General features: G+C 35.9%; 3 protein-coding genes and 1 long non-coding RNA gene across 10 annotated transcripts; 3 read left to right on the plus strand and 1 right to left on the minus strand.

Annotated features, from left to right (window-relative positions):
* Positions 1 to 11611: 11611 nt before the first annotated feature.
* LOC109000441 (ABC transporter F family member 4) lies at positions 11612 to 15666 on the minus strand. 4 transcript variants are annotated; one of them, XM_018977306.2, is made up of 2 exons: positions 15496 to 15666; positions 11612 to 14124 (listed from the first exon to the last, which is right to left on the minus strand). In XM_018977306.2, exon 2 carries the CDS (start codon positions 14109 to 14111, stop codon positions 11904 to 11906), a length of 2208 nt encoding a protein of 735 aa, XP_018832851.1. In that variant the 5' UTR covers positions 14112 to 14124; positions 15496 to 15666; the 3' UTR covers positions 11612 to 11903. The 4 variants fall into 4 exon arrangements, with proteins under 4 accessions (XP_018832851.1, XP_035543194.1, XP_018832857.1 ...); XM_035687301.1 differs by having other exon boundaries at positions 15492 to 15649; XM_018977312.2 differs by having other exon boundaries at positions 11612 to 14119; positions 15496 to 15644.
* Positions 15667 to 15903: 237 nt separating this feature from the next.
* On the plus strand, positions 15904 to 23974 carry LOC109000430. Of its 2 annotated transcripts, none has more exons than XM_018977301.2 (7): positions 15904 to 16191; positions 16685 to 17069; positions 17242 to 17398; positions 17848 to 17892; positions 20893 to 21058; positions 21242 to 21609; positions 22544 to 23974. In XM_018977301.2, the coding sequence occupies exons 1-7, from the start codon at positions 15994 to 15996 to the stop codon at positions 22860 to 22862; spliced, it is 1638 nt and encodes a 545-aa protein (XP_018832846.1). In that variant the 5' UTR covers positions 15904 to 15993; the 3' UTR covers positions 22863 to 23974. The 2 variants fall into 2 exon arrangements, with proteins under 2 accessions (XP_018832846.1, XP_018832842.1); XM_018977297.2 differs by having other exon boundaries at positions 15919 to 16219; positions 16677 to 17069.
* Positions 23975 to 25142: 1168 nt separating this feature from the next.
* On the plus strand, positions 25143 to 32444 carry LOC109000419 (protein BONZAI 1-like). 3 transcript variants are annotated; one of them, XM_035687469.1, is made up of 17 exons: positions 25150 to 25463; positions 26164 to 26211; positions 26846 to 26994; positions 27083 to 27131; positions 28484 to 28540; positions 28839 to 29027; positions 29123 to 29257; positions 29696 to 29757; positions 29838 to 29940; positions 30056 to 30170; positions 30822 to 30898; positions 30979 to 31116; positions 31214 to 31378; positions 31646 to 31759; positions 31870 to 31966; positions 32064 to 32162; positions 32268 to 32444. In XM_035687469.1, the coding sequence occupies exons 1-16, from the start codon at positions 25314 to 25316 to the stop codon at positions 32156 to 32158; spliced, it is 1743 nt and encodes a 580-aa protein (XP_035543362.1). In that variant the 5' UTR covers positions 25150 to 25313; the 3' UTR covers positions 32159 to 32162; positions 32268 to 32444. The 3 variants fall into 3 exon arrangements, 2 of the variants coding, with proteins under 2 accessions (XP_018832832.1, XP_035543362.1); XM_018977287.2 differs by having other exon boundaries at positions 25143 to 25463; positions 32064 to 32333; XR_001997715.2 differs by lacking the exons at positions 32064 to 32162; positions 32268 to 32444 and having other exon boundaries at positions 25148 to 25463; positions 31662 to 31759.
* Positions 32445 to 41088: 8644 nt separating this feature from the next.
* LOC108991902 lies at positions 41089 to 42485 on the plus strand. Its single transcript, XR_004800888.1, has 3 exons — positions 41089 to 41160; positions 41595 to 41818; positions 42175 to 42485. It is a non-coding gene; the product is annotated as an uncharacterized LOC108991902 (long non-coding RNA).
* The last annotated feature ends 29604 nt before the right edge of the window (positions 42486 to 72089 follow it).

Genomic DNA, 72089 nt, shown 5'->3' on the forward strand with positions numbered 1-72089 from the left:
AAAATATTGATAAAAGATAATTTAAAAAATAAATAATAATTTTCTATATTTAAAGAATTACTATTCATCTCCTAAAACTTTTTACTAAAATAAATATTCGAATGTAGGAAGAATTCAAAACTATAAAATGAGCTTCAAATTAAAAAAAAAAAAAAAAAATAGTATTATGGGAAATGATCGACTGCGAATGCTCATAGGCACAATACAAAACCCACCTCAACGAAGAAACATAAAGATGGTCCCGATACAGACCCACCTCATCAATATTGGAATTTGGGTAGCCCATGTGATACCCAAATTGTAATAGGATACCCAAATTCAATGTTGCCATGTTGGTGTGGGCAAGCCAGCAAAAGATATCAAAAATGGATCGATAGAAAAATGATATTTATATTTATAAAATGTGCAAGTATGGTGCATTAGTTTTTTTAAAAAAAGTAAGTAAATATAAAATCCACATAAAAAAATTTTAATTTTTTAATAGTGGACCGCACTTCTTTTAGAGTTGAGCAAAAATCTAAAAATCTAACTCTGCTCCGACTCTAACAAAAAGGAGTCGGAGTAAAAAAAAAAAAATTCAACTTTTCAATCAGAATCGGAGGTTTCACTAGACCGACTCCGACTATGCCCTCCAACTCCGATATTATACATATGTTATAAAAATTTGTATTTATATATTTATCATATATACTAGTATGAGTTAGTTATTATAAAATAATATACTTATACTACAATATAAATAAACTAATGATAGTTTAGTATATGTAAACATAATAATATTACTAACATACATAATCAAGTATATATTCAGGATGTAGAAATTAAAATGGATTCTATACTAGTAATTAATTGGCTGCAAGTTAAGAGATGTGGGCTATGGTATCTAGAGGATTATTAGGATGAAATTGTGCAATTACTTGACGGACTCAGATTCTCTACGAATCATGCTTATAGAGAGATCAATGTGGCGGCGGATGGGTTGGCTCGTTGTGGCGCCAAAGGTTGCAATGGAGTGTGATTTTCATTTTCACATTTACCTTTGGATATTAAAGGTATTATTAGATTGGAGAAGATATGATGTCCTTATATGAGGAGTGTTCAACTATACATATAGTCTTTTTTTTTTAGTGTTATTTTTCTGATTTTTGGAAATGCATTGGGTTTGTGGGATGTTATATTTTCAATTTGTAAAGTTGATTCCACGGTATTCCTTCGTCATAAGTGAAGGTTTATTTTAATAAAATTGGGACAGGGCCACTCATGGACATGTGGTCTTGACTTTTCTTTAAAAAAAAAATACAAAAATAAGTTAAACATTAGTATTTAAATAAGTCTAGTATAATAAGTTAATAACATATATGCTAATTTATTAAAATAAAATAACATGCAATTAGACACTAGAAAGTCTAGTATATAATTAAGTTAGAAATAAGTTAGGCATGTTTTATTTCCATAAAAAAAGTTAGACATTAGTATAATAACATGTAATTATGATGTATAATAACATGTAATTAGACACTGTAGTATAAGTCTTGTATAGAAATAAATTAGACACTAGTATAAATAACCAATAAATCTAGTGTAGAAATAAGTTATAAATAAGTTAGACACTAGTATAATATAATAACATGTAATACTATAGTATAATAACATGTAATTCGACACTAAAAATAATATGTAATGGTATAGTATGATAACATGTAATTAGATACTATAGTATAAGTCTAGTACAAAAATAAGTTAAATATTAGTATAAAAGTAAATTAGCAATGACTAATTTAGTTTTAGTTTTTAATTTTTTGGAAAATTTTAGATTTGAAAGCCCACAAATTTTTATTTTATTTTATTTTATTTTTTTTAAGGAGCTAAATGTGAAGCTAAAAAAAAGTCTAAAGAAACCCGAAATCCGAATCCTCTCTGACAGGAGTTGGAGTCAGATTGGAACTTATAAAAGTCAGAGTCAGAGTTGGAATCAGAGTCAGAATTTAGATTTGAACTAAGTCGGTGCTTGCTAGAAGGCCTAAAGTTTTGCATCATCATTTGCATTTGGAATTGCATCTCTCTCCTGAACTCCTCTTATTGTTGTTCTTGTTGTTTCTATCACATCTTCATGTATGCTTGTTATGCCAGTTGAGCCTTTAACTCATGTTGTCTATTTTTCCATTGCTCGATCTCGAACATTACTTCCTCTAAACCTCTAGAAGTGTTGGAGACATTATTGGATTATGAGGACAAACTAGAAAGCTTGACGCAACAATCAAAACTCCTCAAATATCCTAAATGTGGACTCAGAACTTTTGTAAAAATGTCAACATCACTTGTTGAGAAACTTTGATCAAATGCAAATTCAACACGCAGCGCAACCATATTTTTCTACACATAAGAGAAATCGTTAATAGTACCATACATATGCAAATATGTTTAATTAAAATAATATTTATATTTACAATAAAAAACAAATAATTGTATGCCTACGTAATTTTCACATGTGTCAGAATGAGTTCACTCTCCATTATTATTAGTATGTGATACAACATATAATTTTCTCAGTTCTTAATTAGTATTTGATTCTTACTACAAGATACATATATTATAGATATAAACTTATTAGAATACGACAAACAGCAAACTTGAGCAATCTATTATATAAAATAATATTACCAATTTTTTAGAGAGACGATTGAAAAGATTTTGAGCCTGCATGATGATGAATCTTTAAATTCAATCTATTTGCTTTATTCATAGAACTTTGCTCCTGCAATTAATTAGTAAATATTAGCAAAAGAAGATTATAAAATATAACACGTAAAATAAGTCGTTTACCATGTATGCAGGATCTTCAAACATGTTAGAAAGTTTTTTCTACTCTCAAGGTCAGACATCCTGAAAATGATGTTGGCATGCCTCGTCCTTGTTTTCAAACTTATTGTAATGCTCATGACATCTCGCTTTATATTTACAGGATGCATTGCACATAAGCTCATCAATAGTCTTACACTCATCTCTAGCCAAAATTTAGCTCGAAGTAATCTTTCAAAAACTTATTATATGAACAAGTCATTTGCATTCTATATTTTGCCTACTACACATTAAATAATTTGAGAAATAAATTATATATTACCAAACAACACTTATTGATAAGGTATTTGACATCTTGGAGGATTTTATGCCATAAACGTATAGTAAAAGGAGCATAAGTTTATGTAAAAACATCCACATGCGAAGCAAGCCAAGCCACTGGTTCTCCTTCACCTCCAGTGTGATCATCAGGAATGTTAACTTTAATCTTATCCACTTTACAATATTTTTCCAATGTGATACCTCTAGTAGTGTCTCAATCTTGACGAGATTGTATTGTTACCTCTAAAGAACATCATATTTATGGGTAGGAACAAATGAAATGATAAACTATAATACATTTAGGGTTAGTTACACTTTGCCCCCTCGAACTTTCACTCAATTCATAATTTCCTCCAAAACTAATAACTGCATCAAAGTGGATCCTCGAACTTTCAAAACTTCCCATTTCCCGCATTCCGTCTACCAGCATGTTAAATCTAACAGAAATTTACTGCATGTACTACTCATGTGCATAACATTTATTGCAAACATTTAATTTTATCTAATTTATTATTATTAACCGTATAAAATATAAATAATATATGCTATCAATTAATAATAAATCATAAATCATTAAATGATTTTTTTTATTAATTTATATATGGTTAATGAATATCAAAGAATTTTATTGTGTACATAAATTATTCATACTTGCTTGTAACTTAGGTATAAAATAATTTTATATATGGTTAATGATTAATGATTTATTATTAATTAATAGCATATATTATTTTATATTTTATATAGTCAATGATAATAAATTAGATGAAAATTACTTTTTTGCAGTGAATTTCCGTTATATTTGATGTTGCTAGTAGACGGAAGAGAGGGATTGAGAAGTTTTGAAAATTCGAAGGTCCACTTTGATGCAATTATTAGTTTCAGAGGCACATTGTGAATTGAGTGAAAGTTCGAAAGAGTAAAGTATAATTAACTCATATATTTAATATGTATAATTTATCCTAATTGAGACATAATTTTTATCAATATTTTACCTCGTTCTGGGGAGTTAATATCATTTCGTGAGTCAATCAAAGAGCTAGGAATGGGTGGTTGTGAACAACCGCTCATTTTTCTCCCGATTGGTTATGAGCCTCGTCTTTGCGTTTTAAATCTCAAATATGTGTTTTAAATTTAGCAGATGATTTTTAAAGCAAACCGAGTATTTTAAAATCCTTGAAATATTCTAAATGTTCAAAACTATTTTAGATGGGATACTTTTAGTGTTATTGGACCAAACCTAATTTTAAGTAAGCCTCTTTATATTTTGGATCCCCAAAAATAATATAGTTTTAGAAAATCATTTTATTTAAATGATTTTATTTCTTTAAGAATATTATTTAATATTTATTATTTTATTTTATGTTAAAAACTCAATTTATTTAGATGCCTTTATTTCTTTTCGAAATATTTATGAAAACTCATCATTTTATTTTATGATACAAAATATTATTCCGGGATTAATAAATTAAAGTTTGATGTTAATTTAGTCTCATTTCATTTTTATTTTCATCTTCCTATTATGTAGTTAGTTTATTTCTTTGTGTTTAATATCCACCATGGGATATAAGTTAAGGACCCTTAGATGTAGGGCTAAGATTAAATCCCTAGAAACCCTAGAACCTCTCTCTCTCTCTCTCTCTCTCTCTCTCTCTCTCTCTCTCTCTCTCTCTCCAGCCGTTACCCCCTCCCTCGTGACTCTCTCTTCTCCCTCACCTCATTGCGTGCCACCTCACGTCGCCAGTGCCACCGCCAACCATGCCTCATGCCGGTGACCTTCCACATTTGATCCTCCTTCTCCCTTTTCCCCTACGTTGTTGCCCCCTCCCTCCTCGATCTCATCCCCCCATCTCACCCCCATAGCTCTCTCTCTTTGTAACCGCCACGCGCCACCGTGAGTAGCCCACGGGCATGCCATTGAGCCTCGTCGGCCAACCAACCCTTCCTCTCTCGGCCTCTCCCTCAACCCCGTAGCTCGCTCGCTCTCTCTCTCTCTCTCTCTCCACTATGCAAGCCACTACTGCCGCCGTGAATGGCAGCAATGGAGCCACACCACAAGGAGCCACCATACCCCACCACTGTGACCACCCCCTCTTCCCTCTCAGGGCCCAGTAGCCAGTGCCCTAGCCCCAATGACACTCCCCCTGTTTCTCTCTGTTTCGCCCCTCCCTACCGACGTGCACCAGTGTATTTCCTCGAGCCGCAGTCGTGTAGCCGCCCCTAAAAGCCAAGCCTCGTCGCACCACACATGCCCAACTCTCCTCTTGCCCGAATCTCACTCCCTCTCAGTTTCGCTCAACCCATGACCACACGGCCTTGCTGCCACCACCAACGACAACACCACCACTAGACAAACCCCCAGCCCCTGCCACCACCTAGCCCTCCACACATGGCTCACTACCCAGCCACCAAACAACTATTGTTTTAAGGTCACGACAGTGACCGCCAAGCCCCAACCTAGCTCCTCCTTGCACGTACGTAGCTGCCACCGCATGACCACCAGACAACAAGCAACACAACAATTCCAACCTCGAAATTATGGTATGATTTCTATTCATTTCCCTCAATGATTTATTATGTTGTGAAGCTGAAATTGAAATGGTATTATGAATATGTTGTGTTGTGAATGGTGCACTGTTGTTGGTATTTGTGATTTGTGAACTGTGGACTGTGGACAGTGGTTGGAGTAGTTGTAATGTGGCTATGTAGTTTGAAGTGATGACCATTTTATGCAATTGGTGTTATGGTTGTATGTTGTACGAAGGGATGGGATTATTACGTAGCTCTGTTGTGGCTATGTGTAATGTGAAGTGATAGGGTTATTGTGCAATTGTGATGTAGTTGGTGAGATGGAAGCATGTTATGAAGTGTTAGGATTAAATGCGAAGTTGTGATGTGAAGTTGGTGTTGTGGTTATGTGTCGGGTGAAGTGATGGGCTGAATTATGGATCACTGTGCAGTTTGAAAAGTGGTTGTCAATGGTATGAAGTGATGAGATGTTGTGTAGTTGGCAATATGGTTGTACGTTGTGTATTTCATGTGAAGTGTCGAGATAAGCTATGTAGTTGGACGTATGAAATGTTATATTGGTTGGGTTTGAGTTGGATGTTGGTGTTAGTGTGTATGAAGCTTGTTTAAACAAGCGGATGTTTTAATGAGCTATAGTTTGATCTTCGGTGATAAAAAGGGTAGGATACACGTGTAAATTGGTTGGACACATATGCTAGACAGATTTTCAATGTCTAATGGATAATCAGTCATAAGCTTGAGTATTCGATGTTTAACCTTAAAGTTGGTTTAAAATTGTGTATTATACTTGGTTTGGATTATGATAAAGTGTTGATTAGATTATGCATGGATGGAGGAAGAGATGTCTGTATTGGAGATGTATAACTTGGTTGGTTCAAGTTATACATCGGAATTGATGGCTTGGAAGAAAGAGTGTGATGAAAGTAATAATGTGTCTTGACCTTTAAAGTGAATTAAGGAGGTTCCCTTGACTCACTTTAAATGATAAGAACTTAAAGTAGAATGCTATGTGTTGGAAATGTGACCTCAAGTGGGTCACAAGCTACAACCTTGAGATTAAAGAAAAGTGATAAAGAAAATCATAGAAGATGGACTTGAATGATAGAGTATGTCTAAGTGAATGAAGTTTAAGTAAATAGTACTATTATGTAAGTTCTAAGTTTAAGTTACATATGCACTTGAAAAGGAAATAATGTAAGGTTATGTATGTATTTAGGTTGCCATCTGACGCACACATGAATGGACTGTACGAAATGAAAACAGCATGGAGTCCAGGTAAGTATTATGTTCATACTCTTATAGAATTTTCTAAATGATATGAAAGTGAAAGTGAAAAGCTTTTAAGGAAAATATTCTTTTATGCAATGAAGGAAATGAAATGATGTTTTATGAAAAGTATGCTAAGTATTAATGTTCAAATGTATAAGTATATAAATGTCTTCTTTGACTGCCTTTATTTATGCACCCAAAGTAGTAGTTGTATGCATGTGAATGGATGCTATACGATGTAGCTATTGTCTTTATTTTCCATGAAATGAAATGTTGAGTTTTACGCTTGATACTTTTAAATGATGCGATGAAAGTGTATCTAAATGAAGTTATGAAAAGATATTTAAATGAGGCAATCTCCAAATCATGTGATTTTACATTTGCATATAGAGACACCAATGCCAATGCTTTACTGAATTTGTCCAATAAGGGAAAAAGAGACAGATTTTTCACTGTCTTTGCAATTTTTTACATCTCTTCTTCTGTCGAGTGAATTTTTTGCTTCTAGCCTTCGATTCTTTTATCAATCCTTGGATAATTTAAGAGAGAGGTAAATTCAATTTTTCTTAATTGTCAAGGATCTTTTGAATAGCTTGGTTTTGGGCTTTGCCATTTTTCGCTTGCTAGTTTAATGCTCCTGTTGCAGAAGCCTGTGTGTTGTGCCATCATTATTTGTTCCAACAAGGTCTACTAGGAAACAAGTTGTTGGAGATGGTGGGTCATGGATTTGTGATGAAGTTGTTTGTAAAGATGTGCATTAGACCTCCGAAATTAAAACAGGTTCTTCGGGGTAGTCTGGCATCAGAGGTTTGCAAGGGAAGGGGTGTTAGGGACCTTGGTCTTCTCCCTAACACTAAATACCACGAGCTTGCCTTGGTGAAGATGATGACCGAGTAACCTTGCCAACTTGCTTGGCCTTCCACAAAGAGTTGGTGTTTGGGTGATGGAATGATGAAGATGCTGATGAACATGGGTACACTAAGTGTTTAGGGAGGGCAAATCAATGTGGGCTTGGGACTTGTCCTTGAGTGTGGCGCCAAGATGATGGGCTAGGGTTGGATGAGTGAGGTGAGGTTAGGGTTTTGGATGATCTAAGTGATGATTATGAGTGTTTGAGACAATGTGGACGGCTTGAAGGGTGTCCTTTGATGTTTGGGCCACTTGGATGGTAGTTAGGGTTGGTATAGTGAAGTGTAGCTAGGGTTTTGTGGGGTGGCTAGGGTTGATTTCGAGATTGGGAAGAGTTGGCTTAGGGTTGGAGTTTAGGATGATGCTAGGGTTTGGGAATGAGGTGGAAGAGTGGGAAATTAGGGTTTTGGGTGTAAGGCAACTAGGGTTGCCAAAATGGGTATGGTAGGATTAGGGTTGACTTGGTCTTTGGAAGGTTGGCTAGATTTGGATGATTTGGAAATGGATATGGAAGGTTTTCAAGATGGCGGGAATCTTGAGGGAAGAGGGGAATTCGAATTTGAACTAGGATGACAAGTCAATAGTTTACTAGAGAGATTTTAGAAAGAGTGATTTAAGGGATTGAATGTGATTGTCAATTCTTTAAATTAAAGGATTTGAAATGAGATTTGAAATTGAATGTGAGGAAGTCAATACTTCTAAAAGGAATGAGTTACCTTATTGGGCTTGAGGTGGGTGGCTAGATTTTGAGGGAAGATAGACTTATGGTGGCCGAATATGGTACGTGAAGGAATGGAAAAATGGGAGGCAATTAGGGTTTAGGTTAAGTCAATGTTTGTGAAGGATGAAGGGCAATTATGGAAATGGTTCACTTATGGAAAGTCGGGCAATACTAGTGGTCGAGAATGATAAGTGGGAATTATGGCTAGGGTTTTATGGATATGGAAGCAAATGTTTCTGCTAGGGCAAGTTGGATGATGGGAAGAATTTATGGAAAGTTGCAAATACTTTAATAGTCGAGAATGAGGGTATGGAAGGATCAAATGAGCAATGAAAGAATGAACACCAAGAACAAAATGATGAACACTCAAGAACAAAGTAAAATACTTAAGAACTTGAATGAACAAAAGGTAACAGACCAACTAATGATTCACGGATTGCACAATAGTTGAAATAAAGCTTATGAATTGATAACTTGATAAAAACAAGGATAACAACAACTTGGATTCACGAATTGCACCAAGTTGCAAGAACAAGATAAATGAATTACACATATTCACGAATTGCACCTAAAAAGCCCAAGTGCATAACACTGATTATTGATCTCCTAAACAAATAATCCTCCTCTAGGAAATTTACCAAAAGATTCAAATGCAAAGACTAAGAATCTTATTTATAAGAATTACAACTTGGAAACCCCCAATAGGTCCATTGGAAAATAAATAATTAAATTAAAATAAATAATAAACAATAATATAGTTGACATGGACCAAGTTGACTCATGGCATGCATGAGCCCATGCGTGGGCTAGGCTGGCCCATGGGCATGCCTGACATTGCTGGCAAGGCTCCTGGCATGTGGCTGACATGACTAGTGGCTTGGCCATAGGCTACAAAACATGGAGTCCTACCAAGGGGGGAACACTCTTTTTCTTTGTCCTTAGATACAGAACATAATAATCAAACTTCCCCATGGGTTCTCCTAAGAGATCAACTTCAGTGTCACCCACTTTATACCTTTCTTTGAGCTTTTGCCGTGCTGGTTTTTTTTTTTTTTTTTGTGGTCCTCTTGGGCATAAGCGCCTTTGCATTCTTCACATTCATAAATATCCCACTAGATATGGCCTGATGGAGATATTCCTTCTTATTGGCTACTGTATGTGATGTAGGGATGTTAAACAGTTAGAAGAACTCAATTAATTTAGCAATAATAAAAAAAATAAAAAAAAGTATAGTGTGCAATGTATGCAGCTAGATAGCAAAGCCCATAGAAGAATTGCACAAGAATTTGAACACATTTTAAACTAGAGGTTGTAATTGACTCAACTCAAATTATAATGAGATGAATAATTCTTCTTATCAGCCACTATTCACTATCCAAACCCTATGGAAAAAAAACATTGTCAGGTGTGGAGTGTGGGGGTGAATAGTGGCTGATGTAATAGCAAAACCCTAATGAGATACCTCCTAATTTGCTAAAGAATAAAAAGAAAGACACTCTAATTTTAGCCTGTCTAAACATGTAGACATGAAATCATTTGTTAGGAAATAATATAATTTTTCAATTATTTAGCTAATATTTTCATAAAATTTCTACTTATCATCAACTACATCACACACTAACATGCAATTTGTTATTTTTAGTCATTCTATTTAAACTCTTACATATTGATATGTTGTTTGTTTAAATACAATGACAAAAATAATAAATCTTATTTGGATATGTGGTATGGGGATGATGACATTGATGAGTAGCATTTCTCATATTTTAATCATATGATTTTAGTATTTGATAATTGCAAAAAAAGTTTTACGTAGTACTGAAAAAATACCTTCCTTTACCAAATTTGTTTTTGCGTGTAAGAGCGAAGGACCACAACTGCTTAGGGTAGTGGCAATGATAAACGATGGGTGTTGCTGTTTTAATAATATTTTATTTAATTTTTAATTTTTATCTTAATTTATTTCATTTGATCGGTAAAAACAAAAGTTAAAGATATGTGACCATTTAACAGGACATTCAATTCAATGTTGTACTTTTTTTTTTTTTGTTCGAAGTTTATCAAGGTTTCAAATAGTCGGTTTGCTTCAAAAAACTAATGTTAGCTATAAATTCTAAATAGATAACTTCTATATAAGTTGTATATAAGTTCTTTTAAGAATAATTTTCCTTTTTTTACATCTTTAAAATGTGGTCTTTTTTTACAAAAACTTTCTTAAATTTTCTCGCTTCAAAATACAATGCGCGTACGCAGGCAGCACCAAGTGTCAACCTTTGCAACCACATCAAAATATGTGAACCAATTAATTTTGGAAGATACTGAAAATCATCTAGAAGTTAGTCAAAAACTTTTTCCAAATCTCACGAGCATGCAGTTTTGTTGCCCCCAAATTGAAAACTGCGTGTAAATGTCAATGAAATTCAACTGAGCACCGTCTAGTTCCCTGCTGATCTGACATCCAATTGCTTTTACATTCGAAGGGGAAGAAAAATAGAAGAGGATCCCAGATTCAAGGGTACTAAAAAATAACTCCCAATGGTGTTAAAACATGTCAGAACTAGGCTGACTTCACTTCAAAGATTCACACTCGGGTACCCAAATTTCTAGAATTGATTGCTTGCGTTTCAAAGATTCACACACCAAGGGACCCAAGTTTTGACAATTAAAAAAATATCAGACCTTGATGCATTAAAATATTATTGCGATTACAATATAAGTTGAGTTTTAAATTCTATATTTAATTCATCAACTCCTAAACCACTTTAAGTTTCATTGTATCAATGAAGTTGGGCCGATTACATTATGTGGCCAAATAAACGAAACCTTAGGAAAGACAGATGAATTATTTAAATTTTATCATTCCCAACGAGAGATTTAGCACTTGTTCTCCAAAGACCAAAAGAAACAATCTCAATTGTTACCAAGACTGCAGATACATTTCACCTGTAGGTGTTCTGGCAATCAAAACAGAGACAGATTATTATAATTTATAAATTCCGAGTTCATCATAGGACTCATTTATGGAAATCAATGCAGTAATGGGGTTGTGAAAACTCTGTGATGTAAGATGGAAAGGGAAAAATAGTATAAATGTATAATCAGAGCAACGTTATTACAACACAAGTGGAGTAATTTGCATGAGATCAAAAGTATACAGGTAAAAAGATCGGGATAAACATCTATCTTATTAATCAGTTTTGTAATTTCTTCACATCCGCAGTACAGGAAATGCAATCAAAAAGAGTTATAAAACAAAGATGCATCTGTTTTATTGCACTTTTAAAATTGAATAACACAGAGTAGGGAAAGCGCCTTATATGATTTGCAATATCGATACTTATGCCATAGCTCAAAATCAATCGTCGACCTCTGCTTTGATCTCCCTTTGCAACTCCTCCTTGTACTCCTCAAATGTTCCAGGGAAAGTTCTCACAGTTCCGTTTTCCACGACCCATATTTCACTCTTCTCTTCATCCTCACAAACACGTGCTATGAGCCTAGAGTCATGACTGACCAGGACAACTCCACCCGTAAACTCGTCCAGTGCATCGGCCAGCGCATCAATGCTCTGCATGTCTAAATGATTTGTGGGCTCATCCAACAACAATATATGTGGCTTTGACATAGAAATTGAAGTGAATACAACCCGTGATTTTTGCCCTCCAGATAATTTTGCAATTGGAGTGAGGTGATTATGGCTGGGAAGCCCAAATTTTCCAAGCTTGGCACGAACAGCCTCCTGCTTACTGAGTCCCTCTTGATCTGGATGAAGACGAAGAAGATACTGAACTGGAGTTTCCTCCATTGTCAGTAGGTCCACAAAGTGCTGTGAATACCTCCCAATTCTCAACTTCTGACTCCTCCGCACTTCACCCTCAGTTGGAACCAAATCACCAGCGAGAAGATTCAGTAGAGTAGATTTTCCTGCTCCATTAGGGCCAACAATAGCAACACGTGTTCCCATATCAATACCCACATCAACATTTGAGAGCCGGAAATCCACTCGATTCGGGTAACTGAAGCTGACTTCAATTAGCTGCATGAGTGGGGGTGTAAGCTCAGTGGGTTCAGGGAAGTGGAACTCCACGCTGTAATCTCTCCACTTCTTTGGGGCCTCCGGAAGAGGCTCATCCTCGTCAACCTTTCCCTTCGCCTTGTTCTTTGATGCTTCTTTTGCAGCATTGAGCTTAGCACGGTCCTTCACCTTCTCCTGCTGAGCACGACTCCCTGACCTCTTGGCTGCTTTAATTTGCTTCTCGTAAGTTTCATACCGCTTGTTCATCTCTTTGCGACGCTGCTCGTACCCGCTTTCAAACTCATCAAAGTTTCCACGGTATGAGTGAAGCTTAAGATCATGGAGATGAATGATTTCATTGCAGACAGTGTTAAGGAAATCCCGGTCATGTGAGACAACAACAAGAGTTTTCTTCCACCGACACAAGTACTCCTCTAACCAGAGAACAGCCCTGAGGTCGAGATGATTTGTGGGTTCATCCAATAACAGAAGTGTTGGTTGCACGAAAAGAGCCCTAGCCAGTGATATTCTCATCCTCCAGCCACCACTGAATGAACGAGTTGGACGAACCTGCATTTCTTTGGTGAAACCCAACCCAGCAAGAATCTTTGATGCCTGGGCCTCAGCTGCATCTGAACCCAAGATCTGCAACTTCTCATACAACTCAGCGAGCTTCTCTCCTGCATCATCACCATTGCCACCGTCATCATCATTCTCACCCTCAACAACAGAAGATGAATTCTGCAACAATGCAACCTCATTTCGGAGCTTGACCAGCTCTTCATTAGCTGAAACAACTGCTTCAAGAGCACTTCTATCATCACCAACCACCTCTTGTTCAACCAAAAGAACATCAATATTCTTAGGAACAGGGATCTTCCTCCAAGCAAGGAGCTTTAATAATGTAGACTTGCCCATTCCATTGGGCCCAACCAAACCATACCTTTTTCCATGAGATATCTTTACAGATGTATTCTTTAGGAGTTCTTTTCCCCGAGCAGATACAGAGAAATTATCTATAGTTACATCTTTGACATTGGCATCAGCTTCATCACCCCCATCAAGAACTGAACTTCGGCTACCGATAACAACAGTAAAAGCATCATGATCATCCTTAAGGGCCTCCTGTTTTGCCTGCTCTGCTGCATGGGCAGCAAACACGTCCTTCTTTTCTCTTTTTTTCATTTCTTTCTCACTTATGGATATTTCAAGAAACTTTGATTCACTCCTCTGCTGTCGATTGGATAGCTTCTGGCCATCAGTCTGCTCTTCTTGAGAGGCATAATCATCATCCTCATCATCGGAGGGAGGGAGATCAATGTCATCAGTGTAAGATGAAACTTTTGGTGCGACTTTTGTTTTAGGTTTACTTGTAGTAGAAGTTAAGGAAGAGGAAGAACCCTTTTTAGGCTTATCAGGTTTCTGGTCCATACTGGCAAGCATCGCTGAGACAGAAAGCTTTTCTTTCTTCCCATCTTTTGGAATGTCTTTGCTACCCACCTTAGTTTTGGTGGTTGCACCATGCTCCTCTGGCTTCTTCTTTCCCATTGCAGCAACTGATCTGAGAATAAGAAATAATTAAAAGGAGTGGAATCATATCTAATAGTCATTTTAATTAATCACGAATATAAAGTACTGATATGTGCCGTCAATTTTTAACGAAACTATCAAGATAAAATCCAGTAAAGAAAGAGTGCACTAATAGCTCACAGAAACATGCTCGAAAATTAAATGCTTCTGTAAAGTAGGAAACGGCAGAATGAAACCAGAAAAGCATTGATTGAAAAGTGAAATATTATAGAATAACTTGTTCACCATCAAGCAGACAACACAAAATGAAGTACCAAACATTGTGTACAAATTTTGAGAATGGAGAAATGCAATGGTTTTAAAATTTAAACCTTAATATAATATATCTATTCTATTCTAAATTATTTCAAATGTGGCTTAAATATTTCAAATGTGGCTTAAATATTAAAAGAAGAAGAAAGCCTGGTTGTTCTTTTTAAAAAAGAAGAAGAATTACTAATCTGTTGCTGGATATGTGGATAGTAATAGATAGAGAATTGTCAAAGATTTACATTCAAAGAATTGTCAAAGAATTATCTAGCCACCAACATTTTCAGACCCATTCAGGCATATAGTTTCGACTTCCCATTAGATGAGGTCTTGACACTTCTTGTCAAGCAAAACCTCCTAAATACTTTCCTCCATGCCTCTGTGATATCTTTCCCACCTTCCCAATTAAATGGTTTTCTCAACCAAACATCTTGTCTAGCTTTGTTACTCCAAGAAGCACTGCCTACACCTCTAATTACAATGTTCCAGCATGTCAACCACCCACAACTATCAGTGGATTGAAAGAATCATAAGGGGCATTTCTATTCAGAGCATTATCATCAGCAGTCATACTAGTTACTTTACAGCAGCAAATTTGACAATCAAACATGCCATGCATCACAAGTGGATTTTTCTCCTACCCTTGTCCTAAAACTTAATTACAATATCTGATCCAAAAACCCCAAAAAATTTCAAGTTCAGATGACTGACTTTATAATGATGTGTATAAATTTTCTATTAAAACGTGACTTTACTAAACAAGCGAGAAAAGCCCTTTCTAGCATATTGGTAAAGCAACAAGCAAGGGACTGAGCTTCAGGAAGCCGCTCATATTAACCACTGTAGGTATGAACAGCCCCAGTCATTGATAACAAATGCCTGAGCCGCTCCTAAGGCAATAGAAAATGAACCGTGTACAGGAAAAAGTTAAAGAAACTCAGACAGAATACAAGACAAAAAATAAGAATGACTACACATAAAACTAAAAAAACTTCATTATACACAGAGAAATCCAAACCCAGAAATCCAATGGAGAGAGAGAGAGGGAGATAGAGATAGAGAGAGAGAGAGAGTGAGAGAGAGACAGACTCACGGGGTCACGGCGACGGAGATGCGGCGACGAAGATGCGGCGGCGGCAATGGGGTCGCGGCGAGGAGGCACGGATTTAGGGTTTCTCCTTTCGCAAGCGGCAAGCGTAACGAGAGAGAGAGAGAGATAGCGAGAGAGACAGACTCGGGCGTAACGAGTCGGGGGGGGGGGGGGCGTGATGGTTTTCGTTTTGACCCGGGTACCCGGATTTGTAACCCGTATCCGGGCCTGATAGATCCGGGTTTTTCAACCCGGATTTCGACCCGGATTTAATCCGGGTCGAAACCCGGAACCGGATCCCGGTTTTCCGGGTTCCAGGCCGGGCCGGGAAAAAACCCGGCCCAGTTGAACAGTCCTAACAATAACCAATTATTCAACCCTAAAAACAATTTAATGAATGCTTTTTATGATATTCTAATGACATTTGGTCTCCAATGCTCACATTCGCACGGTCCTGTCCTTCCTGTGCGAGAGAGAGCGAGAGGAAGAAGGGAATAAAAAATGAGCGCGCTTCCTTTGAAGAAGCCCAAGGTGGAGACGAATGATGGGGATGAAGTAGAACTTCAATCTAAAACCACCACAAATAACATGGACAACAACAGCATTGAAGAGCAAGAAGAGGCATTGGTGGCCCTGATCGAGCACCGTACACACGAAGTCAAACATCTTAGGCACCGCATCTCCTATTACAAATCTCAGGTTGCCTCATACATGCGCGCACACACATGTATATTAGTTATATTCACGTTCTTTTTCGTTCTATCCATTATATCGTTTGTTCATTCTCTCGGACTCAAATTTTGATCTTTCCTAAATCATATTTGGGGCTTACGTGATTGTTTGCTTATTGATGTGCCCTATAAAGTTTTGATATAACTATATGCGGAGTTTTCATGAACTGCGTTTTGCTTCTGGAACTTCCTGTCAAAGCTATTTGAACTGATATCATATCATTACGAGCGATCTTTGGCTACTCAATTTCCGTACTTGAGCTTTTAAGAATACTTCTGGTAAACTAGAAAAACTGTGCCGATGTTGGGTTTTGTAGATTATGTTGATTAAATTCACGATTGTGATTGCCAATGGATGGGTGCGATGCTTTTTTTTTTTGGGTTTAGTGACATGTTCCTTGTATCGAAACCTTCTCCGGAGGAAACAATCCACTAATAATTTCTTTGAAAAAGGTTTGCAGCTTGAGGAAGCAGAGAGAAGGTTGCATGATTCACAATCTAAATTGGCTCGACTTCGAAGCCAAAGTAATGTTGTGCCAATAAAAGGTTCTCTGGATAATGCATCGAAGAACGTGAAGGTGGAGCGCAGATCAACTAGTCCCATACATATAAATGGAGGTTCTTCTAGGAACCAGCCTCAGTCAAAACCAGAACTTTTAATCCCTGCTGCGAATCCAAAACTTTCCCAGCCTATAAAATCTTCAAATATTTCTAAGACTCAAGCCAATCCACCAGTTTCCACTCAATATAATAGTGCTACAAAAGCGAAAGGGGGCAGACCTTACAGAGTTTCTTCTGAGCCAGAGGTTGTTGAAATTCAGGATAAAGGAACAAAGAGAAAACTTGGTGAGATTCTCTTGTTGAATAGCCTTGCATTATTAGTTTCTCATTTTGTGATTGTGCATATCTAGAATTACAAGTTTGTGGCTTTCTTTGTGTGACATATTATTTGCTCGGTTCAGTTCCTCCAGTCCAAGATACCCTTCATGATTCTTTAAATCTTTCTTTTGGATTTCAGATGAGAAAGAACACAAGGAACTGATTCCGTTGATTCGTAGAAGTTCTTCACCATGCATAATCCACTGCCATAGAAGCAATCATATCTCTAGTCAGCACAAGAGAAAGTTGAGAAGTCTGTCCTTGTGTCCAGTGAACGATCAGCTTTTTGTGACTAGGTAATTTGATGTCTCATTGGTATCTATGAAAAGAAATACTTTGCTTAGACATAAAATTGAATTTTCATGGCATAATTGAAAGAGTAATGCTACTTATCATCCCTTTTACCATTATCCTCTGATCATTTCATGATGTGGTATTAAATGACTGGGGACTATTTATTATGTTTCACTTGTGGGCCTATCATTTAATGCCACATCAAGGGATGCTCAGAGGATGATAATAAAAAGGGTGATGAATAGATTTTTCCTAATTGAAATTTCACATTTTTTGGATAGTTAGATAGAAATTTCTCCATATTTTTAAGTATGTCATGGTATATTTTTTTAACTGCCCTTTATTCTCTAATTACATACTGTACTATAAAGTTTCAGTATTAATGAACTGTTATTTCTCTCATGAGCTTCTACAGAATCTAATTCTTGGGAGTGTTTTGAAATATATACAGTGCTTTGGATGGATTGGTCAATTTGTGGCAAGTTCAATCGGGGGGGTAAGTCTTAAAATTTTTTCCAAATGCACTTATCTTCGCTGGTATCATTCTGTGAGTTGTTGATAGCTTTGCAAAGTGACTATTATAATCATAATGTTATATAGTAAAGTTTGTATTTAACCGTAATACAACCTGGCGGACTTTGAACATTTTCTTAGGATAAGCAAAATCTTGTAGATTGGGAAAGTATCTTAGATAGTCCATTCATGACCATATAGTGACATTATCTAAGATATAGTTTATAGGTAGCTGCAGATGTGATTAATAGCACATAGTAATAGCATAAACGCTTATAGTGATTAATAGCTTTTAGTGATTATAGGTAAGCATATAGGGATTAATAGCAGCGAGAGTCTACTAGTGGAGAGGATATGTTCTATGCTTCCTGAAAGGCTGTTGGGAAATCATAGAGCTTGTTTTTCTTCAGCTTTAGGTTTTCTATTGAGAGGGGGAGTTGCTGGAGTTCTGGAAAGGTATGTGGCATGTAGAGAAACACTTTTCTCAAATATTCCTTAGTATGCATTTGGTGCTGGTTAGTAGGAAAAAGTAGTTTATCTTGAGGAGTTCTTAAAAAGTGTAGTATAGATGTCCAAAATATGTGTAACTTGGGATTAAGGGTTGGATTTGGTTGATCTCTTGCTTAAATTGGTTTTTTTGCTTATTCTATCGAGAGCAAATCAGGAAGTGTACAACCCCTCCATTTCCATGCTATGGCTGTTCTTCACTGCTGTTTCTGGTATAAGCTAGGACAGTTAATTGGTTAAGGTGGTGTAAAGGGTGGTAATGCCGTTTTGAATTTGTTGCATCATATTTGAGATTATATGTGAGTAAGAAGCCTTTCTGTAGTGAATTTGTCCATTCAACACTTGTCACCTTACCTTTGTAATGGAACTAGGGGTGGCAATATTTGACACAACCCATAAACCCAACATGAACACAACACTAAATTAGCGGGTTTGGGTCAAAATGGATCAACCTGATAAGACATGATTAATTACCGGATCAATAATGGGTCAACCCCACAATCAACCCTTATAACCTGTTTAAATTTTATTTGAAGATTACAATTACAATATGCTTATGTTTGTTATTGTTGGGGTTGCAATATTGACATTCTTAAAGGTTAATATCTCAAAAATATTGCATTTTTTGTTGGTATGTAGTCTTATTTTTTTGGAGATATTAATTATACTGTGGGTACTAAAACTTCTAGATATTATTCTCATATGAAATTATGTTAATAATGTCAAACGGGTTATATGGGTTAGTTGAACCCATTTACTTCAAATGGGTTGAAACAAGTCAAAATGGGTCATGTCATGTTAACTCAATTCTAATGGATTATTAAACAGGTTTTGCGGGTCATGTCATGTCACCCGTTATTTATATGGGTTGTCTTAGGATTTTAAGGTCTTACGCATTTAATTAAATGGGGTGTTTGGGTTGACCTATATAGTTAGATCTTCATGACTTGATACGACACAAATATGACCCGTGAATACAAATTGCCACCTCAATATGGAACTAGGTTTGCTTAGATGTGGGTCAAAGCATGATGACAAAGTATATTAAGATTTAAGATTCAACTAATTTATTGGAAATAAAAATAATGTTAATTTAATGTCAACGAAATATAAACAAAAAAGTCCATTAATAAACAAATATTAATAGGAATTCTAAATTTTTTAAGGAAACTTGACTTTTTGAAGCAAACATATCAAACTTATTTTGGGCCTTACAGTAAAACACTCATCTAGATTCATAGAGCTCTGGGAAAGAAAAAATTTCTTGAGGAAAATAAAACCCTTAAGATATCCATCAAGGAGTGAAGAAAGAACATAAAAGAGAAAAAAAAACTGGTACACATCCAAGCATAAATAAAATAACTCCACCATCTTTTCATACTTAATTTTTTGATAAGTAAGATAGATGTTTTATTGAAATAAGTAAAGGGCATAGGCCAAGTACAAATGGAAGTATACCTTTTGTAACACCCCAAGGGAGGCCTAAGCCACATCTAGGCCCTACTCCACCACCCTCCTCGGCATCGCCCATGCAATTCTAATGCTGTTAAGAATCTCATCCCATAAAACCCTTGCCACCTCACAATGAAGTGATAAATAATCCACATATTCACCACATTTTTTAGACATATAGTATCAATCCATAACAATGAGCTTGTGCTTTCTCAGATTGCTACCCTGTCAATTATTTAAATAGGCTGTGGGTTATGTAAGCAAATGGACTTGATTTAAATTTTATGGGCCAAGCCTAGGATAGCACCAAGCTTAATTTTGAGGCAAGTATATGTGATATTATTTGATTATATATTAAATATTTAAGAAAAAAAAAAACCAGGGGGGGGCAGGCCCCCTCGTTCCATCTATGGTTGAGATTAATGCAAACTAGTGACTACTTGGAAACTTTTCCACTATATTGTTGTCTCCCACTATAGACTAAAATGCATGCTGTAATGGATGATATATGTTGCTATAATATGGAAACCCCAAAGGTGGTCAATGTATGTAGAACTTCACCTGGACAGAATAAAGAGAGGAAAGGTTTTTTTTTTTTTTTGGGGGGGGGAACTTTCTGGAGGCTCCTTTAAGATCTACTTTGTACTGCTATGATGAGCATTTTCTAGTTCAATGGATTATAGGTGATATCCTTTTGATGATTGCACATGGAGCTGTAGTGCCTATAATGATACATTTATGTGTATGGTCTCCCACCATGCCCAAACATTATAACAAATATATGTAGTCTTTCACCATGGCCAACCATTATAAAAGACCCTTTAAGCACAAAAGCAGGTAATTGGATTGGTTATCAAATATATTGGACATATGAGAATGGACCTGCATTTTCTATGCCTCTACTCCATGTTACAATTGTATAAAATCTTATTTCTGTTTGTACCTTTTATACACAGATTCAATTTCTAGATTTATGTTTTATGATATAAAGGTACTCAGCCAGTGTTTTGGTCTTGACCTGCAGTTCAAGTGCCTCTCTACTTAGCTCTACTGATTGTGTATCCCCAAAGCAGAGGAGATGGCCTGAAGATATAGTCTGGCACCCACAGGGGAATAGCCTGTTTTCTGTATACAGTGCTGATGGTGGAGATTCTCAGATATCAGTTCTTAATCTCAATAAGACACAAGGGGTAAGAGTTACCCTCGATATTAGTTATTGAATGATTATACTAGTGCCGTTTGGATACAATTAATATATAACTAGATAAGTATGATGGAATTGGCATACTCTCTGTCCACAAGAATTCAACTTTCATTTCAAAGCAGGTTTCTTTCTTTTCTAACACTAATTTTGTATGTTTGTGTATTGACAGAAAGCTCGTGTAACTTTCTTGGAGGATAAGCCTCATGTTAAGGGTATTATTAACAGCATAACCTTCTTGCCCTGGGAAGATGCCTGTTTTGTCACTGGAGGCAGTGATCATGCTGTTATACTTTGGAGTGAGAAAGATGAGAACTTATGGAAACCAAAGGTATTGCACAGGAGTATGCATTCATCAGCTGTTATGGGAGTAGCTGGGATGCAGCAAAAGCAGATTGTACTGTCTGCCGGGGCAGACAAGCGAATTATTGGGTTTGATGCACAAGTTGGAAGAGCAGATTTCAAGCATCTAATAGAAAGTAAATGCATGAGTGTCTTGCCAAATCCACGCGACTTCAATTTATTCATGGTTCAAACAGCGTAAGCCATTTCATGACCAGCTTTTCTTGGTGCATTTTGTTGTCTTTCCAGTTAACACTCTGCTTCATTGGTGATCTGAGAGAGAAATTTATGCTGGAGTTCAATACTGCATGAGAGGACCGAACTTAGAGCAAACTACCTATAAGAGATACATCTAGCAACAAAACAATCAACCATTCAATGTGATGGAAAGAGCTGTAAACAAGATATTTATTTAAGCTATCATTGTCGCCTTTTCGATTAAATCACTAAATAAGTTTTTATTTTAATGAAAATTAATTATAGTCGAAATAACTGCAGAAGATGCTATTTTGATCATTAACTTCTTACCTAGGAAGAGGAAAGATAAATTTACTTTGGTAGCATCAGAAATACAAACTAACTGAAAAGAGCAAATAATGGTTTTTGAAATTCTATTATCACTATTATATTCGAATGTCACTTGAAGTATATTGGTGATTCTGGCATGCTGGTCTAGTCAACAAAAAAAAAAGGGCCTGCTGCCTGCAAACTTGGACCAATTTTGGCTGAGATGGATAGTGTGAATCGTTTCCCTTGAAGTTTTAGCTTAGTTTTTTCAATTATACATTTGAATTGAGTTACCTATAAAAAAAAATAAATAAATTTAATTGAGTTTTATGATTAGGGTTCAAAGCAAAGAATTTATCGCTTATAGGTGGCAATTATCTGTCCTAGTGCTTATTTACTTATATATAAAAAAATTATCTGTCGTAGTGCTTATTTTGAATGACCGCAAACACTTAGTCGTGATTAAACCTGCCTTGTATACTGGAAATTGTTGTGGCTTTGAGATAGAAAGGACATCTAATTACAGGATGAGCCATGTGCTTGTTTACAAACAAGAATTTTTCTCCTTTCACTTCTGTCCTAGTTTGGAAACTTGCTGGTTGAATTTTACATGTCTTACATACAGAACTCCCGAGAGGCAGCTCCGATTGTTTGATATCAGATTGAGACAGACTGAACTTCATGTTTTTGGATGGAAGCAAGAAAGCAGTGAATCTCAGTCAGCGCTCATAAATCAAGCTTGGTCTCCTGATGGTTTATACATGACATCTGGTTCAGCAGACCCGATGATTCACATCTTTGATATCAGGTATACCGCTAACAAGCCTTCCCAATCAATACAAGCCCATCAGAAACGTGTCTTCAAGGCTGTGTGGCTCCAATCACTTCCGCTTCTCATTTCCATATCCTCTGATCTCAATGTTGGATTGCACAAGACCTCTTAAATATTCCACGCTGTTGTTTACTTATATGGCCATAAGAAAGAATTATTCCCATGCTTCTGATGTTGCTTTGGCACTGAACTTTATACCTCTTCTGAGGTACAACAACTTTTTGAAGGTCCATTTTTGCATGACAAAGCAAAACATTGCTGTTGGGATGGTGGAAAAAAATGCAAGTTTTGTAGAAATGCAGTAGTTCTGAAGGGGATTGAGGTAAACTGTGGGTCTGATATTTTATGCCGGTGGCGGCCACTTATGATGATATGGCACACCTGCCATTGAGTCAAGCTGGAAGTGTATGAATCATGATATATGATTTATTATAATTATTATTGTTATTATAATTAAAAAAAAAAGAAAAAAGAGAAGCATACTGCAGCTTGCTTATTGTTATTATTGTTATTATAATTGTTGCATGTTCCAGGGGAATGATATCAATGGCTTATAGGAGTTGTGTGCTCAAACTCATGAAAGTGGTGCTGTGTGATAGCCTCGGATAAAAAGCATACATCAAAATTCTAACAGTTTCCTTAAAAAAGGAACCAGCAAAGTCTTTGCATCTTGGAGTTGCTCTTATTAGTTTATGAAACGTGGTGGTTGAAGTGGATTTGCATGCATTTGCGGGGTCGGATGAGGGCTGGACATCAATGACGTATACGTATCCATGTTGTGAGTTTTGGTGCTGGTAAGGCGATGGGACGTAGTTGCAGCACCCATGCACGTCTCCCTCACCATACATACATGCCTTAGTGGTTGACCTCTTGACCTTTGTGCTCGTTGACGCGTTGCCATGACTATATCTGAGACAAAGTCTGGTCCGAGGCTGGCTTAAAGTTAAAGAGCAGAGATGGAATGAGATGAGATGAGATGAGATGTAGTAGTAATCTTGCATTCGGCTCCTCCACCAATAGGAACCTCTTTACTTTGGAAAGTCTGTGGGACTCCTCCAAAGTGGCTGTGGCGGCCCCCATGCTGGCTGGATATTTTGTTATTTCCCACTTTTGAGTTTGAACTTGACTCCGTTCTCTCCTTGCATACCATATTATTGCCAACGCTAATTGGTGCACAATACAGTTAAAAACCCTAGAAATAGAATGGATGAATAATTATTGTGCCCTCCTTTTTAGTGGTAAGCAGACACGCATGCCTTTTTGTTTGCATTGTCCCCATTTTGTTTTTCCCATCCTCTGATGCCTGGCTGCCCTATATGCGCATTTCGAATCCCCCAAATTATTTAATTAGTGAGTTTCAGCAGCAGTATCTTTCCCACATCAACACATCCATCCAATATTTCTGACAAATTACGAGGAAGGAAGCACTTTAGTGCCAACCAAACTCAAGACGTGTTGGGCATATCCGTCGCATGGTAACTGTTGGGAGTGTTGTTGGGTGGAACCATAGGTCATTGCTGCTCATTGGTCAACCTAAGTGGGTGGATTTAGATTCGATTCTAATTGTGACTGAGAAACGTATCTTATAACAATGCACAAGAAAATATGTATTTCAATATATATTGAAATCAAGAAAAATTACATTTATGTATTGATCTGGAGGACTTTTTTACCTTTTTACGTATCATATTAAAAAAGAAATTTAAATTTTTTATTTTTTAATTTTTCAGGTTCGTTTATTTTTAGAGATAAGATGAGATTAAATTTAAAAAAATAAATAATGTATTGTTATAATATATTTTTTAATATTATTTTTATTTTAAAATTTAAAAAAGTTGAATTGTTTATTTTATTTTAAATTAAAAGTTTAAAAAATTATAATAATTAGATGAGATGAGATGAGATATTTTTTAAAAACAAATGAAGTCGAAAAAAGAACTCCTATTATATGAATATTGAATAGTATATGGAAAATCAATTGCTGTACGAGTTCCAAATGGAAAGACTATGAAACCAATGGGTCAACAATCGCTTAGAAAGAAAGGGGTTTGTAAAAAATTGGTGGCAATGGGAAGAAATTTATATTGCAGCCATGTAGATTGGATATTGAAAATATTTTAAATATTTTTATAATATTTTTATTTTTATTTTTTACATATTTTTTGTTATTATTTAATATTTTTTTAATATTTTTTTACTATTATTTATAAAATGCCTGAAAATACAACGAAACCTTAAACTGCTGCCAACTTCAATTTTTTCTTTCGTTGGTTGGCGTGATTTGACCTTCAGTAAAAAAAAAAAAAAAGAAGAAGAAAAAACAGAGAGAAGAAAAACGCGTTATCTTTTGGGGCCTTAGGGAAATACTTTCGGATGGTGATGGACCCACCAAACACTTTGGAAGAAGTTAGAGAGAGAGAGAAGAGAGAGAGGCATGTGATACGATAAGAAGAAGAAACTTCACGGCTGTACCATCCATCGATCCACCCAAGACTCTCCTCTCTCCTGTACCGGGGTTTTTCATATTTCATACCTCGCTGAGCTCAGCCGACGCGTATTTTTTATGGGCAACTGCTGCTCAGACGAGGCCGGCGGAAGGGCGGCCGTGGGCGGCACTGCTGCTTCCCAAGACAACCCTATCAACGCTCCAAATGATGCCGTCTCTCATTTCCTCAACTCTCGCGGCTACCACGGCCTCTACTCTCAGATCGAGGTTCTCTCTCTCTCTCTCTCTCTGTACTTTCTTCGAGGTTTCGTCTTCACAATACGATTTGACTTAATTACCCACTAATTTCATTTCAACAACAACTGCTTGAATCCGTAGGTCCTCCTTCCACTCGTCACTGAAAACTCGATGTAGAGGATCTTGCAACTTATCACACATCCTTTATTGTAATTTCTCTATATATAGCTTTCGGAAATAAGCGATTCTTTCAAGTTTATGCTTCTTGAAATACGGCATTTTGGCGGAATCTTTCATTATTAGTGTCTTCTCCTAAAACGTAGCTCGCTCTCTCTGTCATATGATATTTGCTGCTGATGGTGGATTACGTCGAGTAAATGCGTTTATTGTCCATAGTACCATTTAGATCAGGAGGCCTAATTCTATTTGACCGTGGCTTGACTGAAAACTTTCTGCTCTTCTTGGATTTTAACGTTCATAAAATTGGGCTCAAGTCAAAGTCGAGCAATATAATTGACACACACAAGAGAGTGACCTAGTCTTTCGGATTGTTCAACTTAATATCTTTTTTTTATCATCGATGATAATGTTACAGAGTTAATAATTTTCTTAGCAAGATGATTTATCTCTCATGTTTGTCGTTTTATTCCTTTTCAGAAGAAATTGTTAACTTAGCTTACCCTTTGTGCCCTTCATTGATTCTTGTCTCTTAAAAAAAATTTGTTTGCAGCTATCATATTCTGCTTCAGACTTGCGTGATCGGGACTTACTCTCCAAGGTCGTTGCTTTACTTTCTAATGGATGATGTTATATACATTCATCTGCAAGGTTTTTTGGTTTACTTATGAATGTGCTTTCGAGGTTGCTTCTCGTGTGCGTGAGATGGGGTCAGATACATTCGACTACTTAGTTGAATGACTATATGTCTTACAATCAGGAGAGCTTGTAATTTGTGGGTAACTTTATTAGTTACAAGCTAATTAACTTATCCAACCTAATATGTTGACTAATGTCTTTACCTGGTCACAATTGCTTCTTTCTAAACAGTTGATTTGGAACCTCATCAATCAAATCCTTATCACAATAGGCTCCATGGAGAAAGTGCTATAAACAATAAATCAAATATTGTTGAAAAAATAAATTTTCAGGGTAGATAATCAAATGACCATTTGGATTGGGGTTTCAGATTAATTAGTATGTTTAATTCTTTCAGAGTGTTCTGTACGCTCTTTCTCTTAATGATGATGTTTTTTAGAGCTCAAATTTTTCTCTCACAATATTGTAAGGAATTTTCGATCTGGACTCCATGGTTCTGATGAGTAATGATGCTCTCATTCTCCATATCTTTGTCATGTAAATATTTCTTTATTTCAGAAATTTATTGTATTATTCACAAGTTTTGTGTTCTACAGAGTGATCCCATGGTAGTTGTTTATACCAAAGGAAGAGATGGAACACTTGAAGAACTTGGCCGCACTGAAGTAGTTCTAAATTCGCTAAATCCGACATGGATCACAAAACATACTATCAGTTATCAATTTGAAATCGTGCAGATATTAGTGTAAGTTCAATGCATTTCTATATTTTATCCACCAAATTTGCACTATTATTCACTGTAAGATACGTGTTGAGATTACCATTTATCACAGGTTTCGTGTGTATGATGTTGACACTCAGTTCCACAATGTTGAAGTAAAGGTATATCTATATCTTTGTTGTTGTCTCTACTCTTATATATATATATATATATTTGCTTCAATAATGATTCTTACTGTATTGATCATTGAATCCATTAACATACCTTAAAACAAGTGATCACTAATCTTTACTGGTTCATTTTATATATCCACTTACATTTGCTTAAAATATCTGATATTGCAATACACAAAAGTGTACTGCAGAAAAAGTGGGATAGTTATATTTATTTATTATTATTTTTTTTTTACCTTATGAGCAATATATTGTTTCTCTCATGGACCCCTACTTTATTTTTTTAATGCATCTCGTAATAAGTACTTTAATATCCATCTCTGGCTATCTGTTCAGCTTCATTGTATCAAAATATCCAAGCTTGCAATTTACCATTATCTGAGCCTGCTTTGGAATCTCAAAAACTTGAGAAAGATTTGTTTTAATAAGTAATAAATCATTACTGAGAAGTGAAAAAGGTGTAACTCAAGTACATAGGGAGTATACAAGAAAGATGTCAATTTAGAAGGGGAAAGATCAATGTTTTTAATTTCCTTATATTCCAGCCAGAATGGCTGAAATTTTCCATACTGGAACAGTAACCTGTACAGGGTTAATCTAATGTTTCGTTCTGGCCTAAATTTCGGACATCTCGGATCATTCCAACTGTTTCGGCTTAAATAAACATTTCGGTCCGGCAAGTTCAGCAGAATGGCAGCTCTGTTAATTTCTGTTTTTTGCACATTTTGTCTCTTGCTATTCGCTGACAATCAGTATGCATGAGTAAGTTAGGAGTTTTTCAGTTCTATTGACTACTCTCTGACAGCGTTGTCTCCATTGTAAAATAATATTTGTATCTATAGACTTTATGGTCGCTGTAATGGAATTCAAAACCTTGGAAAAGATGCTAAAAACTCATGCAACTTGGGACCATAGTCTATAGATACAGTCCAATGGAAAATCGTGTTGATAAAGAAGTTCTCTAGAGAAACAAATTTCCAATCTACTAATATTAAAATCTATAAACTGGCCTAGATACTTGAAATCGAGTGATCTCCTATTGCCTGCTTTAACACTCAATGCAGGAGAGACAAATATGGGAAAGTTAGATACATTGACTGGTTGCATGATCTTCCATCTGTTCTGTCTTTTAGCTCTATGGTCGGTATATTTGAGGTTGTGTTCATTTATTTATTTACTAGATTCTAATTTATATGCTTGTGTTTATTGGCATCTTAATTATGATCTCAATGTTTGATTAAATGCTCTGAGCTACAGTATAGATGATTTGCTATGTTACTTTCATTCAAGGGCAAGCAAGCCCAAAATTCAGTTCATAATGGACGATTTAACTTGCGCAGATGCTTAGGTTGGATGAGCAGCAATTTCTTGGTGAGGCTTCTGGTGTGTTGTCTGAGGTATAATGCAAGAGAATATGCAAACTTAAATCTTCCTTCTCTCTTGAGACAAGTTGAGTAGTTGCATAATTCTGCATATAATACTCAGAGAGGGAGGGAGGGGGGGAGTAGTTGTCACACATGTCGAAAACTTGATTTATGATTCACAAGTTTGGTGTTTCGTATTGTCGTGTTCTTCTGTTTCTGTACCTTCGCTGCTCCAAGAATTCTTCAACTGAAGCATAATGTTCATTACATTTACTGAGAGTTAAAATTCGAATATATTAAATTCTCAGCAATCTTGTGTTTATCTGTGCAGATAGTCACTAAATCAAACCGCTCATTGACCTTAGATCTTGTACGCAGAGAAGAATCTAGCAGATCAACCCGTCCAAGAAACTATGGAAAGCTTACTGTGCATGCTGAGGAATGCATTAGTTCGAAAACCACGACAGAGATGATATTGAGGTGTTCAGATTTGGAATACAAGGATCTCTTCTCAAGAAGTGTATGGGCTACTAGGTTCATGATATCTTTCTATTTTCTTAGATATTACAAGGAACCTTAATTATGCAGCTTTCCATGTTCTAACTTATCTTGCAGGACCCCTTTTTGGTAATATCAAAAGTAGTGGAAAGTGGGATCCCAATTCCAGTTTACAAAACAGAAGTTATAAAGAATGATCTCAAGCCAACATGGAAGACAGTGTATTTGAATATTCAACAAGTTGGAAGCAAGGTAAAAGGAAGTTTGCCTTCAATAGCTAGAGTTGGCATCTACCACTAGAAATTTGGCATCGTTTGCTATAGGTGCACATAATTTTTTCCATAGGCGTACACCATTGTTTCATCCTAGGCATTTATTATAAGATGGAAAATCCAAGTTTTGGTTTCTTATTAGTTGATAGGATAGTTTTGCTTGCGTACTTTTTTTTCCTTGCATCTCTAAAATAAGAGACTAGTAAGTGTAATGCTGGTCCATTGTGGGGATGTCTGTTATTAAGCAAATATACTCACATTTAGTGCTCGAGTTTGGCAACCATCTGGTAAATATGGGTTGATGTTGTTGAGTATGGATTTTGGAAACATGCCTGTAAGATACTACGAATCGTCGTCTGTTTGTTGTTAGTCTTCTCATTCCCCCCCCCCCCCCCAAAAAAAAAAATTTAACATGCAGGAAAGTCCACTAGTGATAGAGTGCTTCAACTTCAATAGCAGCGGAAAACATGATTTGATAGGGTAAATTGACATCTTACCCGTCATCATTTTCTCCTGATCGCTGTAGACCAGAATGCTGACTTAGCTTGTTGAATTATCAGAAAAGTTCAGAAATCATTAGCAGATTTGGAAAAGCTTCATTCCGGTGGGCAAGGCGAAAATTTGTTTTTACCTAGTCTGGTTGGGCAAAATTACCACAACAAGGTCCAATTATGTGTATCAAATTTATTTTGCATCTTGAGAAGTCTAGTCTTTGACATTAGTTCCTATAAAAAAGTAGTATTTGACATTAGTTTGAAGGTTTTTGAATGTTATGCAGGTACTTAAGAGCCAGCTATTTGTAGACAAGTATACCCAGAATATCCAACACACTTTCTTAGATTACTTGGCTGGGGGTTGTGCACTGAATTTCATGGTGGCTATTGATTTCACTGGTATTCATCTATGCAGCCAACTTGTTTAAAGTACCTGAAAAAATCTTCCTGCATATTAAGTAACTTTACTATAAAGATTATGAAGGAAGTGCATGTTAATTTTCACCTTATAAAAAAAATAATAAAAAAAAAAAAAAAAACGGAAGTGCACTTTAATACTTTTTTTTTTTTTTGGAATAAAAACTTTGTTGTCTTTTATTCATTTCAACATCCTTGTTTTGGTTATGCTTTTAGTAATTGTAAGCACTTGAAATTGTTATTCAATTGCCTCTTCTGAAGTGTTCTGTCACTTTATGCATCCCTCTCTCCTACCTTTCTTATGGTCACTTTGTCAATGTCCTAAATGAATTCTTACTCATATATAGGGTCAATTGTACATGATAGAATGTGTTTCTTTGTAAGTCAACATATCTCCGGTCGGTTCATTAGAGCAGTTTTAGCTTTTACAAACTTTTGCTACATTTGTCATTATTTCTTAGTTACTTTTGTAAAGTTCATTTTCACATTTTTCTTTCCTTACAATTGCTTAAAAGGAATGTTTACATGGAATAATTTAAGATAAGTTACTTATAAAAAAAAATTAAGATAAGTTATGTGTAGGTGTTTAGGTACTGCAATATCTTATCATGAACTCTCATTCTTTTCTATCAGCTTCAAATGGAAATCCACGTCTGCCTGATTCCTTGCATTATATTGATCCTTCTGGACGGCCAAATTCATACCAGAGAGTGAGAACTGGGTCCTTCTATAACAAATGTCTTAAACTTCTATGGGCCGCACCAATCTGATGGTGGTACATGCTTTTCAGGCAATCATCGAGGTAGGAGAGGTGTTGCAGTTTTATGATGCAGACAAGCGCTTTCCTGCCTGGGGATTTGGAGCACGACCGATCGATGGTCCAGTCTCTCACTGTTTCAACTTAAATGGAAGCAGTCATCACTGTGAGGTGTAATGGTGGCAAAATCTATTATTGCTTCTTTATGTTATAGATGTTCTTGTTCCAAAGCCTTTATATTGAGCATATGTAAGCCTATTTCTCTCAGGTTGAAGGCATCCAAGGAATTATGATGGCATATACAAGTGCCCTCCTTAATGTTTCTCTTGCAGGGCCAACTCTTTTTGGACCTGTGATTGGCAATGCTGCACAAATTTCCAGCCAGTCTCTTGCAAATGGGGGTCGAAAATACTTTGTTTTGCTAATAATCACGGTAAGAATTAGAATTGGGCCCTTGTGATTTTTTTCATAGTTGCTCATAAAGGTTGCATATGTAGCGATTTTGGTTAGTATGCATAATGCCTGAATTTAGTTACCATTTCTACCTTTTACTTGGTAGCTTGTTCTGAACTTCCTTTTTTGGATGTGAAAAATTCTTCCATGTTTCAGAATCCAAAAGTTTTGTTTTACATGATTAATATTCACCTGTCCTTTCAATGTTGAATTCCCCCTTTTCTTGAGTACTCACTGCTATTTTTAGGATGGAGTGGTAACAGATCTCCAAGAAACCAAAGATGCCCTTGTGAAAGCCTCTGACCTGCCATTGTCGATCCTTATTGTTGGAGTTGGAGGAGCTGATTTCAAAGAAATGGAGGTATTTCATTCACTTTTTGTCTGTTTCATCTTTTTGATTGTCCATTTTTTGTACCGTAGGGCTTCCATTATTCAGTCCAAATAACCATCTCAACCTACATTCTTCTACAGATTTTAGATGCAGATAAGGGAGAGAGACTTGAAAGTTCAACTGGACGTGTTGCTTCACGTGATATAGTCCAGTTTGTTCCTTTCCGGGATGTACAGGGTAAGTCACGACCTTATATTAATTGGTTCACATGCCAAATTCTAGCAGAATTTGGCAATAGCGTCTGTTTGGGCAGTGACTTCCCTTGTACTTGCAGGTGGAGAGATTTCTGTTGTTCAAGCACTTCTTGCCGAATTACCTACGCAATTTTTAACCTACATGCGGACCAGGGATATCCAACCAATTTCCTGATAATGTAAACTGTACATATGAAATTTTTAATCTATATAGTCGGCTCAAATTCATTTTGGCCACCATGGTTTTCAGGATGTTACTGAGTTGCGTTTCTTTATATTACTAGAAAGGATAATGTTATATATGGGCAACGTACATCTCGGCCTTACAAAGAAGCCCTTTGCCAATTAGATATAGACGGCCTCACGTTCCTTGGTCTGACCCTTACGGGCGTACAGAATGCTAGTTCGGCTGCTCGAGCGCTCAAAGCAATTTTTTTTTTTTATAAAGTGTTACCGACAAAGAGATTTCATAAAGGTAACTCTTTTATGATCAAAGTAACTCTTTTAATGTAATTTTTTTGCGGCTAAAATATATATATTTTTTTTTGTATTTACTAAAATCTTTCCTGCGTAGGAAGCAATGTGAAAGCCCTAAAATGGAAATAAAACCTGGTTGTGGGGCGATTGTATCTTTCGGGATAGTAATTGGGATGATTATGGGGGAGAACAAGTTGAGATGGGGGAGTTGGATATGTGATTTTCTTTTTCTCTTATTTTTGTAAAATAATGTTATTTTTATAAAGTGTTTTACAAATTTACTTTTCATTTAACACATTGTTATGAAATGTGTTGTGAAAAATATTGTGAATAAATTATTTTACATATAAGTTTAGCTTAAGCACGAAATGAAGTGGGGGCGGGATAATAGGAACATTGACTTCAACAAATTCACCATGACGATTGTGACAAGGATGCCCTGGCTAGGTAGTAGCAAGTCCAAGAAGTTGGCAATTAGGGCTAAGCAGAAATTTGAAAATTTTACTCTACTCTAGCTCTGCTCCGACTTCGTAATGGGCACGGTGACTTTAACAAACTCACTCTGCATAATGTGATTAGGATACTAAAGCCAAGTAGTAGCAATACAAGAAGTTGGCAATTAGGGTTGAATAGAAATTTGAAAATCTGATTCCGCTCCGGCTTCTCTCCGACTTCAAAAAATTGAAGTCGAAGTCAGAGTTTTTTTCATCCGAAAAGTTGAAGTCGGAGGTGGAGTTGATCTGACTCCGACTTTGCCCTCCGAGTCTGCCTCCAATATTGCATATATGTTATAAAAAAAATATATGTATTTTTCTATACATTCATCATATATATTTTATATAACTACAACTTATAAACTCAATAATAGTATGAGCTCATTATTATAAAATAATATACTTATACTATAATATAAATTAACTAAATTGACTAATAATAGTTTAGTTTATGATATATGCAAACATCATACTATTAGTCCATTACTACTAAATATCATGTAACGCTAATGTATAATAACATGTAATGCTAATGTATAAAGACTAATATATAATAACATGTAATGTAATGCATAATAACTAATGTATAATAATATTTAATACTAACATATAAACACTAATCTATAAATTTATAATAACATGTAATACTAACATATAATAACACTAGTATAATAATATATAATACTAAGTCTAGTATATAATTAAGTTAGAAATGAAAAAAAAAATTAAGTTAGAAATGAGTTAGAAACTAATATAATAATATGTAATTAATCATTATAGTACAAGTCTATAGACTATGTCACTATAATAGGAATAAGTTAGACACTAGTATAGTAAAAGTATAATGAGTCTATAGACTATAATAATATGCAATTCTCAATAATCAATACTATAATACAAGTATAAATACTAACAATTGTATTTAAACCCTATAGTACAAGTCTATTTATACTAATGTATAATAACATTATAGACTTATAGTACATGTAATACCAAAGTATAATAACACTAGTATAATAAATTCAATTAAATTTTAAACAATACAATACAAGTGGATTTAAATAGTAATTGTTATTAATCAATACTAACAATTTAATTGAGTGATGAAAAAATTATAAAACCATAAATAGAATGATAACATATAATTAGACAATAGACACTATAGTATGATAAAATGTTAAAAGTATAACTGTATAATATGATAACATATAATTAAACACTAGTGAGTTAATATCTAATAATAATCCATACTAAGTACTAACAATTATAAAAACAATAAATAAATAAAAAACTTAGGATTAAAAGCCTAAAACAAAGATTAAGATTAAGATTAAATTTAGGGTTTTAAAAAATAGTCCTTCTATATGGCATCCATTGTAGCAGTGCACTCAGTGCACACACTACATGGATGCATCTGGGTATTTGTTTTTTTTTGTTTTAAAAAAAAAAAAAAAAAAAAATCAAAATGCCCGTTTTGATTCAAGACGTATTTGAAAATTGTGTGTTTTGTGTCGTCTCCCTCGTCAGTGCCACCGAGCGGCCCTCCTCCGTCTGCCCAGCGCCTTCACTGTCCCGCAAGCTCTTCGAACGGAGCAAACAATATTTGAATCCCGCGAACCTCCCTTCCTCACCATGAACCCGTGTCCATCGGCTTCCTCTTGCCAACGCCACCTCACGACAGCTTCCTCTTGCCAGCGCCACCTTGCGATGCTCGTACGTATGCCCAGCACCGCCGCTCCCCGCTAGCTTATTAAATGGACCAAACCATGATAGGACCGAGTGCTCTGTTTCCCCAAATGGTTTGGTAGGTAAATATTGTACTACCATTTTCCCGTCCATACATGTTCTTCATGTGCACATCGAGATGTGATTGTTGTGTTTTCTGAGATGGGTATGCTTAGGGCATGGAGAAATTTTTAGAAAATTAGGGTCCTTAACTGCTCTATTCTCTCTCTCTCTCTTTCTCTCACCCTGAAACAGAGGAATCAGAGTCACCTAGAGAAGATTTTCATGTCGCACCACCAGCTCTGAAAATGCCCTCCCCTTTCTCCCTCTCTGATGCACACTGTCCCTAGTTGGACAATTTGTCTGCTCTGTGTTTGCTTGGAAGAACCATCTCTAGTGACTTGTAATTCACTCACCACATTTTAGTTGCCTCTGTTTCCCATATTTGCTTGGAAGAATGCGTGGATAATGCCTTTTCATTACTGAACTAAGTATCTAATTGTACAGAAAGAGCTCTATTCCAAGATATTTTACACTGCAAAGATCTCAAAACAATTGTTATGTATATGTCTAATGTACAGATTTTTCATAAAGACATTGATCTCTCATAAGAAAAAAGGATTTCTCATAGAGCACATAAAATTTATCTTTATGCATAGATCTTAATAAATTTTGATATTGTATGGACATTGAGATGTATTCTAATCTACTGGGACTGTAGAACATCATGTTGGGAGCAGTAATTGGGTGGCGACTATCACTTTTGTGGAAAAGTGTTGCAGAGGTCATTCTTGCATGTTTAATTTAGAAAGCCAAAAAATTTCACGGATTGACTCAATTTGGTTATAAATTTGCATTTTGGTGATAACACTTAGTTGGGAGGTGGTTATTGCATTGCGAAAAGTGTTAGGAATCTTTGAGAATTGCTCAATGACTTTCAGTAACCTTTAGGGCTAGAACACTGCATGATGTCTTCGGTTGTCATCGATTTTTGGGTATAGTTTTGAACAACATCAATTCATCAAGCAGACACTGTCCACTCTTATCCTGGCAAAACAATTTGATGCAGTTCAGTAGTTCTTGAGCATCCTTATGTTTGGTCAGAATAAACTTTTTATTTTTTATTTTTTTTATAAGTAATAATATAGTAATATCAATAAGCATAACGAAGTACATTGGATTTATAAGAGAGAACACCTAGCCTATAATAGAAGGCCCCTAATGAACATCGCCCAAGAGAGAGAAATTAGAAACCTATCTGATATACACCAAGCCTTATTGGGACAAAACACACCTCCCCAAAGCAAAGCAAGTCACTCTAACTACTCCAACCCCTTTGTTTCCCACACAATTAATACTCCACCCGAAATTTGTTGAAAAAAAATTTCACCATTTTCTCTACTTTCTTGTTCTTTTTCTTCAAGGGCATTGCTTCAGTGTGAAAGAAGAAAAAATCTCTCATATTTATTTCTATATTTTACGTTGAATACTCATCCTATAAAATGTGTGCTCGTTTCGTTAACAGGTTTGGTATTTGATTCCATTTTAGTAGTATTTACCTTTGCTTTATGTTTTTATTTTTGGCTTGCTTGTGCATGTAGAAATATATTCTCAAAGTAGAGGAAGGATATCGTGGATGTAACCAGGAAGTGAAGAAAATCATTGTAATGTTTCTCTCTATTATATAACGAGACATATATATAAACTGTTGCACATTTGAAAGGTCCACAAAGGATGTTTCAATAACTTTCCATTAACTTAAGATTTCATCCTTGAAATTCTAATACTGCTGTTAATGTTTATTTTATTAGATTTTTTTTCCTGTTCAAACAATAATTGTACGTTTGTATTTCATTATTGTAGAAAGTGCTTATATTTTCAGATTCTGCATTATATATGAGAGTTTAATCTTTATTTTTCTTTTTTTTTTTCCGTCTTGGAAGACTGGATAGAAATTATTGGAAGACATTCTTAGCCTTATTGTGATGGGGGAAAAGGAAGATGGAATGCATCCTTTTGATGTAAATATGCCCTACAATTCGCCGAGTACTCCAGTAGACTATAACCAATTTTTTGATTCATTTGAGGTATATTTATTTGAATTTTTATATTTCATAAGTTAATATGTTAATTTTTTTAGAGTCATTCAATTTTTCCTAACATGCCTGTTTGAGCAGATGCCACCTTATATGCCCTATCCTTCGCCAAGTAATCCAGATGACTTGAGGCAAGAAGTGCCCCTGGCGTCAACTATGCCAACCGCTATAGAATTTGAACAAAATCTTGGAAGTACATCACAGATGACCGCTGAAAGTTTTCATGACACCGATGGTATTACAGTTTTGTTTGTCTTGATTATAATCATTGTAATATTGTTTTGATGCTAATCCATATGTTTCTAATTTTAGAAATGGTCTTCAACATAAATGAAGATTTAGAGGGTACCACTGTTGTTCAGGATGATGAGGTACGAGTTGAAGCACCAAGATCTAGTATGGAATTTGACAGTGTGAAAGATCTTACAGCCTACTATATGCAGTATGCGAAGCAAGAGGGTTTTGGTGTACGGACACAGAGGACTAGGAGAGATGATGAGGGGAGGCCTGTGTATGTGACCGTTGGTTGTGCCCGTGGCGGAAAGTACCATCCTAAGAACAATAATATCTCAAAGCCACGACCAACAACTAGAACGGATTGTAAAGCGAGAGTAAATGCGACTTTGAGCAACAATGATAAGTGAGTTTTCACCACTGTTGAAAATGTGCATAACCACATAACTATGAGCCCCAAGAAGACAAGACTCTTGCGATCTCACAAATGTCTAGATGAATACAGTCAAAGGATCCTAGACCTTAATGATCGAGCCGGTATACGAATGAACAAGAATTTTTATTCTCTTGTCGTTAATGCGGGGGGTTTTGAGAATCTTCAGTTTCAAGAGAAAGATTGTCGGAATTTCATTGACAAGGCTCGACATTTAAGGTTGGGTAAAGGTGGTGGTGAAGCACTTAATCAGTATTTTCAAAGAATGAGAGATTAGAATGATGGGTTGTTTCTAACATGGACTTGGATGATGAGGGAAGGTTACAGAATGTATTTTGGGCTAATGCTCAGAGTCGAGCGGTGTATGAGTATTTCGGAGACATTGTAACCTTTGATACAACGTACCTAACAAATAGGTACGAAATGCCTTTTGCTCCATTCGTTGGTGTTAATCATCATGGTCAGTCCATATTATTAGGAGCGGGATTGCTTTCAAACGAAGACACACAAAATTTTGTGTGGCTATTTCGAATGTGGTTGTTCCAAATGTGGTTAGATTGCATGAATGGTCAGGCGCCCAAATCCATGATAACCAACCAATATCGGGTAATGAAGAGTGCTATTGCCATTGCATTCCCCGAAACTCGTCATAGATATTGTTTATGGCATATAATGCACAAACTTCCAGAAAAGTTAGGATCTCATGCGCAATTCAATGCAGGGTTGAAGACTGACATTCAGACTGCATTATATGACGCATAGACCAGCGGTGAATTTGAGGAGAGCTGGGGTCAACTACTTGCGAAGTATGATCTAGTCGGTAATAAATGGCTTCAATCCTTATATGAGGAAAAAGGTCTTTTTGGATTCCAGCTTATTTGAAAAGTGTATTATGGGCTGGAATGAGCACAACACAAAGGGCAGAAAGCATGAATGCATTTTTCGATGGATATGTCCATTCCGGTACCACGTTGAAGGAATTCGTTGACCGATTTGATAATGCTCTTAGAAAGAAGGTGGATGTAGAGACAATGGCTGATTTCAATTCTAACAACCAAACTATTCCCTGCGTGTCCCATTTTAATATTGAGAAGCAGTTTCAAAAGTTATATACAGATGCAAAGTTCAAAGAGGTCCAAAGAGAGTTGCTAGGCCAAATGTGTTGTAATTGTTCCTTGGTAAGCACAGAAGGGTGCATTTTAAAATATGATGTGTTGGATGAAATATCTACTGATGATCACATCAAAACACTCAATTTCTCAGTTTACTATAACGAAGAGGAGGTGGAGGTAAAATGAACGTGTACACTGTTTGAGATGAGGGAGATTTTATGTAGGCATGCACTTAGAGTTTGTCAGTTGACAAAGATTAATGTGCTGCCAGATGTATATGTGTTGGATCGTTGGAGAAAGGACTTAAAGAGGAGATACACATTACTCAGAAGTAGTTACGATGACCAGCGGGACAGATTAGATGCACAGAATTATGAGCGGGTGGTTAAAAGATGCCAGAAATTAGCAACCAAAATATCCTTAGATAATGAAAAGGTCGGTGCATTCTTCCGTGTTGTTGATGAGTTTGAGACAAAATGCGAAGGTTCAACACCTCAGTCGACATTTGAACAAACGAAGGCCAAATCAAAGGTCATCTTGGATAAGGGTAAGAAGATATTAAGCCCTAACGTGGTTCGAGGGAAAAGGAGACCCCCAAGTAAGAGGAAGGTTCCACCAATTGAAAAGATGGCAACAAAGAAAAAGAAACCAGTAATAATAGTCAAAATTTGCATTGTTTTATGTTAGTATTATGAATCTAATATGTGTTTATTTATGTTTTGGACCTCAGACTTACAAGAAAATCTTGGTAGATGAAACATAATTGGGTGACACACCGGGATCTCAACAAGACCAATTTGATGACGGGGTTGATGTTGGAACACAAAACAACATTCTTACACGATCAACTCCAGGGGGAAATGAGGTTAATTATGTCTTTTAAATAACTGAAAACCATGTATGAAATCGTGATGCACACTTGTTAGCTAATATTGTTTTATTTCAGATGTGTGACCATATTGATGCACACTTGTAATTCCATGGTGATGAGAAGCCACATTTTTTGAAGCTCTTGGAGAGGGTATGGTGTACTTTAATTTGCAAGTAACTTTAATAGTTTTTGTTTCTGCCATTTTCCTTGAAAATTATGCAATGACTTTCCTCTTCCAATTTTCAAGAGCCAATGAATCAGTTGAGGAAATGTCATTGAAGCTTTTGAACAATATTATTCTTCATCTTATACTTTGCATTATCAAATCATATTGCTATTATTCAAAGGTCTTATCATCATTTCTTTTCTTTTATATTTCTTTTTTCCTTTTATGACTTGAAAGCCTTCTTTATAGATATTTGTATTTCTCATTGATTTGGCTTTATATCCTCTAACATTGTATAATTGTATTTCTCAAATGTGCCGCCATGATTGAGTTGCTGTTTTTTTGTCTGATGGCAATGGCCATGGTGTAGTTTGTGTCTTAACAATGTGTTTCATTTTTTTTCCTTTTGGAGAGGGTTGGGTGTAGTTTGTCAATATGCTTCCGATGTAATTTTGTATCTCTTTGAGAGGGAAATGTAGTAGTTATTCAAAATGTATTTTTGTACCTCCTTGTAGTTTTGGTATACTTGGTGAATATGCCAATGGTAAGGTTTTTTGTGGAGATGCAATGGGTAATTTTTTGTACCTTTTGGAGATCAAAGGTGTTTTGGTACCATGAGCCAACAAGTATGCCAAGCAGCTGCTTTTTGGTAGCATGATTTTGTACGTTGCTGTTTTTGTGTCTTTGATGATGGGCAACATGCAAAGGTTTGGTTTCTTTCCATTGTCATTTCATGATTTACTGAATGAACCTGAGTGAAGAAGCGTAAGTACTTTTGTAAAATATATATCTATATTTTTAATAGATATATCTTATTTCATTTATGTTCCTAATTTTGAGTATGTAAATATGTCCTTGCTGGTAAGCAAATATTTTATAATTATATCTTACTTGCCCAGTTTTGCTGTTGGTTATTCATCAAAGTCTCTTGGTTATATTCAATGTGCATATTTTCCTTTCAAATTTGAACTTCTTTGTAGTGTATATACTAATTTTCAGATCTTCATTTTTTTACGTATCTCTTAGGTTGAAGGAGTCCAATGGATGTAGATACTCTGGAGTTAGTACTTTTGTATGGAATGGTACCCTCATGCAACAGGTTTGAAGCTCACATCCATTGTTGAGTAGGTATTTTTTTGTTAGTAAATTTTTTGAGATTCTTGTCTGCTACAATGTGTTTGATCCTTTCATTATTATTATTAATTTTTTTTTACGTAAAAGTAAATTTGTTGAGAAGGCCATCTATTGTGTAGAATATAGATTGGCTAGAAGATGGCCAGAATATAGAATTTGTTCAGCTCAGCACAGGTACCTGACTTGGTACCTGAGCTGAGTGTTTGGACTTTGAGTTAGACTTGACAACATTAGTTTAATTGAACTGGCTAGATTTTGTTTAGTCACTAAAAGCAACAATTAGTATTTTGTTTTCATCAACTTTTAGGAATCAATAATGATTTCAATAAATGTGTATATTTAAACTTCTTTTTCTTTTTTGATAGTTCAAATTTACAGGTCTGAGTTTCTCTCAAACTCATTGCTTTTGTTGGGGGCGTGGAGGTCATACTTCATGTAAGCAACACTTCCTGGTACTAGTATGAGTTTCTCTCAAACTCATTGCTTTTGCTTACCCATAAAATGCCTGTTCAACAGCATTTGCCATATCCCTGGTTTTCGATATCAATGGTGTCTTCAATCACCACTATTTGGTCCCATTAGATTTTGCATACAAAAGCCCCACACTGAATAGCCTCCTTGCCCTGCCCTTTCATAATACACAGGCACGTGGGGTCATATAATAGGAAAAGGATCGCTACAACCCCTCTATTAACAAGTTAACTTCTTTTAAATTTACAATATATGTGCACCGCCACTACTTTCTGTTGTTTTTCTTGCAATATTATGGAGTTCATGATCTGAATTTTTATGTTTCTTTTATGATGAAGATAGACTTGAGATTATACTAAACACTTGGATTGAGTTAGGATATGTCCCTTCACTTCCAGATGTGAGCAAAGAGGAAGGAGTTGATTTTATGTGGAGCAAAGGTGAGGTCTCAGCAGAGGTGTTTGAATCAGGAAAAAACGTTTGGCCCATCAGAATTGGGTGCTTGAGTCCCGAGGATCAGATACCCAAGTGGTCAATGATGTCAATGCAATATACAAGTAGTGAGAATTATTACTTCATATGCATGGAAATCTTCAACAACAGAGTGAAGAGAACTAAGCAAGTGAGTATGTTAGGAAACCTATAAACTGAGTTTCCACCTCATCTATAAAGAATGTTTCTCACATTTTCACTTTTTCTTCCCCTGCCACGTTTACTAAATTCTAGCAAGGGATACTTCTTTGTCTACGGGAAGGGGCCATCACCACAAATATTATCATGGGTTTTTTACAAGTAGTTTGAATGGTTTCATTTCCTATTTCTTTTTTGTTTTTGAGAAAACTACTTTTTAAGAGCACGTATAATCTTTAGCATGCAAGATGCTCCATTACCATGAACGGAAACTTCGTCTATAATTTCCATGTCAAGTAGTTTTCCCGATCTTAAAGTTTGGTGCAATCTTTATGTTCTGTACTGTAGGCGTGCTACATTCGGAAGGCAATCCTTGTGAAGAGGAGTTGCTAGGAGAACATTATTGGGGGTAGTGATCCATTGGATTCTATTTTCAATGAATGGTTTCAAGTGATGGAGGATTGCAAACGATGTGCGCAGAAGGATCTGTCTCTGTTGAATGAACAAATGTTAGGTATGGGTTGGGCTGCTAAAAACATTTTGTTAAGTACACAGGAGCAGGCTCGATACAGTTTTGTAGATGACTGAAGCTTTGGGAATGTTTTCTTGAAGATTGGCAGCTTTCTCTTCATACGGAGAGTTTTGGGGATCAATCTTAATTTAAGGGGGGAATGTAAAAGAGTTATGATAGTGTTATTACAATATTATTGCAATGTATTACAATGTTAAGACAAAGGATCATATTTTACTTATTCACAAAATGTATGTGAATTTATTGATTGAATTTATTGATTCACAATTTGTTCCTTTAAAGCGTAGAATACAACGTAGTGAGTTTGCATTATTATTCCATTTGCATTAGTACAATGGATTGCAACACAACGTTATATTTTACTTATTTACAATTTATGTTTTATTATTATTCCCTTTGCATGATCTTGAAGATGAGATACGTGCAATCTTGATATAGCCATCAACCTGAGAAAGCATGTGAAGTTAGGTTCACTTTGCACCATAAGAAACAATAGAATCAAAACTGAAATCATTCATGAGAATAGACACCATTAGAAGACCTTTTCATTATAGAGGTTGATTTAACAAAATACAATTTACAAACATGGTTTCCACTTTCAACCATTCTTGCACAACATGTTTCTACTCAAAAATTACATAATCCATACAACGTGCTGTATACATTACATTTATCCGAACCAAGCAAACAATATTACAAAGGTCATAATCCAGTACAAACACAATAACTTTCGTTTTTCCTTTTTCAGATTCTTCGCTATCTTTCTCACTTTTTTCCCTTTTTTCAAACGGCATACTCGCTTTGTAATATATCATCCCACGTCTTCCAGGCCTTATTCCCTTTTAATAACATGTTCTCCTCTAACAATTGAAATATATCCACCCATACGAAGAATTCACATCTCTCATCTCCCTGCACACAGTAAGAACTCCGAAATTAATATGATAAAAAGTACACCCCGCAACAACAAATCGATTGGTTTAATATGACAAATATAAAATTGCTTTTACCGTATTATACTTGGGAAAGACAAAAAATCTCCTTCGAGGATTTTTCTTAGTGTAGGACGTCTTTAGTGGTGTTTTCAAACCACACCAACAAGTTGGTGACTCCATCACAAAATCATTAACTAAAGATGATGATTGAGAAAATGCCATGCGTGATTCTTTCAAAGGAAAGACAACTTCAAACACAAGAGTCTATCTCATTTATAGAATTGAATACATAGTAATATTGCCTAGTGAATGTCCGATTAACTAAGACCATCATCAAATTTAAACATAACTTGATTTCAAGTAATCCAACACTGTAGCTCATTATCATGCCACCTCTGTAAGCTTACTGAAAAAATCTTTAGCATCTCAATCTTTGCCAACCATTAATTTGTAGATGGTATTTAGTGTATTCAGACTTCAAATGTACAAGTTAACCTAACAATGTATCATTCCATCAATCATGTTTATGACAATAACCACACGCTTCCATTAAAGGATACAATACTTATAAAGTTACAATAATTAATGATGTAGTTAGTCATGGTAAATTTTATAGCTAAGTACACAATAGTGGTAGGAAGGGTGAAATTAGTGTTCCCAAATGAATAAAGATGCAAAAAAAAAAAAAAAAAAAAAAAAAACAAATTTGGATATTCAAGTGGCAGGGGTTAGTTTTCAGCTTGGAAAGTCCAGTTAAGACCAACATGATTGGCCGTTTATTATGATTTATTTGAATGGTTCTATATACAAGTACAAGTAGACAAGAACAAGTAGTGATGTAAGCCTCCAACCACAAGCGAAAATAAATTTTGGGTAATGGAGAAAAAAGAAAGTTACAGAAAAAAGAACAATCACAAGACAAGAAAAGAAAGGTGAGTCTAAATTTGTCCTCAGATAATATTGACCATTTGGTCCACTCATGATTAAACCAGAGAGAGAGAGAGAGAGAGAGAGAGAGAGAGAGAGAGAGGGCCTTTGCATCAATAGGGTTTTGGCTCTGTATGCATTAGAAAACTTTTCATTTAATGGAAGACTGCATTTCAAACTACATCCATTTTCTCTCTTTTGATTCCCACCACATATATATAGCAAGAGTTTTGATCTCATCAAGTGACCCTATGTTACAGTGTCCAAGACCGTAGTCCTCTCCATGTATGATACCAAAACTTAACCAGATTTCATGTGTATATATATATATATATATATATATATATATGCTTCAAAACTTACCAGTAATTAACTGATTGAATAATAAAAGTAAATCAGATTGACAATAGTTGAACTGCACTTGATTTTCATCCGCAACCCACTTTAGTGCAAGCTTATCCTATGCCTTTACACCATAGGTTACAAATGCTTCACCCAATGCAATTAAATTAAAGTACACAAACCAAGATTAAAAAATATATATAACAGAATCATACTCTAATCATTGTCACCAACTAATATTTGTCTACCTTTTTAAATAATTTCAAATGCCAACCACATAAATAGACATGCCTTTAAAATGTGCCACTTAATAAATTTGGTTAAAGAGACAAAATTTAAGAAGAAGAGTTGTACTCATATCTCATTTATAGGCTGCTTTCACTGCAATAGCAGAAAATTTGGCATTGCTAGTCAAACTAGGGGGTTTAACTGATAATAGAAAGCCAAACAATCTTAGTGTGAATAAAGTACAACCACATGCATGGTCTATTTGAAAGTAATCAAACCCAACCTAGGTAAGTGAAGAGAACATGCATTTTATTCTAATGAGCGTTGGAAATATTGGGTGCATTCTATCTTGGCTAGTTTTTGTTTATTATTGAAGGTAGAAATAACTGATTTTGGTCGCTAATTTCAAACAAAATCAGCTTCACAGTGGGAAAGACCCACCATCAACTTCTGTAATAGCCTAGGTTTAATTTTTTAGTTTTGGTCTGAATGGTTGTAATAGTCTAGATTATTTTTCTGTAACTGAACTAAAATTACAGTTTTTGAATGAAGATCTCATAGTTTGAAAGAAAAAAAATATATATAGAAGAAGAAGAAGAAGAAGAAGAAGAAGAAGAAGGTGTAAAGGAAGGATGTATAGGTTAGGTTAGGTTAGGTGCACCTTGAATGTTTCAAGGTACTTCAACTTTTGTACACACTGTTGTCTTCCTCACCGCCACAATTGACAAATAAAAACAAGTATGGGGGATCCATTGTTTCTGCCATGACAAGGGAGAACCAAAGTAATACCATCCACACACAGTTTTGAACAAACCCGACTAAACCCTAGAGGAAAAAAGAGATGTTGTAAACACAGAGAAAAAAAAATATGCATGACTAAACCCTAGAATCACAGAGAAAAAAGGAGTTATACATCGAAAAACTTGAAGAAGATTATTTACAAGAAACTATACATTACCCTTTCCACAGATCTGAGGGCTTCGTGTCGATGGATTGAGGACTTCAATTTGAGTGTGTCAAACTCATAGAGAATAAGAAGAAACCTTAGAGAAGAAGAAAAAATCTTAGAGAAGAAGAAGAAGAAGAAGAAATCACTTGTGAATTCGAAATCGCACTGCAGAGGAGCTCGAGGCTTCGGGGGAGGAACTCGAAATCTCAGTTCAGAGGAACTTGAAATCTCAGTGCAGGGCTTCTTGGGAAATCACGTTCCAAAGGAGTTCGGGAGCTCAGGAGGTGAGGGGAGAATAAGGAAAGAAACGGGAAGGGAGAAGAGGAAGAAAGAACCCGAGGGGTTGGGGGAAGGAAGGAAACACACGAAAATTCAAAATGAAAATGGCTTCTGCCATTTGGGGGGAGAGGAACAAAAGGCACGTCATGTGTGCAAATTGGATGCACCAAACAGTGGCTGCTACTTGGAGTTTTCCTTTAAAAAATAGGGTTTAGGGAAAAAACAATAATTCTAGATACAATCGGGTTTTACACCCGCCGTAGAATCTTCTGCCACGTCAGCTTGCAATAAAAAAATAAAAATAAATAAAAAAAGAAAGAAAAACGCAGAAGAAAGGAGGAAAACCAAAAACAGAAAGAAAGCAGAGAGGGAGAGAGCGAAAACGAAAGCTTGCTATTTGTTCGAAACCAAAGAGAGGAAGAAAGTGAAAGAGATCCCGTCATGCGTTGGATGCGTTTGCAGTGTTGTAGTGCGTTAGAGTGAAATCGAATCCAAAAAGTTTCGTTGGGTTGGATGTTGTAGATCAAAACTAGAGAGAGAAAGCAGAGAGGTCGTGCAAAACCAGAGAGGGAAACCTGTCGTCATGCGAAACTAGAGAGGGAACCTGTCTTCGTTCGAAACCAGGGAGGGAAACCTGTCTTCGTTTGAAACCAGTTGGTTGGGCAGTCGTGTGTTGGATCTGTCTTCGCTGTCGTGCGTCTTTGGTCACCGTCGTTCATCCCGCGTCACATCCTACAAAAAAGAGCTGCTTGATTTAGTTGAGATTTATTTTTGAGATTTCGCACCCTACTGTATAGCGAATGCAAAACCGTCTGCCAAGTACATTCAGTTGAGACCCAATCCTCCTCCGAACATTCTTGGTGAATTTCATCAACAAAAATTTCTTCAGACATTGATATTTTTCGTTTTAAAATTTTTGTCAATGATGGTTTTTGTATTGAACAGGTTGTTGGGTACTTTGACACAAGCATTGTAGAGTTCGTGGGCGGATCTGCTTCAGGTCATCTTCTCAGTAAAAATCATTCAAAGCACTGGGTAATAACAAGTTATCATATTTACTTTTATAGCATTAAGGCAAAGATAGCATATTTATGTAGTGGTTTTGAAAAATTTAGAATGCATTAAAAGGGACCCATAACACAATCAAAAGAAGCTAAAAAATTGAAATCATTTGCTAATAAAAAATTCTGTAGTGGTTTTGAAAAATTTAGAATGCATTCATCTTGTAATTTTTTGCCCCAGATGCAGGCCAAACTCATAAAGTTTGCAAAACATCATGAATTAATTGTTTTTTCCTTTTGCATTGATACTTAAAAAAAAATGAACTTCTTGACAACTAAAGCTCAAGGTTCTTTGAAACATGGCATGGAACCTGGAAGCTGTTTTTATGTTCTTTATAAGCTTCAAACTCATGTGCATTAATTGGTGGCGCCATTGTTCGTCATGAGAAGATCATAAATTATATTTGTGATATATAGGAAGGAAACAATACTAAATTCTTATCTTGTTATATTTATCTGGTTACACATTGAGTTAAAAATACTAAATTCTTATATATTGATCTAAAAATGATTAACTTGAGTTATATAAATAATATTTATATTTATAATGCATTTGTCTCCCTCTCAGCATGGGAAACGGGAAAGAACAATCATCTACGCTAATACCGTCTAGCTCAAATCCCCCATCCGCGGTATGTTATATCATTAAATATATCAAAAACATTGGAATTTGTTGAGTTGATATTGAATTTTCAGAATACATCAATAACTTTATCTAATGACATATTAGGACATACCATCAACTTATCCAAGCATCCCAAATTATATGCCTGGTTACTATGAACCAGTGTCTGCGTGGTCACCGGCTTTTCCGCCATATCCAGTTGGCAACCAATATCCAATCAACATACATGTGGTAATATTTATCATGTATAATTTTTAATACAAAAATAATAATTCAGCATGGCTTCTTTTCAGGAGTTTAATTGCAGTTTTTTTTGTACTTTTTGTAGAATGTTGGTTATACACTTCAGCATGACATGGAACCTTTGAGCCCTTCCATCAATACAAGCTCCGCTACCAGCAAACTAGTTGGTTCAGATGATAATAAACCTGATGGTGGTCAAACTGATGCGCCATGTACATCTAGAGTTGAAGAAGGTAATAAGCATAGACCAAATCCATGAGAAACCGAGGATGGCAATGCTTGGTCATCTCAGAATGTGCAGTTGGATTGTGATGATATGATTGAAGAGCTAAAGTCGGGGATGAAGTTTAATTCCTTGGAAGATTTAATCACTTATTATAAGGAATATGGTAAGAAATGTAGATTTGGGGTGACGACAAAAAGGACTGAGAGAGGAGATGATGAAACTGTTAGATATGTCATCCTTGCTTGTGCTCGTGGTGGGAAGGCCCGGAATAGGACTTTGAATATCGCCCATCCACGTCCGATAGGAAAGACGGAATGTAAGGCAAAGATCAATGCGTTAAAAATTGAGATAAAGTTTCGGTTGACTACAGTTCATAACATCCATAACCACGGCCTCAATCCAAAGAAATCTTGGTTCTTTCGATGTAATAGAAAAGTGAGTGATACTGTAAAAAGGGTTTTAGATATAAATGATTTGGCTGGCATCAAAATGAAAAAGAGTTTTGGATATCTTGTTGTTGGTGCGGGTGGCTTTGAGAACCTCCCGTTTTTTGGAAAAAGATTGTCGTAATTATATAGACAAGGCAAGACATCTAAGACTTGGCGCAGGTGGTGCAGGAGCTCTTCAAGAGTATTTTTCACGTATGCAATACAAAAATCCTAAATTTTTTTCATTGATAGATTTGGATGATGACGGGAGGTTAAAAAATGTCTTCTGGGCAAACTCTCGTAGTAGAGCAGCCTACAAGTATTTCGAGGATGTGGTCACATTCGATACCACATACCTAACGAATAGATATGAGATGTCCTTTGCACCATTTGTTGGTATAAACCACCATGAGCAATCAATTTTGTTGGGAGCAGACTTGATTTCTAGTGAGGATACGGAGACCTTTTTGTGGTTATTCCAAACCTGGCTGCAGTGCATGGATGGTATACCTCTAAAAGCTATAATCATTGATCAGGACAGAGCCATGAAAAATGCAATCGCTAATGTTTTTCCAAGAAACCGACATAGATTTTGTCTGAGGCATATATGGAAGAAAGTTCCTGAAAAGCTTGGCTCCTATGGATCATACAAAAGTGGAATGATAAATGACCTAATGAAATGTGTGTATGACACCCAAAATGTTGAAGAGTTTGAGAAATGTTAGGATCATTTAATTACCACTTACAACTTGTATGAGAATGTGTGGTTGCAAAGTTTATACACTGAGCGTGAGCCTTGGGTTCCAGCTTTCTCGAAGGAGTATTTTTAGGCTGGAATGAGTACGACGCAGCGGAGTGAAAGTATGAATGCCACGGTTATGTTCATGCTAAGACAAACTTGAAAGAGTTTGTCGACTAATTTGAAAACGCATTGAAAAAAAAATTGAGAATGAAAATGCCGCGGGTGACATTAAAAGATTTCCACACATTTAATATCACAATTCCCTGCATATCTAGATCTCTGATTGAGAAGAGGTTTCAAGATTTGTACATGAATGCTAAATTCAAGGAAGTTCAATAGCAGGTTACTGGCATCATCGATATGGATCCAAAGTTACTTAAGAGGGAGGGTGCAGTACAGACCTATTTGCTAGAGGATGAAGTTCGTTTGGAAGAGTTCACTAAGCTGGTGACGCATTATGTGGACTTTACTGAAGAAGATGCATCTACAAAGTGTTCTTGTGGTTTATTTGAGATGTGAGGCATATTGTGTTGGCACGTTTTGGCCGTATTCAAATGTAATGGGATTAAATCTTTGCCAGATAGATACATTTTGGATCGATGGAGAAAGGACATAAAAACGAGATGCACCTTGATGCATAGCAGCTATGACGAAGGGGAGCAGCGCGCAGATTCTAATAGATATTCAAGTCTGCTGAATATATGTTATCAGATGATCACTCATGCAACAGGTTCGAAATCTAATGTTGAGGATGCAACTACTAAGTTATATGCTATGATTGACTTGTATAGTGCCAATCAAGAACCCCCATCAATGACCCAAACGGGTTCCAATGTCGGTTGTACGACAAAGAACACAACCACAATTGGTAGTTCTAAGCAAGTGCTCAGTCTACGTGTTGTGCGAGGGAAATGCAGACCCCCATCTCTGAGAAGAGCATCCAAGATGGAGAATGACATGCAGAAAGCTAAAGCAAAGACAAGAAGCGCACCCGGAAATGGAAAACGTAAAGAGATGTAGATATTTAATACTTGATTCTTATGTATATTTTATAAATGTAACTATCACTAATGTATATTGTTATTTCTTACTTGATTAATAGCACGATAGAGGAGATACACCAGTCGTAAGACAAACATGCAGGAATTTATTCCTTACTCCAGAGATTGATATGTCAAATGTTGGTGGCGTCCATGTATATTGGGTTTCTTTTTTTATTATTCACACCCTAATATTTGGTTGTGAGTTAACAAGTACGTCTGACCAAGCTGTTCCAAAAAGCACAGCTATTGACATCAATGGAACCCAAAACCAAAAAACAATGTTTCAAAGTCAAGAAAGTGTTAGTGGATCCCAAGTGTTTTCGATATATTTTATTCTAAAGATCAACACCACATTAGTAATTGGGTTTTTTGCTTACAGCTACAATTTGGGTTGGATGGATCACAACTAGTGCACTTTGGGTTGGATATGCTTGCTTGAGTGTCTAGATATTAATTGCTTGAGTGTTTGTGATATTAATTGCACATTTGGGTTGGATGCACTTTGGTTTCAAATGATGTCATGTTTGGAAGATGAAAATATAAATTGTATCCAACCTTATAGACTTCTTATCAGCATATTATTTGAGAATATCCACTCATCCATGCACTTTGAGAATATCCACTCATCTATGCACTTTTTTTATCAGTAAATGCATATTTATGTAATATATATTGATAGGCAATTTTTTATAAGTATATTTATAGGCATTTTAAGTCCAGATGAATTTAGTTTCACTGTTGCATCTTATAGTTTCCTATGTTGGTTTATCATTTCATTATAATTGTTGGTTTATCATTTCTTATAGTTGTCACTATCTTCCTTTGGTTATTTTTTGTGGAAATATTTCAGACATCTTTGGAAGTGCTCATAGAAGCATTGTTTAAGGGGCTCGAACTGCTTTGTTTAAAGGGCTGAATGAAGCAATAAATATTTCAAACATCTTTGGAAGAAACATGGAAACCATTGGTAGAGTGGCATACAATGAAAGTGGGTCACCGGGAATTTTTTGGGACCTTTTGTGGTCATTTTGACTCTCATTTGGAATGAAAAGCAATTTGTGTAATGAAATTTGTGTAATACTTTGAGAAAAGAAAATGAAATCTGTGTGATGTGTATAATGCTCCACTAACTGCCTGGCAGCTTAGAGAAGGCTAATGAAAACCAATCTGTGGGGATCAATTAAAGATTTTGTGAAAGGCAGATTTTATGTTTAATGCAATTTGTTTCTTTTCATATACAATTTATTGCAACTTAATGCAGTTTGTGAAAGGTAGATTTAATGCTTTGATAACTGGATGTTTAATGCAATTTGTGTCTGTTCATATGCAATTTTGGAAGGCAATTTGTTTCTGTGTTGATCAATTTATTATATATTGACCAGCAGATAACCATTTCTCAAAACAATTTGCCTCTTATCACATGGAATAACATTCCTACAAACATTTCCTGTTTCAGTTCGCTACAAATTTGTGTGATGCATGTATAATGTTAAATTTTTGACATCTCCATACATTCGCCTCTTATCACATGGAATAACTAAAGATGTTTTTGCTAACAAAAATGACAAAAAAACATCACTGCAAAAGAAACAAAAGCAAAAGACATCGACCCCACAATAAATACAAGAAGGATAATATCTTCTTTTTCATATAAATAAATTGCAAGAGCAATATCAGATACAAAAATTCAGATAACATAAATACCTCAAGTGACATTATCCACATGGTGGTGCAGATCTACATTCAAAGTTTTAAACAAACTAAGGAACATATTTCAAGTGAGATTAAGATTACAAGTTAGTCACCAACTTTGGGCAGAACCTAAGAATTTAATATATTTACATCAAGTACGGAGTCCAATACAACAAGCAAATACAAATGCAAAAGCCCAATAGACCCGGAGTAGTATGCATGAACGCGACATTTCAGCTTCATGTACAACAAGCACTGACTCCTTCTTCCGAACCTCCTCATTTATATTAGATAGCAGCATCTCTCTCTTCTCGATGTCATCCGATCTCTTACAGAGCTCAATCTCCCTCTTTTTGACATCATCGAGTCTCTTCTCGAGTTCTCTCTCATTCCTTAACAGTTCATTTGTTCTTTCACAAAGTTGGAACTCATTCACTTGATTACTATTTGCCCACTTGAAAAACTTACAATATGGTAATCACTAATCATTTCATAGAAATATAAATATAGGAAATGTTAGATGTATAGCATATTAATCATTAAATATTAAAAATGTATTATGTAAGGCAAAGATGTAGTCACCTCTGTGTTGTAGTTTGGACACCCTAAAAAGGGTCGTCCTGGATTTTTTGTAGTATTTGAGAATTTCAATGTGGCTTCCACATCACAGAAGCATAATGGTATGCCCAAAGTGTGTTTAGCAAAGGATGGGCCAAACGTTGTTGATGATGACGACGACGACATTCTAATATGAACCAAAATACTCTTGTGGTGAAATTGTAAACACAGAGAATATACAAAACAGCTTTGATTTTAAAAAATTCTAGTCTCATGAAAGCTGTTTTGTATATTCATGTCAGAAAGGAATAAGGTTGAAAAGGAAGGGCTATGTAATCCTAACCAATATGAGTTAAAAGGCTTAAGTTCAAAAAACACCAATAAAAAATACTGCAATCAATTACCACAATCTGCATATTTCCACAACTGCCAAGACAGGGTAGAAAAAAGTCTAAACTACAAATATCGATTTGCCAATTAAAATAGCACTGTGTCATATATGGAACACTAGAAAAGCTTAAACAAGTAGGTAAGTTTTAACTTGGCAGTAGACTCCTTATCAAAATATTGTTACAATCCTTAAATTAATTTTTTTGTGTAAAAAATAATCTACACAAGCCAACCAACTTAATCAACAAAGGAAGAAACAATTACATATTCACAAATAATTATGTATGTATTGATTCTCTATGTATTCAACTTACAAATAAGAAACCATCATTTCCTTTACACATATAAAAAAGCATCAAGGTTCCATGTAGGTCATAACTCATAAATGAGTTCACCAATCAGTCGACACATCCAAATTGAACATATATATGAGTGCATCTTGAAACATCAGTACAACATAATAGCTATGGCACCCAACTAATCATAAGACAAATTATGCATAGAACTAATAGAGAAACAAGATGCACTCAAATGTATGTTCACCAATCAGAGATTAGATAATGAAAAAGGATATAAGAGTGTAGTGTGTATAAGTATGAAAAATCTCTTCGAAATGTTAAAAATTATCAAGGAGTTCACCAATCAGTCTGACACATCCAAAATGAACATATATCTGAGTGCATCTTGGAACATCAGTACAACCTAATAGCTATGGCACCCAACTAATCAAAAGATAAATTATTCATAGAACTTAGCTCATAGCTATCATCAGAGAAACAAGCAAATGAATAATTTTCTGCAGCAACTATGATTCCACCAAATTATCAAAAAATAAAAATAAAAAATTCAATTCCACCTTTACCGGGACATATAACTAGTTGTTCAAAGACTATGATTTCACCGAACATATATCTAAGCTGTTCAAAGAATTGAAAAAAATTTAAGGTTAGCTAAGGGTTGTTTGAAAAAAATATGTGTGCCAAAAAGGAGAAAAAAAATAGGACAACGGACATGGAACCTTACCTGGGACAACATGTCTTCGTGCGTTAGGGTATGGAGTGTGTTTGAAGTTTTGAACTTAGGAAGGGTACGGGTTAGGTCGTGTGTGGGTTTCGGGTTAGGGTTAGGTCTTGCGTGAGTTTTGGGTTAGGGTTCGGGTTTGGGTTTGGGTTAGGGTTAGGGTTAGGGTTAGGGTTTCAGAGCTCTGTGGGAAGGGGATTTCATGCAACGGGGACGCAGGTCGTGCGTTAGGGTTTCGGGACTCTGGGAAGGGGATTTCGGGGTGTCGCTGCAGCTTCCTCAAAAGGAGAAGACGAAGGGAGAAGAGGAAGGGAACATTCTGAAAGGAGAAGAGAGAGAGAGAGAGAGAGAGAGAATGTTGGGCAAAACCAGAGAGGGCAGCCTAAGCGAAAGGAGAAGACAAAGGGAGAAGACGGAGAAGATGGAGAGGGAGAAGGGAGAGAGAGAAAATGTTGGGCGAAACCAGAGAGGGAGGCCAACTGGAAGGAGAAAATTTTGTCAAGTTTCAAACAATTGGAAACAACGCCATTTTCAATTTTTGTCACGTCAGATGGCGATGCCGGAATGGGGATGCGGGTGGGTTATATACAGAATTTTTGGGGAAAAAAAGCCCAAAAAGGGCGGCGTTTCCTGAAAAAAAAGGTGCCGTTTGCAGCTGCCAGAGGTGTGAATGCGAACCACCCATGATAGAGATGCGAATAAGGAAGGATCTCCCCTTCCACCGCTCAGCTGTCTCAATGATGATCGAGATCAAGCCACCATGAGTAGCCCTTTTAAACCTCTTCTTTGGTGGCTCGACACAGTGTGGTTAGTCAAGGGGAGGGGAGACCCTATTCTGGATAGGGTTAATCACTCATCCTAACCAACAATTCATATTTCGACCTGATTCGATTTTAAGCATATTGATCCGAAATTCTTTCAAAATAATTGGGTGTTCCGATCCGACCCAAATTTTTTTTTTTAACATCATTCTATACAAAAAATAAAAAATCCTTCTTAATGTTTAATCTTCTATATTTTTTTAAATCTTGAATATGATGTCAAATGAATTATTGAATTAGGGATGTTGTAAAAATGCCCCATCACACCCATTGGTGTCATCCTGTCGTGCTTCTGTACCAGGTGCTTGCAATTAAAACGTCATAACTTAAATAAGCATTACCAGCTATGAAGAGTTCTATCACTTTTTTCTTAAAATTTTCATCTTTCCTTTGGATTGCACTTGATGATGTTTGAAATGAGTCTAACTGTTATCGTTGATGCTTAGGTTTGTATGTATTGATATCTTCCTAGTTCCAATCATTGGAAGATAATAGCAATGACAATTCTATAATTAAATCAGTATCAATGTTACTCTTGAACAGTACTGCCTGACAATGAGCAAAAGTTTCACCGTTGGAATTTGGAAAGCAATCTTGCCATGGGGATTGAAATCCACTACTAATATCAACATGGTATATTTCAATCTTTGGTTGCCAACACAGAAGATAAGGAGTAAAGTTTTGAATATGGTAGCCAAGATATGAAAAGAGACATACACTAATTAAAAAATGGTTAAACTTTGGCTAACCCAATACTTATCCAATTCTGTTAATGCACTATCCACCAATTACATTCGTAACCTAAGAACATCTTTAATTCCTCCATTCAAGAGGTCCAAAATTCATTTTCACTGTCCAAATATTCTTCATAATTTAGATTGCCCACATGTCCAAAACGTGCATAGGCACTACAACAATTCCAGTTCTGAATAAAATGTTCTGTCACCTTGAAACCTAGATTATGCCTGAAATTACCTAAGTATCCATGATTATGCACGTTAATGCTAAACAAAAGCTATTAACATGGATTAGTAATCAATTATAAAATATTAAGAGCATTAACACAATAATTTAGTTACGAAGGAAAACTCTTTGAAGAACTCGTCAAAGGTAAAACCCTATGGGGCAACAAAACCCAGAAAACCAATTTTATCAATTGAGAGTATTACAAGTAAAACGTTTACAAAACCTTTGTAACTAGACACGTTTACTCAAGACACGCGACGCACTTGTCTTCTACCGTAGTAGTTAGTTAGAATCTTTGACACTCTCCAATCCTTGTTTTTCCTACTGAAACCTCTAGTGGTTGAACTCGAACACGGCAACTCCCCCTTAGAGTATGCTCTCACTCAATCCCACGGACTGAGCTTTTAAAGAATCATTCTCTCAAGAATTTTCTCTTGCACAATCTCTTGAAGTTCTACCCAGATATTCAAGTTTTCAATACTTGTGAATATGTGCTATTCAAGTATATATAAAACTCTCAGCCGACTCCTCTATAAATAGGCAATGTTGTGATTGATTTGGAGGACTCTACTAACTATTTGCGAACATCTCGAGCTGGATCACTTCTTCTAAATTACATCGAATTCAAAATCAACTTCAATTTCTTCAATAAAGCTTGCATCTTTATCTCTTCAACTGACTTTTAGACTCGAAACATACATATGACTCTTGTAAACTCTTATCTTATAATATAAACACTTATCCTTACCGGATAAATACTCATCCTTATCGGATGCAATCCTTGAGTCCTGTTTAAAATTTCAATCATCCATAATTCGAATTTAAATGCAGACTTATCTAATCCTAGCCAATCATAAATTACATTTACAATGCCTCAATGGCAAAGTCAAATAATTTGATTGCAAGTTTACAACCACCAAGTGGAACCTGTTCAAAAGAATAAACCCACGATCATATTCCATTTCATGTAATTATGATCACAAAATCATCACATCAATTTTATTCTCACAAGTCTATGCCTACAATGGAAATATCATATTTACCTGTCAAAATCATCACATCACAATATCAGAACCATCATAAAAAAAAAAAAAAAAAAACAATGGAAAGATCATACGATGCAAAAATCCGTATTTACCTGAAAAAATTATCAAGTTGAATAAGTTAGCCAGCCAACTAAAGTTCTAAATAAAATTGTAAAACACCATAAGGAACTTTGTAATCAAGGAATCTTTAATCGAGCTCATTCAAAATATTCTTCAAAGTTATCTCTAAACGGAAAAAAATATGTTAAACATATAATTAATTGAAATGATTATATGAAAATATTCTTCAAATATGAATCTTACCGGTTTCTAACTTCTAGCTTTCAGCATCTTTCATTACATCTTGGGAGTCATAATTAATGGAGGGAGCCATCAACCAGTTTTGTGTGCATATAAGAGATTCAACTGTTGTCGGGGCCAATGAGCTACGAAATGAATCTAAAACACGACCTCTAACGCTAAATGACAACTCAGAAGCAACAGTAGATATGAGAATAGCTAACACATCTCGAGCTATATTGGCAAGGATCGAATATCTGTTTGAGTTTACCTTCCACCACATCAGAATATTAAAGTCGAGTGTCAATCCTTCAACACTTTCTATGAAATATTTATCCAATTCGGATTTAGACTCTACCACACATTTTGATGCTTGATATTGGTGATACATATTGTAGAGATCATCCTCATCATCGTAACAAGTGTTACTTTGAGTCTCACTAACACTTGATTGGCTCCTACTTGAACCTACATTGAATTTTAAATACTAGTTATACATCAGCTCAATCATCCTCCTTAAACTTGTAACAAGTTTAGATGCTTGCTCATGGCCAAGAATATTTGTAAACCAAAAGTCCAAAACTTCCAACTTGGAGTGCGGATCATGCATAGATGCAATAAACAACATTTAGTTCAATTTCTCAAAACCCCCCAATACTTGTCATATTTCAACAGCATCCTTTTTTACATGGTTTTCAGCATATCACTCTCACTCATAGAAGGTTTTTTCAAATGGTTATAGATTTTAGCTATTTCTTTAATGAACAAATTTGAAGTTACATAAACTGAGCTTGAAACTAATAAGGTCATATCATAAAAAAACTTAAAAAATCGTACAAAAACCTTGATGGTTTTCCAATCACGTAAAGTTGGTATTCATTGTCCAACCTCATGTAAATATAGGACAAACTAATTGCCTCATCTTGCAGCACCTACGCCGCATAATATTTGAGAGCCATACTCAACATGATTATATATGTTAAGTTCTACCTAGTTGGAACATTAAGACAAAAAAGCCCACCACCCAAAATATTTTGTCTCTCTGTACAAACTTGAACTTATTAAGTCTTACGAGGAAAAAATTTACATATTTCACTGCATTTGAATCTTCACAATTGATTCATCAATTTCTTTCAAGCTATCCTAGACAATAAGATTCAAAATATATGCACAACATCTTATATGCATAAGGTCATTGTCTAATACCATACAATCCCTAAGTTTGGAAATTTTCCTCAAATAATCGATAGTCGTAGTATTAGAGGATGCATTATCATCTGTGATTGTAAATATCTTCTTTATACCCCATCCAAGTACGAATGACTCAATCTCTCTTCCTATTATTATTCCTTTGTGATCAAGAACTTTCATATAGTATATAATTCTCTTATGCAAGATCTAGTTATCATCAATAAAATGAGCTATTATGTACATATAGTTAAGATTTTGAATTGATGTCCACATGTCAATAGTGATGCAAATCTTATAATCGGATGCCATGAACATGTTCTTTAACTTTTCTTTTTCTAACATGTACATCTTCATACAATCTCGCATAACAGTAATGCTAGAGGGGATTGAAAATCTAGGCTCAACTCTGGCCATAAAATCTTTAAAACCTTGTCTTTCTTTAAATCTAAACTGTAGCTCATCCGTAATTATCATTTTAGCTACAGTCAACCAAATTTTTTGTTCATTTTACTGGGCAAGTCAAACACTAAGACTGCTAGTTGTACCATCCACCCACTCTTCTTCCTAGCGCCGATTGTTTTTTATTGAGGGTTATCCCTTCCAACTCTAATAGCATTAAAGGCTTTACATGTCTGATTATGGTACTTCAAGGATGAAGTACCTTATTTTTTTAGGATGACATAACAAAAACTACCACAATAATCGCATGCGGCTTTGGGCTCATTAGGATTCTCGACATTCTCAATCCTAGTAAAGTGTTGACATACATCTGATCTGCCCCATTTTCTTGTGATAGGAGGTCGGACTTATGGACTAGTTGTAGGTAGAGAGCTATCCAAAATTGGAGGTAGAGTGCTATCCAAATGAATCACATTAGGCATTGATTCAGACCGAGATGAAGGCATCATAGCACTAAGTTCCATAAGTTTCAATTGCAATTAGAGATAAAGCAAGAGCATAAGGATTTTTTTTTTTTTAAATTTCAGGGCTATTAAATTATGATAACAACACAAAATAATAACAGTTTAAAGAAAACAATAGGACCTTAAAATTATATAAAGCAAATTCAACCATCCAAACACCCATAAAGCATATATTAGTACTGAATATATAAAGCATGTGCTTTATAAAGCATATATAAAGAATATTCTGAATATATTATGCATGTTTATAAGGAGTAAAAATCTGTTGTTGCAAATGATGAGTCTAGTCTAGTTGTTTATGATTTTAATGCTAATGGTGGCCACGCTTGTCCTTTCCTTTTTGGTTAAGGCGGTTTGTCCTTTCCTTCTTCGAGGGTTAAGGTGTGAGTCTAAAAAAATGGGTAGTAACATAATATTAGTTTAAGGAGAATATATTGATACTCAATAACACTTCTAATAATAGTGATCAAGAGTAGATCGATTCAGATACAGAGAAGAAATTGGCGAAACAAGTGACCAAGAGCAACCTAATCCAAGAGACAGAAACATGATAGAGGAATTATCTAAGCTATGGGAGGGTTTCAACTTAACCGACATAGAGAAGGAAGTGGTGAATTCTTCTGTAGCAGATATAAGTCGAGCTGAAGAAAGAGCCAAGAAATGTCTTCTGATATGTACTTTAATGGACAAAAACCTTAACAAAGAGGCATTCAAAACTACTATGTCAACAATTTGGAACCCTGAAGGAGCTGTGAGTTTTACTGAAGTGGGATATCACAAATTCTTGGTGGAATTTCAAAAAGAAATGGATATTGAATGAGTAAAGAAAGGAAGACCTTGGTCATTTGATAAAAACTTAATGTGTTTGATAAAAACTTAATCTGTTTCAAAGAATTCGACAGTAAAATCCCACTTGGTGAAATTGTTTTTACTCATGAACCATTTTGGCTTCAATTACATGGACTGCCTCCTGCAGCCGTGACTGAGAAGAGGATGGTATAGGGTGAGGAAAGTACCTCAGAATCAGAGTGGTGATGGATATTACAAAGCCTCTTCCTCGAGGGAAAATGATCAAAGTGGATGGCAAGCAAAAATGGATTGAATTCAAGTATGGGAGATTACCCCTTTTTTGTTTTCATTGTGGAGCAATTCAACATGATAGCAGCTTTTATGCAAGAGGAAATTCTAAAATAACGGACAAAAGAGATGCCCAATCCCAATATGGCCAATGGTTGAGGGCCACATGAATGAATTTAATGGGAAATGGTGGAAAAGGAAAGGGATTTAGATTACCTGTTAATTTTCAAAATTCTGAAGGAGATGCAAGTAAGAAATACTCCTTAATTAATAATGGAACTCAGGCATCTCAAGAGGAGAATTTAGCTACTGTAGAGCAAGGTATTCAACCTCATATTGAACAGACAGCTATAGTATCAAAAGGAAAAGGAAAAGAGGGGATGGAGAACATACCCAACAGCATAAAGGATTATAGTGAAGACCAACTGATAATACCACCAAAGGAGGTGCATCAGGTATTTTTTAATCAGACAGATCTCAATGTTAACCCCAAGGGAAATCTAGCAGAAAAAACCGATCTCTATTTCCTAGATACCAATTGTGACTATCCTATGATAAACTCTACTCAACCTGAGTTTGTAACAACAAAACCATCAAGCTGGAAGAGAAGGGTCAGAGAAAACAAAGCACAAACAATAGAGGGGATAGACAATGACAACAATAGTAGAAGAGAAACAAGGGGAAGAAAAAGAGACACAGAGCAATTAGAACAAGAAAGTCAACAATTTGTAACCAAAAAATAGAAGGAGGGACTCAAACCTGTAAGGAGTTTAACTCAAGATCTAAAGGTGGTGATTGTTGAGCAGCCCCACCTACAGTAATGAATTGCTTATCATGGAACTATCGAGGGTTTGGGAACCCTTGAATAGTTAGAGAACTTCACTTTCTAGTGAAACAAAAGTGCCCAAAGTTGATCTTCCTCATTGAAATAAAAAGCACAAGGGAGAAAATGGAAATAATCAGAAACAAAATTGATTTTGACAGAAGCTTCATAGTAGATAGTAGAGGTAGTAGTGGAGGTTTGGTAATGATATGGAAGTCAGAATCTGACATAGAGGTTGAGACCTTTACAAATTTTCATATATTAGTTAGAATGAAAGAGGCAATTACTGGGACATTATGGTCCATAACAGGTTTTTATGGGAATCTAGTAACAGCTAAAAGAGAAGGATCTTGGCATCTTTTAAGGCTCCTCAAACCCACCAACCAAAGGCCTTGGTTGCGTATGGGGGATTTCAATGAAATTCTCTATAATCATGAGAAGTTTGGAAAACCCAGAGACCATATGCTCAGATGCAAAGACTCAGACAAGCCTTCCACGACACTAAATTAAGTGACATGGGAGGCTTGATCGTGTGTTTGCCAATACTCAATGTCTTAACAGTTTTTCAAACATTTCTGTTATCATTTTACCAGTTTGCTCTTTTGACCATAATCCTATTCTAACAAACTTGAGCAATCAAGCACAACAGCCAAGAAGGAAAGCCAGAATTTTCAGGTATGAAAATAGTTGGGGCCTAAACAATGAATGCAAAGATCTGATATCTACAGCTTGGAAAAACAATAATTGTGCTGGCAAGTCATTGATAGATTTCTTAAACAAACTACACAGATGCAAGTACAAACTTCTCTCATGGAAAAAGAAACAAGCCAAGGATACCAAAGGGGAAATTGATATTCAACTAAGGATCTTACAACAAGCAAATGAGAGAAAAAATGGCAATGAGCAGGCTACTATCAAACATATTCAAAACCAAGTTCAAAAGATATTAAAGCATGAGGAAATGAAATGGAAACAACGTTCTAAGCAAAGATGGCTGACAGAAGGTGATAAAAACACTAAATATTTTCATTCATGTGCTACTCAAAGGAACAAACATAATACCATTACCAGTATTAGTGATGGAATGAGAAATCAATATACATCATCACAAGACATTAATTAGTGTATTCAGGATTTCTTTACAAATCTCTTTACTTCATCAAATCCAGTGGGGTAGGAACAGTGTGTGAAAGATATTCCAACTCTGATCACAAGTGAGATGAACCTTTCTCTGATAAAGGAATTTGTTCATTCAGAAGTACAAGAGGCATTCACAGTTTGAGTGCTATAAGTTCCCCAGGACCTGATGGATTCTCAATTGGTGTTTTTCAACAATTTTTCAACAAAATTGGGATATTGTAGGTGATGATCTGTGTGAGGTAGTCACTAAAGCACTAAACACAAATAGATGGGATAGCTCTATCAATATGACCTATATGGTATTGATTCCAAAGGTTAAAAATCCCATATCAGTTTCAGAATTCAAGCCAATAAGTTTGTATAATGTGCTTTATAAAGTCATGGCTAAGGTTTTAGCCAACATATTAAAATCTTTACTGCCCTCAATCATATCTCCAAATTAGAGTGCCTTTGTGCAAGAAAGGCAAATAGCTGACAATGTCATAGTAGCTTTTGAAGCTTTACACTCAATGCACAGCAAGATGAAAGGATCCAAGGGTTATATGAATCTAAAGATGGACATGAGCAAAGCATATGACAGACTAGAGTGGAATTTCCTTGAAAGGTCATGTTAAAGATGAGCTTTAACAGGAAATGGGTTGATATCATTATGAACTGTGTAAAAATAGTTTCCTACTCTTTGTTGATTAATGGCAATCCACAATCATTCTTTTCACCTACGAGAGGTATTATACAGGGTGATCATTTATCACCCTATCTATTTATTCTATGCTTAGAGGCTCTAAGTCAAAAGCTCAAAATAGCTGAGAAGAAAAAGCTGATAACAGGTTTACAACTAGGCAGCGGGAAATTGCATATAAGTCATCTGTTCTTTGCATATGATTCTATGGTTTTTTGCCAAGCAACTAACTCACAATGGACCAGGATGATGGAACTAATCAAAAATTTCAAAATGGAATCAGGACAAAGGTTGAATAGAGAGAAATCTGGCTTATTTTTCAACAAAATTGAATAGAGAGAAATCTGGCTTACTTTTCAACAAAAACACTCAAACTACCACAAGAGAAAAAATAACCAGAAAAGCAGGCATCAAAGTTATTTCTTCATATGAAAATTATCTTGGACTGCCTTCCTTAATAGATAGATCAAGAACAAAAAAATTCAAAGGAATCCTTGACAAAGTCAGTAGCAAGATGAACAACTGGAAGGTAAAATTTCTATCACGGGCAAGAAGAGAAATTTTATTAAAATCAGTCATACAAGCCATTCCCACATACTCGATGGGTGTCTTTATAATGCCTAAAGGTTTGTTGATGCATCTTAAAAAAATGATGAGAGGCCACTGGTGGGGGCAAGCAAATCAAGAAAGAAAGATCAACTGGTTGAGTTGGTCTCAAATGAGGCAGCCTAAGAGTAAATGAGGATTAGGCTTTAGAGAATTTGAAAACTTTAACAATGTTTTGCTTGCAAAGTAAGAATGGAGGCTTATTACCATTCCTAACTCACTAGCAGCCACAGTTTTGAAAATAAGGTACTTCCCAAATTCAAATTTCTTTAATGCAAAGTTGGTAAGCAACCCCTCATACATATGAAGAAGCATCTTATCAGCAAGACCAATAATCCAAGAAGGTCTTATATGGCGTATAGGTAATGGAAAAACTGTTAACATATGGTTAGACCCATGGTTACCTCAACCAGTGTTATATAAGCCTCAAAGTGGAGACAGAATTTTAGGAATTGAAGCTAAAGTTGAAAGACTCTTAACAACAGACTCAAAAAGGTGGAATATTCCTTTAATCCAATCCATTTTCAATAAGGAGGAAGTTGATCTCATTGCTCAAATCCCTATTAGCCAATGCAACCAGCCAAACAAGTTAATTTGGAGAGGCAAAGAATATGGTAATTTTACAGTCAGAAGTGCCTACCATATATAAAAGGAGAGTAAGGAAAGAACAAGGGGCCAACAATCCAACAACAATAATAGTTTAGAAGAATGGACCAAAATTTGGAAGATTAAAATTCCTCCTGCAGCAAAAAATTTTCTATAAAGACCTTTCAAGAACATTCTGCCCACTAAACTGAACCTATGCAAGAGGAAAGTTTTGGAAGATCCTACCTGCCATATGTGTTTAATGGAAACAAAAAGCATAGAACACATATTGTGGGAATGTGTCTCAACAAATGATGTCCTCAACTTATGCACCAGAACAATTCAAAAAAGCAAGAGCTCAGCCAAGAGTATCATAGATTTGATGCAACAAGGTTGAAATGCAGGAGCTAGCTTTAGTACTTTGGACCTTATGGTGGAGAAGAAATCAAACGGTTTTCAAAAACAACTACATCGACCCAAATTCAGTAATCAAAAGAGCAAGACACCTGCAAGAAGATATCTCAGCAATGCAGACAAGAGAAACCATTAAAAGTTCATTTTTTAACTAAAGAAGAATATTATGGGAATTTCCACCTCAAGGTTTTTGCAAAATCAATTGGAATGTGGCAGTTGATAAGAAAGTTTGTAAAATAGGGATTGGTGCTACTGTCAGAGATGAACATGACAGATTTTTGGCTATCTTGAAAGAGAAACAAGATTCAATACCAAACCCTTTGCTAGCAGAGGCATTAGTAGCACGTAGAGCATCAAGATTTGGCTTGGAACTTGGTATGTACAGAGTTATTTTGGAAGGAGATTCCCAAACTGTTGTTAATGAGGTGCAACAGATGCAACAAAATAAGGGCTACTTTGACATGATTATTTCAGATTTAAAAGAAACATTAGATCAATATGATGAATGGAAGATATGTCATATAAACTATGAAGGAAATTCAATGGCTCATGAACTAGAAAAAGGTGCATTACTTGTAACTGATTACATAATAGAGTTGGAGGAAAATCTAAACTATTTTCAATCCATGTAATGTTCATGTTATCAATGAATGAGGTTATTTCGGAAAAAAAAAATGCTAATGGTGGTCCATACAAACAAGTAAAATAGGAGCACAGAGTGGTGTCTACTGCACAATACTAATTGAAGCAGAACAATAAAGCAGCACCAACAAATCCCGTCAAAGCTGGGAATTACTTTTCCATAGAAACAAACATAACCCAAAAAAAAATATCCATGTTTCTACTTGATTATATTTGTTTAAGAGGATGATGCGGTACCCTGTCATATAATTTCTAAATGTCATAGTGATTGACATTCTTATTTCCTAGATATGTAGAAAACTGCTAGGTATGTTTTGCCTACTGGTTACAATACTCACAAGAAAATCATAGCAGATATATACTATCTTAACCATAACAAGTTACCACAAGTAACTTTGAAAGAAGATAGCAAAAAAAGGAAGAAAAAATGGATTGCTAACTAGGGATATGGCTGAAACACAGTATCTAAAGTTTCTTCCCTTCAGTTCTCATGGGCTAAAGTGTAAAGGGTATCATGGATGAGTCTTTATCAAAAGCAATTGAGAATATTACAGGAAAAAAACAAACGGTAAAGGAAATTTGTAAATTGTAGATTTCAGCCTTTTTGACAAACACAAAAAGGTAATACAGTTAGAAGCTCTTTAGTATCTTTTTAAAGGAACTCAATAAATTGTACATATGTTCACAAGAATAAGAATATATATACAAATATCAAGTCCCCACATAGGCTTTTTTCATTTCTTCTGCAATATTCTCATTTTCTCTGTGGAAGTTCTAATGTAAATGATGAACATAATAAGAGGAATTCTCTGTGGAAGTTCTACTGCATGCTATTTACTATTTGTTAAAGAAAATGTACTTTAAGTTGTAAGTATTTTGAATGGATAAAATCTACTAACTTTGTGAACTTTTTTGAGATCATGGTTCTAGCAATGCCTATTGGGGCTTCTGACTATGTGGTTAACTATTGAGAGGTGGCTTGAATCCTATTGAAAAAGCGCCTCTATAGATTGTTCGCTCGAGCGGTGTCTTTGCTGCTCGAGCGAAGTTTCAACCTGAGAGTTCGCTCATTAGTTGCTCTACAGTTAGCTCGAGCTGGACACAACCCGTGAGTTTACTCGACACCCACTCGACACTTAGCTCGAGCGGGATGGCAATCCGAGAGTTTGCTCATCAGTTGCTCGATAGTTAGCTCAAGCTAGACATAACCCGTGAGTATGCTCGACATCCGCTCAACACTCAGCTCGAGCGGGATGGCAACTTGAGTGTTTGCTCATCAGTTTCTCGACAATTAGCTTGAGTTGGATACAACCCGTGAGTTTGCTCGACACCCGCTCGACACTCAGCTTGAGCAAGATGGCAACCCGTGAGTTTGCTAGACACTCGCTCGACACTCAGCTCGAGAGGGATGTTAACCCTAACATTTGCTCGAGTACTGTTCGACACTTCGCTTGAGCGAATGTTCGTATTCCAGGTTTTCGCGCTATTCCCAAGAGTGTATTGATACTTTGGGAAGAGGATTTTGTAATTAATCTCTTGTATTCCATCTTTGTTGATATTGAATTCATTAAGACCAACCCTGCTAGTGGACATATGCTCACATTGAGCCAAACCACTTAAATCTTGGTGTTCTATATGTGAATGTTGTTATTTATTTTATTTGCTTCCACTGTTATATTTCAAATTAGCATTTGATAACTAGTTTATCTAAACAAATTGGTATCAGAGTGCCAAGCTCTATGCAAGATCTTGAGGGATGGATATGGCAAAGTTTGAAGTGGATAAATTTGACGGTCAGAACAACTTCAGTTTATGGTGCATCAAGATGAAGGCTTTGCTATGACAACAAGGTTTGTCAAAGGTGTTGGATGGGAAGGTATCTGATGATTCTCCTACACAGACAAGAGAAGATGAAAAGAAGGCACACAATGCTATTCTGTTGTCATTATCAGATGAAATTTTGAGGGAGGTTGCTGATGTGGAGATCGTTGCTAGTCTTTGGGCTAAACTTGAGTTTGTATATGAAAAAATCTCTCACTAATCATTTGTATCTGAATCAATGGTTATACACGCTCAAAATGAAGGAATGTATTCATATCTCTGAATACTCAGATGAATTTAATAAAATTATTATGGATCTAAGGAATATTGACATTAATCTTGAAGAAGAGGAATCAAACTTTAATTGCTCTGTGTACGTTGCTTATGTCATTTGATAACTTTGTGGATTCAATGTTGTATGGTAGAGATACTATTTCCTTAGTAGATGTGAAATCTATTTTGAATTCTAAAGAATTGAGAACTAAATTGAATTTGAAAGAGACAAGCAATCAAGCCAGGGATTTGTTTGTTAAGGGTTCCTCTAGCAATGGTAAATCAGTGAGAGAGGTTCAAAAAAGAACATGGATAAATCCAAGAGTAGTTTATAGTCAAAGTTTAACAAGAAAACTTTTAAATGTCATTACTGTCATAAATTTGGTCATTACAAAAATGAGTGTCCTAAACTAAAAAACAAAGAAGAAGGCACTAGTTCCTCTAATGTTGTTAGCGTTGCTGATGAAAAGTCTAACAACTCAGATATATCTTTAGCAATTAACGGCTCAAATGGTCGCTTTGGTGACAAGTGGGTCATAGACCCAGCTTGTACTTTTCATATGTGTCCCAAAAGGAACTGGTTCACTACCTATGAGCTAGTCAACAATGGTTTCGTTTTGATGGGAAATGATATGGTGTGTAAAATTGTTGGTGTTGGTTCAATTAGAATTAAGATGTTTGATGGGTTTGTTAGGACATTATATAACGTCTGACACATCACAGATTTGAAGAAAAATCTTATTTCTTTAGATACTCTTGATTCTTTGGGTTTCCGCTACATCGGTGAAGGTAGAGCTATTAGAGTCAGTAAGGGCTCCATGATTGTAATGAGAGGAGATGAGATAGATGAACTTTATTTCCTTAAGGGCAAATAGTGACAGGTGCAACTACAATTCTATTTCAGATAATCCAGACTCAGACATTACCCATTTGTGGCACATGCGTTCTGGTCATATGAGTGAAAAATGGATGCCTATTCTGAGTAAGCAGAGTTTATTGTATGATCAGAAGATAGGAAAACTTGAATTTTGTGAACATTATATATTTGGAAAACAGTGCAGGGTTCAGTTTACTACAGGGGTTCATAGAACTAAAAGTATTGTGGACTATATTCATTCTGATCTTTGGGGTCCATCTTCTGTTCTATCGAAAGTTGAAGCTTAATATTTGCTTACTTTTATTGATGATTACTCAAGGAAGGTTTGGGTTTACTTTCTGAAACAAAGGAACGATGTATTTGCTAATTTTAAACAGTGGAAGGTTTTGATTAAAAATCAGACAGGCAAAAAGGTAAAGCGACTTCAAACTGACAATGGTATGAAATTTTGCAGAGGTGAGTTTGATGAATTCTGTAAAGATGAAGGCATTGTCAGGCCTCGCATAGTGAGACATACTCCACAACAAAATGGGGGTAGCTGAATAGATGAATAGGACTCTCTTGGAGAGAGCCCAGATTATGCTTTCAAATGTTGGCTTGTCTAATGATTTTTGGGCTGAAGCAGTCAACATAGCCTGCTATTTGGTTAATTGCTCTTCAACCAAAGCTATTGGCTTGAAAACTCCAAATGAGGTATGGTTTGACACTCCTTCTTATTATTCAAATTTGAAAAATTTTGGTTGTCTTGCATATTTTCATGTTAATGATAGAAAACTTGAGCCAAGGGCAAAGAATGACATATTCATTGGATATGCAAGTGGGGTGAAAGGATTTAGGTTGTGGTGTTCTGATCCTAAATCACCCAAGTTTGTAATTAGCAAGAATGTTGTATTTGATGAACAATTCATACTTAATCCGAGCAAGGAGTTTACTTTGTCTATAGGTGAAGAGCAAGATAATAGCAAGAAGGTGGAGTTATAGGTTGAAGCTTCACAAGGGGTGCCAGGCGAAACTCAAGATCATGCTATTACTGATGAGCATGATCTTGATTTTGATGATGGCACATAAGGTAAGCAACACTACAATATTGCTACTGGTAGACAAAGGAAGCAGATTAGGCCACCTCAAATATATGCTCATGCATACATGGTGATGTGCACTTACTACGACAGAGGACATTGATGGTTATTTAAGAAACTATTAAAGTAAGGAGTCTGCATAATGGTGCACAACGATGGTTGAGGAGATTGAGTCTCTTCACAAGAACCAAACCTGGGATTTGGTTAAGTTGCTTAAGAAGACGAAGATTGTTGGTTGCGAATGAGTCTTCAAAAGAAAAGAGGGAAACTGACTTCAATTCCAGGATTCCTGGTTATGTTGATTTTGATTATACTGAGGACTTAGATAAGAGAATATCATTGACAATGTATGTTTTCACTTTATGTGGTTTTGCTATTAGTTGGAAAACAACACTACAATCTATTGTTGCTTTATCAGCTATAGAAGCAGAATATATGGCAACAGTATGGGCTATTAAGGAAGCTATTTGGTTGAAAGGTCTAATCAGTGATTCGGGACTACAACAAGATGCAATTTCAATGTTTTGTGACAGCCAAAGTGCAATACATTTGACCAAAAATCAAATGTATCATGAGAAAACAAAGCATATTGATGTCAGGTATCACTTTCTTCAGGAGATTGTTACAGCGGGTGTGTTTGAAATTCAAAAGATTGCTACTACTAAGAATCTAGTAGATATTATGACAAAGCTAGTTCCAGTATACAAGTTCAAACTCTGTTTGGACGTGATTGGCATTCGGGGTATGTGATTCCCTTAGGGGATTTGATGGAGGGGGTCGGTTCTTTGGTTAATCGATTTTGTTAGGGTTGGTGGAACTCAAGCCAATGTGGAGATTTGTTGAGAGGTGACTTGAATCCTATTGAAAAATAGCCTCTACAGATTTTTTGCTCAAGCGGTGTCTCTGCCGCTCGAGCGAAACTTCAACTCGAGAGTTTGCTCATCAGTTGCTCGACAGTTAGTTTGAGCTGGACACAACTCATGAGTTCGCTCGACAACCGCTCGACACTCAGCTTGAGCGGGATGGCAACCCGAGAGTTTGCTCATTAGTTGCTCTACAGTTAGCTCCAGCTGGATACAACTCATGAGTTCACTCGACACCCGCTCAACACTCAGCTCGAGCAGGTGTCGAGAGTTCGCTCATGAGTTCACTCGACACCCGCTCAATTGTTAGCTCAAGCTGGACACAACCCGTGAGTTCGCTCGACACGCACTCGGCACTTAGCTTGAGCAAGATGACAATCCGAGAGTTTGCTCATCAGTTAGCTCGAGTTGGACACAATCTAAGTTTGCTCGACACCCATTTGACACTCAGCTCGAGCGGGATGACAATCCATGAGTTCACTCGACACCCGTTCAACACTTCGCTTGAGCGAATGTTTGTATTCTAGGATTCTGTGCCATTTCAATATAAACACAAATGTTTTCATTCTATTTTTCACATTTTACCTTTGAAGCTGCCGAGAAATTACAAAGAGAGAAAAAGTGGTCCAACAAAATTAAAATTTGTGCCTGGAGAGCATGCAAGGATGGATTACCTACACAATACAATCTTGAGAAAAAATGTGTCCCTACTAAAGGAAAATGTTGTTTCTACAAAGAAGTGGTGGAAGATACTCTCCTCATGCACTCTTTTTCTATTCAAATATAAGGGATTATTGGAAAAAGTTTGTTATGATAGTGCATGAATTAGACATAAAAATGTATGTCATGGACATTGCGGTTACTGTGAAAGAGAAAGGAAGTGGGGATAATTGACTACTCTTTTCCTACTAGCTTAGGGCTTTTGGCATAGAAGGAATAAAATGGTAGCTGAACAAAGTTGGATAGACCCAAACCAAGCAATAGAACATGCCTTCTCATTGCAACATTTGCACAGGTGAGCCAAAGTTGTGCCAAATTCAAAGATAAGAAAGTATTGTTGTTGGAAACCAACCCATGCTAGTTTTTAAAGTTAAATGTGGATGGGGCTATGTTTTTTGATTGACATAAGGTAGGAATTGATGATGTTCTAAGAAATGAAATGAAGATATTGTCTTGGCAGCTAGTAAAATAGAAAATGAAGTACATGAGCCAGAAGAAATAGAACGCTTGGCTATGTTTAGAGGTCTCCAAATATGTGCTAATATAGGGATTAAAAAACTGATTCTAGAGAGCGATAGCTTGCTGATGGTGAATGAAGTCAATGCTAATAGGGTTTCTTATTCTATGCTAGGAAATCTGGTACGAGAGGTTAAGAAGCTTCAGCTTGCATTTGTTGAGTGCTTGGTCCAACATGTTGACAGATATGGGAATGAGGTAGCACATAAGTTAGCTAGACATGCTTGGAATATTGAGGATTTAGATATATGGTGGGAGAATGTTCCCATGTTTATTTCTCAAGTCGTATGACTAGACAAAAACTTGTAATGCTTCTTTCTATCAATGATATTGGTTTTCCTATAAAAAAAAGTTATAATTTTGAAATGAAACTTAAACAATTTATTGCGGGTTTATTTTGAGTTAATCGGGTTGACCCATTTATAATCGTGTCTCAATGGGTCAATCCGTTTTGATATGAACTCATTTATATCAAACTCAAATCCATTAATTTCATGTTATATTTATGTTGGGTTTATAGGTCGTGTCTCATATTTCCATCCCTAATAAAACCTCCCCTTATAACTTTGAAAATGCACCAACAAAAATATGTTGAATATAACGGTCTAATAGAATGAGTGAATATGACTATTTATCCGATTTCACGAAAAAAATCTGAAGCATAAAATGAAAGACTTACCTATGAAGAAGAACCAAGCCCCG

The sequence above is a fragment of the Juglans regia genome, chromosome 2 (genome assembly GCF_001411555.2).
Source record: "Juglans regia cultivar Chandler chromosome 2, Walnut 2.0, whole genome shotgun sequence".
In the NCBI taxonomy this organism is placed as follows: domain Eukaryota; kingdom Viridiplantae; phylum Streptophyta; class Magnoliopsida; order Fagales; family Juglandaceae; genus Juglans; species Juglans regia.

What these genes read in the sequence shown, in the direction of transcription:
- LOC109000430 (XM_018977297.2), top strand. Translation starts at nt 15,994, where the DNA reads ATGAGCGCGCTTCCTTTGAAGAAGCCCAAGGTGGAGACGAATGATGGG. An exon ending in GATCAGCTTTTTGTGACTAG is followed by an intron (nt 17,399 to 17,847) that starts GTAATTTGATGT and finishes AAATATATACAG; the next exon opens with TGCTTTGGATGGATTGGTCA. An exon ending in TGGCAAGTTCAATCGGGGGG is followed by an intron (nt 17,893 to 20,892) that starts GTAAGTCTTAAA and finishes CTTGACCTGCAG; the next exon opens with TTCAAGTGCCTCTCTACTTA.
- LOC109000419 (XM_018977287.2), top strand. Translation starts at nt 25,314, where the DNA reads ATGGGCAACTGCTGCTCAGACGAGGCCGGCGGAAGGGCGGCCGTGGGC. An exon ending in TCCACAATGTTGAAGTAAAG is followed by an intron (nt 27,132 to 28,483) that starts GTATATCTATAT and finishes TAACTTGCGCAG; the next exon opens with ATGCTTAGGTTGGATGAGCA. An exon ending in CTTCTGGTGTGTTGTCTGAG is followed by an intron (nt 28,541 to 28,838) that starts GTATAATGCAAG and finishes TTATCTGTGCAG; the next exon opens with ATAGTCACTAAATCAAACCG.
- LOC109000441 (XM_018977306.2), bottom strand. Translation starts at nt 14,111, where the DNA reads ATGGGAAAGAAGAAGCCAGAGGAGCATGGTGCAACCACCAAAACTAAG.